At 38.1% G+C, this 72,089-nt stretch overlaps 3 protein-coding genes across 3 annotated transcripts; 1 reads left to right on the plus strand and 2 right to left on the minus strand.

Moving 5' to 3' along the window:
• Nucleotides 1-30,813: 30,813 nt before the first annotated feature.
• Nucleotides 30,814-38,921, minus strand: ARL5A (ADP-ribosylation factor-like protein 5A). The gene is made up of 3 exons (XM_051209860.1): nt 38,627-38,921; nt 38,511-38,594; nt 30,814-38,478 (listed from the first exon to the last, which is right to left on the minus strand). Exons 1-3 carry the CDS (start codon nt 38,882-38,884, stop codon nt 37,942-37,944), a joined length of 879 nt encoding a protein of 292 aa, XP_051075332.1. The 5' UTR covers nt 38,885-38,921; the 3' UTR covers nt 30,814-37,941.
• Nucleotides 38,922-39,026: 105 nt separating this feature from the next.
• Nucleotides 39,027-50,351, plus strand: RAB13 (Ras- protein Rab-13). The gene is made up of 6 exons (XM_051209861.1): nt 39,027-39,209; nt 39,247-39,368; nt 39,403-39,480; nt 45,968-46,057; nt 46,831-46,947; nt 47,724-50,351. The coding sequence occupies exons 1-6, from the start codon at nt 39,068-39,070 to the stop codon at nt 47,808-47,810; spliced, it is 636 nt and encodes a 211-aa protein (XP_051075333.1). The 5' UTR covers nt 39,027-39,067; the 3' UTR covers nt 47,811-50,351.
• A 6,840-nt stretch (nt 50,352-57,191) lies between these two features.
• Nucleotides 57,192-57,612, minus strand: NHP2L1 (NHP2-like protein 1; the record flags this gene model as incomplete). The annotated part of the gene is made up of 2 exons (XM_035731688.2): nt 57,192-57,572; nt 57,610-57,612. The coding sequence occupies 2 exons, from the start codon at nt 57,610-57,612 to the stop codon at nt 57,192-57,194; spliced, it is 384 nt and encodes a 127-aa protein (XP_035589980.2).
• Nucleotides 57,613-72,089: the final 14,477 nt, after the last annotated feature.

The raw sequence follows: 72,089 nt of genomic DNA on the forward strand, positions 1-72,089 counted from the left end.
GTTTGAATAATTCTTTTTTGGTTGGCGTTTTTTTAGCGAGTTAGTTTTCTACGGGATGGGGTCGCTAACCCCATGCCTAACCTTCCTCTTTTATCCGGGCTTGGGACTGGCAGTAGCCCCCGAAGGGACTCCAGGCGGAGTTACGTGAGATAAAAAACACTATTTAAAGTAGACACTGATGATGTATTGTTCATTATGGTGATCATGTTATCCTGTTGAAGGAGTGCAATATCAGCAAAAGGTATCCACCTGATCTAAATAGTCCTTTTTTATTGCAAAATAAACACTATGAAAAGTAAAAAAACTATAACCGTTTTGAAAAAAAAAACTTTGTCAATCTGGAAATATTTGTTAGACATGAATAATAAGTCATTATGAAGTATATTGTTGTGCCGAAAAAAGAAAGCACTGATCACTTGTACTCGGGACGAGGGACCTCTGCAATTCCCACGATGCGAAGTAAGAACACAAGACTGGCATAAGTGAAGATTTATTAGCCCAAACACTATGACAAACGACGAATCAAAGTAGTCTAAAATACACTGGTTTATATACTGATTGTACACCCATTTCGATTAATAATTAAGATTAAATCACATACTCAGTTATAACGACTCACTGAGCATAGTTCATGTCAACTGAAGACAAGAATATCTTATATTATACAGAAGAAAATATCACCGTCGTCAAATGTGAAAAATAACAACACTTCTATTCCAACTATAAATTAAACAATAACATAGCAGTGTTATTTTTTCTCCATTAAAGAAATATAGAAACTTGACAAATGTTATTGAATTGGAAATGCAGTATAATTTTGAACTGATTTAAACAACTGTTCGGGATTCGTGAGAGAATACAGTTCTCCGTATTCTTCGGAAGTAAATGGATTTCATATTTTCACTTTCGTTTGTAAATGTGTATTGTTTGAACGTATATTCTGGAATACATAAAACTTCTTTTCAATAAAATGCTTTTTTAAAGAAAAGTAAAGACCAGTGACATACTACTAGTCTTTGTTACATTGATCTAACATCCTCTTCAACAAACTGTTTCTTTCTTACTGTTAACAAAATACAACTTTCTGGGCCTCATTAAAAGTATATAAAATTATCTATGTGCTATGTTCGAAGAGATTATGATTTCAACTAATCTGAGAACGGAACAAAAACTATGTGACACAATGACATATTAGCTAGCTATTCTGACGCATCCATGCCCCGCTAACTAGAGAGAGAAGTCCAAGTTCGAAAGAAGGAAATATATTCCATCAGCAGCCAAAAGCACAAACACAAACAACAAGCACAAACCAAGCGTATATATACAACATAAAAGTTTCCTTGGGAAGTGTTACAAAATATCATACTAAAAAATACAACGAACCAATAGAGTTTAAGATCCTTTCATGTGGGAAATACGACATGAAGGTGAAAATGATCGCTTTTGACGTGAAAACAAAAAAATTCAAATTTTTGAAATAGAATTATAAAAATGATGTATTTACAAAGTGAGTTCCGGAGATCTAACATCCTCAACGTTATCCATTCGTATACTATCAGGATAATATATTACTAATCTCTGTGGAGTCCCATTTTATAATGATAAAACAGCTGTTCACTGTACTTTGACACTTTAATAGTTGATCAAATACCTACAAATTGTACAATCTACATAAACTTCACAACTTAATAATAAAATAATCAGAAGGGGTTTTGTGGAGATTTTAAAAATTTCACCGATTGAAATCATGAGTCAATTGAAGCTAGATCACCATGGAAAACCTGGAAGCACTGGACGGCCGTTTCATCCTAGTATGAAACTCCTCAGCAGTGAGCATCCACGATTCCACCTCACGAGATTCGAACTCAATCAGTGAAATAAAATAATCATCTAAATTCTAATGAAATGTCTTGTAAATCTTTTAGCATACTAGTTAAGTATTTCTCAATAGTTTATTGTAGAAATCTAGTTATTGGCCTCATTTACAATTTCATTTATTAAAATAGAATACATTATAATTCAGTTACTAAGTCATATTATATATATATATATATATATATTTCTAGGAGTAATCTAATAACGTACTTAGTTATTTCAGGTAAATTAAAAGTTTATCCAAGTACAAATCAACCAGTCATATAAATAAGGAAACAAATGAATTCCTTTAGGATTATTATTCTTTTTATCAAATAAAAAAGAAGAAAAAGAATTCTGTTGACTTTTTCTTTCAATTATGTTGAATAAATTTCAAAATAACAATATTATTATTATTATTATTATTATTATTATTATTATCAGAGAGGGGTTTTGTGGAGATTGTAGTAATTTAATATTTGAATTCATGAGTCAACTGAAACCCCTCTCTGATTGTAATTATTATATGCTCACCAAATACTAACTTCAAGAGGTATTTCTTAGAGTTCTAATGAGAAGCAGTGATCAGTGGGTTTCAACCAGGTCAGTTGTGAGATAGTAACTCATTGAAGACAACAGTGGATGTGTCGCTCAATTTCGTGAATTAGTTGAAGTTGGATATTAACACCGTTGGATGCCGATTCAGTGGTCTAGTGGTTAAGTGCTCACGCGCACGAGACTGATAGGTCTTGGGTTCGAATCTCATGAGGTGGGGTTGTGGATTCACACTACTGAGGAGTCCCATACTGAGATGAAACAGCCTTCCAGTGCTTCCAGGTTTTCCATGGTGATCTAGCTTCAATTGACTCATGAATTCAACTAATAAAATTATTATTTAAGAATATTTTTATGCTTTGTTAAATAGAAATTACAAGTGCTATAATTAAACTTGTTAAAATTTACATTTGAACTTTTAATTGACAATAAACAAATTATATTTTTTATATGATAAAGAATTGAATGATTATTACTTGTATAGGAGTGAAATTTTCTTTTCATTTATATTTACGACTGATTGTGATCAGTCCGCACTAATAAAATGATTTATTGAGTGAGTATTTTGATATGTTTTGTCATTACAAGTTGGTTATAATTTTGGATAATAAGTAGTATTAGAGTGCCATATGAAAGTTTCATCAAGTTTGAGACTAATCATTCTAGTGTAAATTCGTCATGATACTAATATTGACAGTGAGATTCAGGCCTGATATATACTTTTATTACTGCATAACACACTAATTGAATAGGCTGGTGGCTGCAGTGATTCATTATCCCAGTGGATAATAGATTGGACTTTGACGTTTTGAATACTGAAATCTGGTCTTGGTACAATAACGAGGAACAATGAAACGAGAGTAGAACGAAACACACATACAGGAATCTGTAGTTAAGGATTTAATTGTCAATTTCGCCTAACCATGGTGAACTCATTCATATATTTGTTACTCTGTTCTTCTTTTCATGACACTTTATTGATGCTCACGTCTTATTTGATCTATACTCAGTTAATTTTATTTTTCAATGGTGGTCAACCATTGGTCGGTTCATGATCTCAATTAAAACTGATCAGTCTCCACAATTCTATACTGACAATTATGCGCTCACTAGTGAATAGCTTTGAGAGATAATTCTCGGAGTTTTAGTGATAAGCCAAGACCAGTGGACTTCAGTCGTGTTGTGTTTGACACGGTTACCCACAGAAGACATTGGAAGACGGTTGCGCAATATCGTAGATTAGTTGAAGCTAGATATTAACAATGTTGGATGCCGCCTCAGTGGTCTAGAGGTTAAAGGTTTGATATGATGGAAAGAAAAGTCAATTTTCGATTGAATTACTCATTATGAGTTTTATTCAACATTACATCCGTTTTGATTCAACATGAGGATCATTCAGTGTAGTATTTGATTTGTTTTCCCAGTATGATATTTTCTTCTGTATAATATACGATATTCTTGTCTTCAGTTGGCATGAACTATGCTAAGTAAGTGATTTGTTATAACTGAGTATGTGATTTAATCTTAATTAATAATCGAAACGAGTATACAATCAACATATAAACCAGTGTATTTTAAACTATTGTGATTCATTATTATCATCATCTTCGTCGTCATAGTGTTTTGGGGCTAATAAATCTTAACTTATACCAGTCTTCTGTTCTTATTTTCGCATCGTGGGAATTGCAGAGGTCCCTCATTCCGAGTATCAGTGATCAGAGTTTTCCGGCACAACAATTGCGACGACCAAATATAACAGGGTTCACGAGCGAGACTAAAGGTCCTGAATTTTAATTCCATGCGCACTGCTGAAGAGTCTTATACTAGGACAAGATGGCCGTCAAATGCTCTTAGGTTTCCAATGGTTGTCTAACATTGATTGGTTCGTGATCTCAATTAAAAATCAACAATCTCCACAACCCTATACTGATGATTTATTTCAGAAGTTACATAACTATAACATCAATATATTATTTCGAAATAATTATGTGTTTATATATTCTTAGTTGTTTATTCTAACATATTCTTATATTCAACCTATAAATATTCAGATTAATTAACGTACTTACTTCATTTGTAAGTAGCTGATGAGATATTGTGAAATATAATGAATTCATCTTATAAATGGGAAAAATCGCATGAAAGTATACATGTTAACTTTGAGTAAATTAGTCAATATAAAATATTCTTTAATATTTGAGAGCTACTTAACAAACTTAATGGTATTGAAAAGTCTATACAGTGAGCTGTCAATCTTAATTTTTCTTCTCATTCCTAATATTTATCAAAACATGATGTTCTATAATGTTCCAAATATGTGAATTCATTTTAGTGTTTCGGATACGATGATACATCCTAAGATCTTCTTCAAGTGTATACTTATATTGGTAATTGTTTTCGATAAATGCTTTTTAAGGGATGTTATACTAAAAAAGAAAGGCAATGTGATTTTTGTTTGCTAACAAGTGTCAAATTTAGACCGAAGTACAAGTGTATACTCTTCTGTGAATTATATATAAATTACTATCTTACTTTCTTCTTACTGAACTATATTATTCAGTTTTAATTTGCTTTCTAACACTGTTTTTAAAAAATCGCTATGTTCAATGTACTTTATGGATCACATTTCTGCATTTGATTCTGTCCGGAAATCATCTTTATCGAACTGTTTTGGTAAGATATACAACCAGTTTCATATAATTAAAAGTTGTATCCCTTCATTACAACCATTGTATATACCTTACACGAATGACAGCACTCAACTTTTCCAGTTGTTAACGTCAATCCATCTGAAGGTGATGGTTTTTGACCTTTCCTTTTGTTTCTTGTTTGTTCTTCTTCCTTTCACCAAATATACTTTAGTTAAATATACAGATCATCTTACTGTATGTTTTTTAGTATTCTTAGCTCTTCAAATCTTATTGAAATAAATGTCAAATCTTAATTACGTTGGACATAAAATCATTTTATAATTTATGAATATTTCATTTACTACATCTGTGAATCATGTTTGCTAACAAGCTGAAACAAGTGTACATTGAGAATTCCATTTTCTTAGATTTATAATCATACGATTTGGCTCAAGTGTTATCTACGATAAAGTAATTCAATCATAAATTACAAATTATTATCACTGAATAGATTGGAAAAAAGCTAGGAGAGATTAAACTAAGACATAGCCTTAGTCGATAAAGTTATTAGTTATTTGTTTAAGAATATTAAAAGACGCAAACCATCTGGTTGCAGCTTGTATGGTGATCATAACTAATCGTTGGCGACCCTAATGTGAAGTGAATCGAATGCAATCGCAAACATACTAACTTTATTTTCCCTTGGATTATGAGTCTTAATAATATTTCATGCTTCTTACTTTGCGAATTCATTTTTTATCTTGCAAACCATATTCTCTGTCCTTCTTATTTATCATTGACACTACTATTACTCCACATTTCCTACTCTTATTATTAAGTATATCTTACTGGGGTAATGCTATACAGCAACTTAGACTGGTACATATTTCTCCCAGAATCTATGTTATGATTACCATTGAAACGCTTTTCGGGTCATTTAAACATTGCTCGTTTTCTTCTGAAAGATTCAATATTGATAAAACTGGATTTCAGATAATGAAATAGGCCAACAAGTGAAATCTATCCACTTTGTATACAGTTTAATTAAATAGATAAAATATGGATCAGTTTTCAATTATTTTTACTATTTACGCTTAAGGAATTTTTGGACTTGATAGATTAACAAAAATTGTTTCCTATGTAAATAGGATAAATGATTTCATTATCCGACCTTTTCAAAAGTTTAACTATAACAGTTCATTCTGTCTAACACTTTTCATGAAAAGTCTTAAATGTTTCGATTATATTAATGCAGTGAAAGCATTTTCGTTTAAATACCGTTTTTTCTGGTAAACCAACATAATGTTGGTCATTAAAAGTATAATGAACTACAAATTTGAATCGCTTAGGCATATAATAGATCTTCACTTAATGTAGGTGACTTTTTACTAAAGAAAAATGAAGTCAATATTTATTTTATCAAAATCGGTAGCTGATTAACTGATATTAAAAATTTAGTATTTTGGAATACCTAACTCAGTATTACTACGTTTTTCAGTATGTCTAATAGGATATCCTTCAAACTTTCTCTAGGAAAACACTATAATTGCAAATTAAACCACTCATTTGGAAAAGTAAAGGCTTAAACAGTAAGTATTCAACTGGATATACAACATCACAAAATGATCGTAATTTAACAATCACTGAGAAACAGAAAGTACTGGATAGCACTATCCCTATCTTAATATGGGACTCTCCAGTAATGAGCATCCACGATCCTACCACCAAGGATTGAATCTCAGGTCTCGCCCTCGAATCCTTAACCTCTAGACCACTGAATCAACACTGAATGTTAGCTATGAAATTAAAAAAAATTCTTCACAAACTCCTGCAGTAATCAACATTTATTTGAACATAGTTCATATTAAAATCTCATATCAGCTGAAAGAACGTTGAGAGTAAGATATAATTACGTGGATTTATCATTAGCAGGTAATTTTCACCCTATTAGTGATCATGTCGGACTTCTTTTGCATCTATTTTTAAAATGAGCACTTATTAAATTCGGAATACTATGTTTCCAAATATAACAATAAAATTATAGGTGTCATTACCAAGGTTTGATTTGATAATTTCGAATAAATTGAGCATTGGGTTGATTGTTATAAATAAAAATAATATATTTGTAATATCCCAATGAGTAGAAAATTGGATTTTCTGACGTTTCGTGACTTAGTGTAAGTCACTTCTTCAGAGAATAAATAACCAAATTAAAATTAATCCAAGTTTAAATAGTACAACGGAACAATGCAAGAATAATATTGGATCAATCAAAAAGCAGGTCTGAACAAGTTGATGTCATGTCATTTCTGTCAAGGTGATTCATAAGTGATATGTATGTAAATTTGTGTGTATGTATATGTGCATTGTTTAAGAATGAAAACTTGTGTGACCTTTATGGTAAGAAAGGATAGAGTTTAAATTTGTAATATGATAGTGTGAAATTGTAAATACGATCAGACTGAATGGCTAGGATAGATGGTCCAAGTAGGATGTATAGTAAGACCTTCCTTTCTATTGAGAGAAGTAGGATTAAGCATTATATGGAACGCCTCAGCTACCCTCCTTTCTTTGTAGTTGGAAAAGCCTTTTTGCAATATTTTGATATTTTTAAAATCGATTTGGTGGTTGTTGTAAATGGCATGAACTGCTATTGCCGATTTAATTTGAAGTTGGTCCAATTCTACAGGATTGTTAGGAGGTTTCTTTGTGTACCTAATATGTTCTTTGGCTCTAGTCACGATTTCGCGGGATGACTCTCCAATATAATAGGCATCACAATCAATGCAACCTAATTTGTAGACGCAGTTCTGTGTGGACATGAAAGGGATTTTGTCTTTCAGGCGAACTAAAGTATTACGTAGTGTGTCCGTTGTTTTGTAATACACTTTGATTCTGTGATGTTTTAAGATTCTTTGTATTTCTTCTGTTGTGCCATGACGGTATGGTAGAACTACAGTACCAATCCATGGCATTTCATTCGAATCATTATTATAATGTAATAAATTGTTTTGTTTTAATATGCTTCTAATAATCTTCATAGGAAAATTATTAAATTGTAAGATGCTAACTATATTCATTTGTTCTTTTTGTTTGTCTTCCTCTGATGTAATGATCTTGTTAGCTCTTCTAAAAAGATTTAAGGCTAGCGAGATCTTTGCACTGAAAGGATGTGCTGAATGGAAGTCAATATAACGATTTGAATGTGTCGGTTTTCGGTAAATGGATAGGTTTAGACTTCCATTTGGATTTCTTTTTACTAAGCAATCCAAGAATGGTAGCTCACCATGTACATTTTCATTTTCATTGGTGAATTTGATGTGCGATGAAAGTGTATTAATTCGTTTTGAAAAAGATCTTAGATGAGTCTTTTTTATAACAACAAATGTATCGTCTACATATCTAAGCCAAATTCGTGGTATAATGTTGTGGGCGAAGATATTTGATTCTATGTATGCCATAAAAAGGTTGGCTACAATCGGGGACACGGGGGATCCCATCGCTACACCGTTAGTTTGTTTGAATAACATACCGTTAAAAGTAAATAGCGTTGAATTTAAGCAAAGTTTTAATGATTTCATGATTAGACTGATGCTCAACGGACATCTGTCAGGAAGAGTATTGTCGTTCTCAAGTAAACCACTAATGAATTCTAAGCATTTATCAATGGGAACACTTGTGTGTAAAGAAACGACATCAAAGCTTACCATGATTTCATTCTTCTCGATGATTAATCCGGATAATTTTGATTTAAAGTCATATGTGTCTTTAATTATATTATGTAAGTTGAGTTGAAGTGGTTTTCTCATATCAAGGTGATTTCCACACAATCAATTCCAATGTATTTCTTGTGTTTATTATTAACTAACCTTCAGTTTGTAAGCAATCATAAATAGTAGTTAGCGGTGGAATCCAGGACGCGCGTTCCGTCCTATTTATGATTTGACAGCTGAATGTACCTGCATCTCAGAATTGATGTTCACTCTGGGAAAATATAATTATGTTCAAAGTTGGAAATTAGCATAGAAAAATAGAGTACAAAATATTATGTTTATATTACAATAGCTTTGGAACAAAAAGGACTATGGCAGTGAATCATACATCAAACAAAAGTTTATGGTCTGTAAAATAAACTAGGACAAAATAAATCTATTTTTCAACCTTTGAATTAAATGGAATAACGTGCTCAAAAATAGTTTTCGTTGTTTGTCACGACTTCTTGTTTATGTGTTCACATAAATAGTCTTGCGAATTACTTGGGGCATTGAAGCAAACAAAGCTGTTGTATTTGTCATCGTAGTTATCATCACAGTAATAACCGTGTATCGGACTATTATTATTAACAAACATATTTACCCTTTTAGTTGGTTATCTAACTTATTCAAATGTATCAAGAAAGTGTAATTGATTTTCATTGGGTTTTTTTTCCTAAAATAATTTATTCACCATTTCTTTGTTCTTTAAGTTAATCCCTTTGTTTTCACAAGTAATAATGAACGTGATTTCATCTACGTCTTAGGTATTATTAATTATAGGAAAAAAAAGAAAAAAAACTGAATGAAACCTGTATATGTGTATTTATTATTAAGAGCCATTGACATATAACAGCTACAATTTTTTTCAGTTAAATAAGGCAAGAAAAGAGAACTCAACTCTTTCTGATATTAATCAACATATACTCACTAGTGACTGACTTCAAGAGGTATTTCTTAGAGTTCTAGTGAAAAGCGTTGACCAGTAGAGTTCACCCGGTTGTGTTATGAGATAGTAACTCACTGATGACAATGATGGATGGTGGTGCAATTTCGTGGATTAGTTGAAGTCAGATATTAACACCGTTGGATGTCAGTTAAGTGGTCTGGAGTTTGTGCGCGAGACCCATGGGTCTTGGGTTCGAATCTTGTGAGGTGGGATTGTGGATGTGCACTACTGAGTAGTCCTATACTAAAATGAAACGGCCGTCCACTGCTTCCAGGTTTTCAATGGTGGTCTAGTATTGGTCAATTCATGATCGTAATCAATAATAATCGTTTCTGAATATAGTTTAAATTACAGGTAAACTTCGACCAAACAATCACTGAGAAGTAGAAAACTTTACGACAGATGCTTAGTCCAGGTTTTTGACTCGTCGGCAGTCAAATATCTAACATCTGACGGGAATCGAACTTGAGATATTTAGGTTTTATGGCTATTCTGATGTCTTTAGAAGATTGAAGCAGATTCTCTTGTCTAAATTGCCTCCCTCCAACCATTTTGTAATATTAAATTCACTTGGTATTGTTTACTTGAATTTTCCCATTGATGTTCAGGACTGCAATTGATCAGTCTCCTATTGGCATATGTGCTTACTGCGAGTATTGCCTTGATATTGCCTTAATTTACAAGCATTATTATCAAAGATGGATAGTAATATTCCTATGAGTAATAAATGTTGATAATTGGGAAAAGAATGTAAACGGGATGTTCCACTTCAGCTAGCATGATTTGCTTGAGTTTATCTATTATGTATTAGTTCCACATGTTTATCACATAACATGAGAATAGTACTTAGTTTTTGTTCAAGTACCAAGTTATAATAACACATTTTGCAAACGAGAAAAATGATGTTCAACTAACAGTCAGTCAGCTACAACGTAGGATCAGGCACATATATACATCGGTTCAAGTTGTCACACCTCATTAACACAACAGATTCATGGAAATAGTTACTTCAATGGTAGTAATGGTTTGAAAGATTTTATTATAGGAAATGTTATATTGAATACACTATGCACACTTACTAATTAACCTGTGTATATATTTTATCTCAATAATTATATTTTTCAATCTGTTGTCAACTTGATTCTTTGTCCTATAACTTGATTATGATAATCTCTTATCTACAATAACGATGACATTTAAGCGTTATCAATTCATCGATTATGATTTGAATGTGTTGTTTATTATTTTGTCCCAAATATTTCCTTTGATTGTCAATTGAATTTAGTTAATCATATTGAATGGACATTCATTTGTTGTTATATTCAGTAAATTTCCTTATAAGAAGTGCTGCATTAAAACGTTTTTGTTTCATGATATTTAAAAGGAATAAATATTGAAAAAAATGAAGAATATTTGAGCGAACAATTGTTTTCAATAACTTCATCATCAGACTCTACAGTTATAAGTCCATAATTATAATATTTTACAAAGGCCAAAAATAAGGCATGTATTAATGAATTTAACAATGTTATGTGTTAAAAATGGTGCACGTTTGCATCTGTTACGATATGTATATACTTCAAAATTGTATTATTTGCAAATTAGAAAGGTCATTCAATAAAGGTCAGGATGATTTAGAGTAAAGTGTTCAGTTATAATAAGTAGAGTAGTATTATAGCAAAAAAGAAAATGCAAAAAATTTGTGTGAATAAAATGCATAGTAGGAGGATTTCATCTTGTCAATTGAGATAATAATAATAATAACCCCGCGTGGTGCAGGATCGTGGATGCGCACTGCTGAGGAGTCCCATGCTAGGACGAAACGGCCGTTCAGTGCTTCCAGGTTTTCCATGGTGGTCTAGGTTCAATCGACTCATGATTTCAACCTATGAAATAATAAGATTGTTGTGTGAATATAATATATAATAAGGAGGGTGTTATCAACGTAATTACGATAAACGAATTGGGAATGATTGGTGTGAAGATTAAAATAGAGGTAAGATGTTTATAATATTCAGTTTAGGTATCCGGTTGTCTAGTCGTAGGCCAAGGTAAACAAAGAGGCTGGATATATTTTTTCTGGATACATAAATTTGGTCTTCCGGAGTTGATCCAGATGACTTCGGCTATTTAGAGCAATCGTAATCTAACTCATTGAGGTAGATATTTTGGAACCCGATATAAAACAGAGAAAGCTTCCTCTATTTTGATATAATGTTCACTATCTACCAAGTGAGAAAGAATGGTGCTGTTAATCGATTTAGTAACTCCTTTTCCCAACCATGCTGGTACATGTTCACGAACAAACAAGGATAAAGCTCTCTGAGTACAGCCTATGTAATTAGCTCCACAGGAGCAGTTGAATTGGTATACACACGTGGAGGAGCCCATCTTCGGTAACAAAGGTACATATAAACTGATAAACATAATAGGATTTTTGTCATAAGTGAAAGGAGATTTGATGACAGCTTAGTAGTAACTATCAAAAATAATCTTTTTTGTTTAATTGACTATGATATGCATTATATGATGATTCTAAATTTCATCTAAGAATGGGTTAATATAATTCTAAGTTAGTTGTTTTACATTTTTGACAGTTGATTAGATAACTCACTATTTTATATCTACCATGTTCCATAAAAATGTACTCAGAAATAATTGGATTCATTTCTATAAACCATAACAATGCTTTGGATCAGGTAAAAATCTTGGAAAGAAGGTTAATTAAGCGTTTCGAACAGCACCATCAGTTATGTTTGAAATATAGCTGTTAGTAGAATACAGAATATGTAGTTTATCCTATCTTACACTCATAAACTGGATGTAACTATATCCCAGGGTTGTTGTCCACACTGAAACTCGAACCCAACACACAAAGATTGGTCAACTGATCTTTAATGTTAATAATGGAAAAAAAGATACTTTTACATGAAACTAACTAGTCAGTCAGAATATGTGTGGATACTTCAACCTCTATGTGTAATTACATATATACATGCTTAATAAATGCGCTAACTTAAAATACTTTTGAAATGACTGTATAATATGAATATCAGTAAATCATGTTACTAAATGCATTCTTCTTCAGATCAAACTGTATCGATAAAAGGTTTATATGATAAAATATATACTTCTTTAAGAGAGATTATATATTCTTCACAATGAATTCTCATTTTAGTATACATTTAAAAATCTACATGAATGTTCCACAAGAAATAGGCAAGTCTAAAATATAATCAATAATACATTTAATAACTATGCTGTATAACGATGAAAGACTATGTAATGAGCACAGTGAAATGGACTAATTTGAAGATTGTGAAACCAAGATGAGTGTCAAATGTTTTTTTTTCTAAATCTTAAGAACAAAAATGATCAAAGCAGATTTTATTGGTAAATATAGTGAGAAAGAAATGGCATGAACAATAAACGTATTAGGTTATAATATAACTGAATTTTCAGTAATTTTATCGAATGTAATGATATAAAGGGTAAACAACAAAGAGATGCCAGATCTGTTTGATTTTGAACTCGTAGTTGTGGTTCTTTAATTGACGTGATTATTACTTCTGTTGTTTAGTGGATAGAAATCTTGGAAGATGACTTCAGATATGCTAGGTTATTGGAAATGATCATGTATTGTGAATGAATTATCTTCATTGAGATCCACGCCTCTTCCTAACCTGTTCAAATATGTTCTGTTACGTTCTTGATCTGTCTACCCACTTTTCGTCCTGACGATAACTTGATTAAGATAACTACATGAAGACCTTCACGCAATAGGCTCACCGGATTAACCTTCAGCCTAGTACGCGTGACTACGCGTGAGTGGATTAGAGTGAAGAAAACTATTCTATCACCTGATTGATTGGCTGACAAGCACGCGAGTAAGAGAACACAAGTCAACTGCAACAACACTCGATTTATTCTCAATTCCGATCCCGTTCCCGATTTCACATCAGTGTAAAAAGAAACATGAATGAATAGATGACTAACCCGACCACAACATACAATAATTAGGAAAAATACAATTATGCCGAAAGCTGGGGATTAGTGTAGAAAATAGAGTACAGAATATTGTGTTCAGATTAGAATAGGTTTGGAACAAAGTGAACTATTGCAGTGAATCATACATCAAATGAAAGCTTATTATCTGTAGAATAGGCTAGCTATAAAAATAAATGTTAATGTTTTACAAGCTTTGAATGAACTGAAATAACGTCTGTAAAAATATCTCCTGTAGTTTGTCAACGCTTCTTATTTCTCTGTTCACATCATATACTTACTCACTTACTTACTTGCTTACTTACTTACTTACTTGCCTTACTTACTTACTTACTTACTTACTTACTTCACTTACTTACTCACTTCACTTGCTTACTTACTTGCTTGCTTGCCCTTGCTCACTTACTTGCACTTCACTTCACCTTACTTCCTTGCCTTACTTCACTACTGCACCTTACTTGCACTTGCACCACTTCACTTCACTTCACTTCACTTGCTCACTTCACTCACCTTACTTACTACCACTTGCACTTGCTTACTTACTTACTTGCACTTCACTTCCTCACTTACTTACTTCACTTACCACTCACTTACTTCACTTCACTTACTTACTTCACTTACTTGCACCTTGCTTCTTACTCTACTTACTTCTTACTCACTACTTCTTGCACTTACTCACTACTTGCTTACTTCACTTGCACTTGCACTTCACTCACTACTTGCACTTGCACTTGCTTGCCTTGCTTGCTACTTCACTTGCCACTTGCCTTACTTCACTTACTCCTCACTCCCACTTGCACTCACCACTTGCTTGCTTGCTTACTCCTTGCTTCCTTGCTTACTCACTTCACTTGCACTCACTTACTCACTTGCACTTCACTCCTACTCACTCACTACTCACACTCACTCACTCACTTCACTACCACTCACTCACTCACTTACTTACTACCACTCACCACTACTCACACCACCTACTCACCACTCACCACTCACTCACTACACTCACTCACTCACTCACTCACTCACTCACTCACCACTCACTCACTCACTCACCTACTCACCACTCACTCACCACTACCACTACTCACTCACTACCACCACTACCACTCACCCACCACTACTCACTCACTCACTCACTCACTCACTACCACTCACTCACCACTCACTTCACTCACCACTCACTTACTCACCTCACTCATTCACTCATCACCTACTTCACTTCACTTCACTCACCACACTTACCACCACCACCCACTCACTCACTACTTCACTCACTACCACCACCTACCACTCACTCACTCACTCACTCACTCACTCACCCACACTCACACCACTACCACTTCCCACTTACTTACTTACTTACTTACTTTACTTTACTTACTTACTTACTTACTTACTTACTTACTTACTTACTTACTTACTTACTTACTTACTTACTTACTTACTTACTTACTTACTTACTTACTTACACCTGTCACTCCCAATGTAATATTGGCTACTGAGCACCATTCTCCAACCAACGCTAGAAAAATAATTGATTCAAATATCATCATACGTCAGAATGAATTTTTTCATTTGATCAAATAAACACAGAAATTATGATGGTAAATACATAGTGTTTGCTTATTTATAGATAGCAACTATCATAATAATTATTATTACTATTCAACATAATGATTGTTCAATATTCTGTTTATAAAGAAACATGAATTTTATCGTGTTTCTATTTCATGTTTTGATTTTTCAGGAAACTATTTAAAAAAATTTTCTGATAAAAATATCAATTTTGATTAGTTTTGAAAGATACTTCAAAAAGAAAAAAAAAGAAAATCTCCCAACAACAATAACACATTAATATGTAATAAATGCTTTCCATTAATAAGATAAAGAAAAATTTGAATTTCGTGCAATGATCGATATCTGAAATCTGATTGACTTAAGATTATGGTATATACTTTATGATAAATGGAATATACACATTGGTGATCTAGCTTCAATTGATTCATGATTTCAACTATTGAAATTTCTAAAATCTCCACAAAACCCCTTCTCATAACAATCATCTGCTCACTAGTGACTGACTTCAAGAAACACTCCTTGAGTTCTAGTGAGAAGCCGTTACCAGTGGAATTCAACCAGGTCTGTTGTGAGATATCAACTCACTGAAGACAATGGTGTACGATGGCGCAACTTCGTGGATTGGTTGAAGTTAGACATTAACACCGTTGGATGCCAGCTCAGTGGTCTAGTTGGTTAAATGCCTGGCGCGAGACTGATATGTCCTGGGTTCGAACGTCGCGGGGTGCGGGATCGTGGATGCACACTGCTGAGGAGTCCCATACTAGGATGAAACGGCAGTTCAGTGCTTCCAGGTTTTCAATGTTGGTCTAGCTTTAATTGACTCATGGTTTCAATCAGTGAAATTATTAAAATCTCCACAAATTCCCTTCTGAAAATAAGAAAGATTGATTTAGGGAAGAGTTCTCTTCTTAGTGAATTGATTTTCAAAGCCTCTTGAAGGAAATACTTATCATAAAAATGGGTATCTTTTGATATTTATTGACAAGAACATAAAACCTAAATACAAATATACAATGAACTGGAGAACCATGTACCTAATTATATTCGATCATTTTGATGTTTGATTATATTTCCTTGAAAAAAATTTGGACCAGATTGCCAGACGAAATGCTGGATTTACTTCAAATTCTTACGCTGAGATTTTACAGATACATTCTTCCTATTTAATGTCTCACATTAACTCGGCGCCGAAATACTGTGGAACTATTCGATCAAATCTAGACGAAAGTTCTTATTTACAAATAACCTTGGTGAGAAAGAAAACACTCTACATGAACATGGATTTTATGGGTGATAGAGTTATAAACGTCCTAAAGAGGGGAATTTCCGAGTCTTTAGAAAGAACGTTCTTTACAGCAACGTTTCAAATAGTATTCTCCAGCCGATCATTGTTCACCAATAATTTTAAGGATAAATTATCCCATCTGACCAACTCACTGTGTATTTACCAACTTACCTGCTCATGTACAGCTAGGTATATAGGTCATTTGATGTGGATTCTATCCGAAAGAATTCAAGAACATTACTCGGTGTGGCTAAAAAGAAGTGGAAATGGACCAATAATCGAGCACCTTGTGAAAACTGGTCACTTAATCAAAGCGGACTCTGAGTTCAAGGTCATGCTCAAGGTAAGTAAAAGGCTGTCAAAGGCAGTTATATTGTATCTTTTTAACATCGCCAAAGCAATATCTATACATCTGGGAAAACCAGAACTATATGTCCAAAAGAAATTGGTACAACCTCTTCTTCTACCATGGTCTTAATGCCTGATAATTTTCCTTCTTCTTCTTCTTCTTCTTCTTCTTCTTCTTCTTCTTCTTCTTCTTCTTCATACTTTTCTTCCTTTACAGCCACCTGCTTCCCCTTCCATCTTCTCCATGTACGTTCTAGCACCAATTGGTTTATTTCTGTTTCTATGATCCTCTTGATTACATTTCATGTCAATTTCAACATTTTATCACACTGAGCCATCCATCCTCGATTATGATTTCCCCATTTATCTTCATTATGAATATTTAAGCCCTTAACAATTAAACATTTATTAGTCTCAATAGTTAAGATCATGAGTCAGTTGAAGCTAGACCACAATGGAACACCTGGAAGCACTAGACATCCATTTCGTCCTCTTGTGGAACTCTTCATCAGTGCGCATCCACGATTCCACCTCACGAGATTTGAACCCAGGACCTATCGATTTCGCACGTGTGCGCTTAACCACTAAACCACTGAGCCAACCGGCATCCAATAGTGTTAATGTCTAACTTCAACTAATCCACGAAAATTGAGCGACATATTTACCATTGTCATCAGTGAATTACTATCTCACAACTGACCCGATTAGTTTCCTTGACTAAAAACTTTTTTTTAAAATTACTTTTGTTTATTCTACCTCACTGTCACCATGTTTGATAGAATTTTCTAATCGATATTGTTGTGATTATTATCATTTTGAAAACTAATAGGTATGTACAGTTTTGAAAATGAATTCACCGAAAAGAAAACTTTTCCTTGAATCAATCTTTCATATTCTACACACATTATATTCCACTAAAAAAAATTTATGTTGTATTACAAAAGATATATCATAAATAATGTAATGTTTATAGTGTTCAAATAGAAGAACATTTTATTCTTTATATAGTTCAAGTGATTATCAGTTTAATTATCTATTAGGTTCATTGAAGATATTATCATGTCAATTAATGATAAATAAAATTCGATATGTATGCATCAGTAATCACTAATCTTTTTTTGTTGATGTTGGTAAATAAAGCTGAAACATTCATATATCAGTCCATTATTAAATAAGATTAATATATTAAACGAAGAATATTCTTTTCGACCAATTCTCTTTAAGTTCTACAATTCAATATATCAGATGGGTTTTGTGGATATTATAGCAATTTCAATGGTTAAGATCATGAGTCAGTTGAAGCTAGACAACCATGGAAAGCCTGGACAGCCGTTTCGTCCTATTGTGGGACTCCTCAGCCGGCTCAGTGGTCTAGTGGTTAAGTGCTCGCACGCGAAACCAGTAGGTCCTGGATCCGAATCTCGCAGGGGGTGAGGTCGTGGATGCGCACTGCTGAGGAGTCCCATAATAGGACGAAACGGCGTCCAGTGCTTCCAGATTTCCCATGTTGGTCTAGCTTCAACTGACTCATGATCTTAACCATTGAAATTCAATATATCCAAATTAATAATCTGACAAATGGACAGATTAAAGGTAAAGTACATCGTTTAAAGCATGTGAATTTAGGAATGTTAAACAAAATACAATAAAATTATTAATTTGGAAGGTAGTTGAAATAATACTCAATGTTATGTAATAAATGCAAGAAAGAGTTCGAGGAAAAAAGAACAAAATTTTCTCTTTTTTTAAGATTCAGTGAAAGAGTATTTGTCACCAAGGCAAGGAAAGATTAATAACCGTCTCCTTTATCCATTATGTAATTACTTGTTTTTAGCTGTTTGAACTGTTGTCGGAATCAACGTTGTAGAATGTTCTTTCACATAAGGTGTATATTTACAATATTCAGTCTATTAATTTTATTTACACCCTTGCTATACTATACGAATATGTCTTCAATATAACTTCCAATCAAACTCTTTCATGTCAGTAATTTAAAATCATTATGTAATTGTAATTTTAAATATCACAGGTTTTAAGCAGCTGACAAGAACCAAACGAAATAAAATGGATTCATACTATTCTACTAGAATCTTTGTTCTTGCTCTTTTCAAAACGATAAAGGGAATTATATATTTAGAATTGTTAATGTTGATATGATTCATATAGAATGTTAACTTATATATATATGTGAAGTGAAAGTTTAAGATCCATGATCAGAATAAGTATGGGTCAGATAGGGTGAGAGAAATAATAGTGCAATTACAATTCAATCAAATGTTTAATGTGAATTATTAGTAATTTCACAGATTGAAATCATGAGTCAGTTTGAGGTGGTCCGTGTGATCTGACTCCATTTAGAGTGTACGAATGTTTGCTATCACCTATTCTCGTGTATAATCGTCGACTTAGATCGCGTTATCCGATAGCGGAATTAAATAAGTCGAATAACGAGAATTGATTTGTGAATACATATATTTTGTATATGAAGTGAATGAAACAGAGCCAAGCAAAATGATGCACAGGGAGGATGGCTGGGAAGCCAACTCCATTTTAGTCACGCGTTACTCAATATTTATAGTCAGACAAAAATAAATTACAGGCATGTGATGAGTCATGGGATAATGAAGTGTACACACATATACGCTCATGTGAAAACAGCCAAGGCTAATAAGCGAATAATTAACAAGGTCAAAATATGACTCGAGTAGAATGAATAGAATGGAATGTCCGAAAACTAGAATAAGATATATTATGGGCTAAAATTAATGGCTAACACTACAAGTTGAAGCTAGACCACCACTGAAAACCTGGAAGCACTGGACGGCCGTTTCGTCCTAATATGGGACTCCTCAGCAGTGCGCATCCACGATCCCGCACCACGCGGGGCTCGAACCCAGGACTGGTTGAAGCTAGACATTAACACCGTTGGATGCCAGCTCAGTGGTCTAGTTGGTTAAATGCCTGGCGCGAGACTGATATGTCCTGGGTTCGAACGTCGCGGGGTGCGGGATCGTGGATGCACACTGCTGAGGAGTCCCATACTAGGATGAAACGGCAGTCCAGTGCTTCCAGGTTTTCAATGTTGGTCTAGCTTCAACTGACTCATGATTTCAATCTGTGAAATTTCTAAAATCTCCACAAAACCCATTCTGATAATTATTAGTAAGACATAATAAGGTAAAATAAATGGGAGGTGAATGAATCATGTGTTTGGGAGATTAATAATGATAAGATGATGGAGAAGATTTATAGCTCAGATGGATGATTTTTATGAACTTTTATTCTCTCAGCTGGATAGTTTAGTCGTAGAACTTTCATCATTCTTCTGAACGACATAATCAGCACAAACTTCAAATAGAAGTCAATGTCAACAAAACGATAAATAAAAACAATAAAACCAACTAGAAATGATATCACTAGAATAAATTAATTTAACACTAACGAAACAAATAAGAAGTTCACTTTTACATGAGTTGAAACATGATAATATTATCTAAAAACAATAACAAAAGTTCCATAAATAAACCATCTACATCAAAGAACTCAACAATACTAAAAGACAGATTTCCTGTGTTCAACTTAGAAGTGAAAAAAAAGAAACATTCATTCATTTTGTAACTAAGCAAACTGAATTCAATTAAAACATACTTATACTCAAATCTTAATGTAGAAATAGCCTGTAAATAAAAATAAACAACAAAAACAAAAACAAAAAAATGGGAGTGATAATTATGTAATTTCCTGTTCCGTTAAACTATCTTCTATCCAACTTTAATAGTAAATAAAATGATCCCTTGTTTACACTTGATCATCTTAAAACTTTCATTTTTTTTGTTTCTATATACACATTAGAAAGAAAAACAAACAATAATAATCTCAAATTTTTAGTCGAATTGATTTATTGAAAACAAAAGAAAAACATGAGTAGATTAATTCTCTGTAACATTTTAATATAGTTTTATTATTAATGATCAAACACACACACACTCACACGCACACATGGTCATTTAGTAATATTATTTATTTATCTTAATGGTGTGGGACATGGTAAACATTAAATAGATAAACATATTTATATTCCGTTCTTTATAGAAATAAATAAATAGAAAGAAAGGATCATGTTGATTGAGATCATGAACCGATTGATGTTAGATCACCGTTGAAAACCTGGAAGCATTGGACGACCGTTTCGTCCTATTGTGGGGCTACTCAGTAGTGTATATCCACGAACCCTGGGCCTTCAGTCTCGCACGCGAACGCTTAACCTACTGTACCACTGAGCTGGCATCCAATGGTGTTAGTGTCTAATATCAACCAACCCACGAAATCGCGAAACAATCTTCCATTGTAATGAGGTAGATACCTGTCTCTACCCGACACGGAAAGAAAGGAATATAAGCATATAGTAGTCACAAATATTAAATTCATGATTATTTTAATAAATACATCTGATAGAGAAGTCCTACTTACTGCTTTCATGCAATCGATAGCGTTGTTTACAAAAACGAACGTTTAGGTTTTAAACCAAGCTGATGGATACGGAAGGTCTATTTGTGTAAGCTGGGAAACCCGGATTCCAAACCAACGATTTACATAAGCTCCACAAGTAGTGAATGGTACATGAACTTGTCTTTAGTGCTCGGCTACTGTAAGATGGCAGCTTTTGACATCGTTCCGTTGTTTTGTGGATTAGATCTTTTGGTCTAAAAAGTACTCAGGGAGCGCCCACCTTAGAAAACGTCTATTTCAATTTGATTGACCGGAAAATATCCCAGTTTACAAACAGATTCTATTTTGTGTAGCTTATGCCATTTTCGGTTCCTAGTTGTACCGAATTCCAAGTAAATTAAATAAAAATATAGTAGTTATCATAGTGATTAGAAAGAGCAATTGCCATGCAATAATCATGGAATTTACCAGGTTAAAAATCAAGATGAATATGCCCAAAATATTGTACGTATAATCTGCACCTTTTTTACGCTGGTTGTAGTAGTTCTCTAAGTTTCAGCTCCGTACAATAGAACTGTCTTGTAGTTTTTTATTATTAAGCCCATCGAATTACCTGCTATCTATGTAGGTTCAACTGATGCGAGTGATGATCGATATTTTATGTTATAATTAATCAGAAAGCAGTGCGTTTTACCCTAGAAAGCATCGACAACTATACAGTTGATAATATGTTTTATGTAATATTTACTTATTTAACATAACTTTTGTTGAGGAATATTCAATAAGGTTCAAATCTATCAACATTGAACTATACTTTCAAACTATTAGGAAACAGAACAATTACCTAGCAATTGTACATTTTTCAGAACTGTCTTTAATAATTTACGTTCCATATCCAACATAGAATATCTGCGTTCATATATTGAAATAAAAACGTTATTTATTCAAATCGAATTGGAACTTATCACTTATTAAACAATAATTGCTCAAGTAATGTAAACATAAGACTGAGTGGTGTAGTTAAATAATGAGTCAGTTATGTCGATTATTATCATTTTAACAAATACATATGTGCCACGCAATAACAGTCAGGTCATGAAGAGATAGAGAATGCAAAATGCGTGTAATAAAAGAACAACAAGGGACAGAAATTAGTGTATGAGAGTGAGAAGCAGTTCGGTAAGCAAAAATATAGCCAAAAAGAATTCCTTCAGTTAAACAAGGTACGTTCACTTTAAAGTAAGAGATATTTACAGCAGGATCGTTACTGGCTCCTACTCTGAGCCATACGCGACAACGTCTCTAGCCACTGTGTTGCACCGTCTCTCGGATCACAATCACAGAGTCGTGAAGGACCAACAGAATTCAGTCCGGTACAACGTTCTTTCATATCACAACACCATGTCATACACTGACCACGTCTCCGCTTTTTCCAACCAGTCCCAGTGTAGGCAAATAATGCACGACGTGGAATTTTCTGGGATGACATTCATAGAACATGTCCAAGCCACTGAAGTTGATATTTCAAGAGAGTGACACCAATTGCAATATCGTCGTCGTGCCCGAACACTCGATGCCGAACCTCTACATTACTAATATGGTGTTGCCACTGGATGTCAGCAATGTTGGCGATCGTTCGAAGACAACGATGATCAAAAACAGAGAGTCATCTAAAATCCTAAACTCATGGAAGCCAAGTTATGTCGATACCGAATACTCTTTATACCAAATCCCTGGATTCAGTCCGTCCATTCCCGTATTACTTTGTAGTAAAGGTAAAAAAAGGACCTGAGGAATTTCTACTGGACATTTTGAAATACATCCAGAAATCGTGCGCACAATTGTGACTACCTTGTATGCATATTCAAGTAATTCTTATGAAAACTAGTGATTATTGAAGCTCATTCATGTTGACAAGAAAACAGATTTCAGAAATGAGATTGGATAATATCACAATATTGTAAATAACTGGAATCGGAAATGTGTATTACTAGAATCCAACTAAGAAGTCTCAATTTATTATGATTCCCATTAGAGAGACGTGAAGATTATAAGCACAATCATACATTCCTGAGAAGCTTCTCTGATATTCCACGATTCTACAACTCATATCAGTCTATGAATAGAACTAAATTCAAAAAATATATATGTTCTTCACAAACTCATATTTTACTAATTCTATTTCAATTACACAATATTCGTTAAAAAGATTTTCTAACAAATAGTTAAGTTGCAGTTTATGTTTCTTCTGTTTAGCCTTAATTATTCTAATTACACCAAAAAACTGTTTCCTATATGAAACTATGTTCATTTCAAGGTTACGGCGCCAATTTCAGTGCTTGATGCTAACGTACGATCGGTTCTCAGGGAATTTTGTACAAAACGTGATAATTGAGTGGTTATAACAAATAAAACGGCGAGACTATAATTTGTGGACGAACCAATCAGGTATAAGATAATAGATCTCGGATTTTAACGCGAAAGCCTTTCATGCACTTGGCTGAATAAATTTCTGGCATTACAGCTGATGTCAGTTCGTGATGAAAACCCCATATATAATTCCTAACTAAGGCAAATTACGACAATTATTGCGAACTGGAGAAAAAAAGCACCAGTAACACTGGCCGCAGCTAGGTACTACAATATACAAGGATGTTTGGAGAGTGTACAGACTCCTACATAGGCTTGGTTATGTGCATCGTGTTGTTATCCACAAGTAGCATTTTGTGCACTCAACAACCGGAGTGCACATAAACAATATTGAAGCTATGTGGTCGAGGCTGAATGAGTTTTTGAGACTTTATCATGGCTCCAAAGGCCGACTATTCTGTAGTTGTATGAATGATTTCCTCTACTGCATGCATTACGATTCTAGAACCTCTGAACCTCTTTCTAACCTTGACAAGTTTTTGAACCACGTATAAGAAGTGTATCCACTTTATTTCCTTGATTTTGTATAACATATTTTTACTCCATACTGACTGTTTGCTGATTGGCTAATATTTCTCAAGGTCGCTTAAGATTTGTTCAAAGGTCGTCCATAAACTAGAGTCTCGCCGATAATAGTGACTCAGATCACTCATTATAAACTGAAACAGGTTGAATGGTGCTTACATCACAAAAAGCATTTTCAAAATGAATTAAAAACTACACTTAATTTGAACTTTCTTTGATTGAGTAAAAACATTATGTTTACTTTATAAACTAGAAAAAAAGTGAAACTTGTAGTGGCTAGTTCTATGTCAAGCTCACATAGGTTATTCTAGCTCCTAAACGGACCAATTTGTTCTTTCTTCTCTAGCCACATTTTGATCTTATTGACTATTTGCTTAATAACCCTGACAGTTTTTATATGATCGTATATGCGTTAATTACTTACCCTATTCACCACGTGTATGTAATTTGTTTTCGGTCTGGCTATGAAGATTGAGTTACGCTCAGTCAAATCGGGTTGGCTCACATACCTTCTCCGATCCACTTCGCTTTTCCACTTCGTTTCTCTGATCGTCTCCCTGGATCAATGAGTGTATGAAACATATGTATTAGAAATTCATTCATCTATTTAGCTTACTTTATTCCGTTATTCTCTGACTCGAAATAAGTCGATAATTATATACGAGGGTCGGTTGTGTGTATATTTCGATAAAAATCATTCGTACCATCTAAATGGAGTCAGATACATGAGGGCCACTAAAAACTGTTCGTAGTTATATGCAGGATAATTCAAATCTTACGTAAAACGTCTGTAAATATGAATGAGCCTATGTTATCAACGTAAATGCTATTATGTTTACGAATAAATATATTTCTACTTGTTAATTATTTAAAAAACTCAAATAAATGACAAAAAGTATGAAAGCACTTCCATACAGATGGCCCTAATAGAAATGTCCATGCTAGTATATCATTCAGAAACCGATAAATACCTATTCTGTTTAAGTTCTAACTGTACGCATTCATATGCATGTGTCCAAACAAAGATCTTGAAGTGATAATATTCAAATTTTCAACTACATGCTAAAGAATTTGATAATTAGGGTAACCAGTATGCACAATTAATGAACAGAATACATTGTGAATATCTTAACGAATTTCAAAATAATCGCTGGACAAAAAAATTGTCATGTTTTTTCGACTTGTTGTAATATTAGCTGTCCGTTAATTTCTAAATGAACAATGTCTTCAAGATGAACTAAGTATTAACTCGGTATTACCATAATAGTTGCATTTATGTACAGTGACACTATCTATTATTTTTCAATTTTAATTTCCGACCCCCTTTCTTGAAATACTAATTAAAACCCAAACCCTTGTAGCTTTATCTTTTGGTCCTCTATGACGTGCTGGTATTTGCGGATCCTGTAGTGTGCATCCGTTATGATAACGGATAAAACCCAAACCCTTCAATGTTTTTTTTTTGGTTGAGATCATGAATTAATTGATGTTAGACCACCGTTGGAAACCTGGAGGCACTGGACGGCCGTTTCGTCCCAGTATGGGACTCCTCAGCAGTGCTGAGGAGTGATTTCTTTCATATTAGACATCACGTTCGATGTCCATCAATTATGTATACATCCCAGTCTACTTGTAACTGAATGGAAACCATGAAATTAAATGGATTTATTTTATTCTACATAGATGAATAACATGATAAGCTGAATGCAAAGGCTTCATTATTTTTAAAAAGTAATTAAACTACTCATAAGTAGATTAAAACGATTTAACGAACTTGGACAATATTTACAGCACCAATTTAAATTTATCAGTAGAATACAATCTATCAAGTTTCTGAAAGTACGATTCAGTCATTAGATTTAAGTCACCAAATGACTTGATAAAACTCTAGTGCAAAAGACCAAGAAACAGACAAATTCAATTATAAGCAATACTAACTCGAAACTACTTATTTTCCGCACCGATTCCAAAAGACTACAAATGTATTTCCTAAAGCCGTTCTGCTGTTTGTTGCTGAAACTTAATGAATGAGGCCAAAAAGTTTCAACTTTGGATACAGATTTAAAATCACTGATAAAAACTATTCGAATAAAACAGGCTTACAATTAATTAAATAGAAATCGTAATATTTACATCTATTTAGTATTCTAACAAAAGAACTGTTGACTCGGGTGGTTTTAAAATGAATAATAATAAAATCCCATTCACTTTTTAACACCATAATAAATAAATATGGTAAAATAACTCATTCGCCAGGTTATTGAGTATGAACCACACTTCGGGTAGGAAGTTTAATGATAATACCCGGTAACCCAATCCGAATTAGGCGAAACGGGGTTTTAACCTAGAACTTAGAGGCTGATGGTCGAAAGCTTTAAATAATAAAACACGGTCCAACAGTTATATGATTTGTTAAGTAACAGATTATGAATAAAAGATAATCACTTACTGTAAGTTAACTTTTAAATGAATAAATCATCAGGGTGATTCCAGAAAGCAAATTCTCACTAGTAAGGTAATGTGATCTTGTTAATGAAATCATACCAATTTATTAAATCAGATGTCTTTTTGCTAGTGAATAAATTACTTTATTTCTAAATATATCGTTAACTAGATCAAGTTTCTCTCTTTATTAATTACAATATACTAATTGACAAGGCTAAACCCGAAATATGTTTCTTTTTTAGTCATTTAAATTCTCAATAGGTAGGTATGTCATATAAAGTAAATTTCATTAATTTCCAATATACACTTCCAATGAAAGTTGCTTGATTGAAATACATTTGTGTGAATGCATGTAATCTTTTCACCAAGTGGCATTTCAAAATAATTAACAAATTTTTAGAAAAACGAAAACTAAGATTAAATTTTTGCCATAATAGTTAAATGGAGCTGGAACTTGGAGAACTAATACAATTATCATCAAAAAGGTGCAAGTATTTAAAACAACTGTCTACACAAGATACTCAATATCCTTTGGTCGGATACCATCAACAACAGCCAACTAAGGGAGAAGACAAATCAGGTTCCAACTGAGGAGGAAGTTAGGAAAAGACATTGGAATCGGATGGGACATACATTTTGGAAATCATCAAACTGCATTCCGGGTTAAGCGCTAACTTGGAATTGTGAAGGGAAATGGAAAAGAAGAAGGCGGAAGAACACACTGTGCCAATAACTGGGAGCAGATATTAGAAGGATGAATATCAACTGGGAAGAACTGAAAAGGACTGCCCAAGACAGGGTTGGATGGAGAGTTCTGGTGAGCGGTCTATGCTCCTTAACGAGGGGTGATAAGAGTAAGTAAGTATAATAATTAAATATACATCTAAATATTTCCAGTAATTTACGAATAGGTAGTTTATTAAAAACACCGATACATCCGATGAAGGAGATCCAACTTCGAAAGCGTTACAACCTACTGACCCTATAAGACTTGCTTTACTAGACAAATGGTGATTTTACTGCAGTTTTCTACTGCACTCACGGGGGAGATGGGATTATTTCCACGTAATTACGCAAAGCAACTCCGAAACAATTATAGCGATGAAGTTGAATTAAAAAGTGGAAAGCGAATTCCTAAACAAGAAAAGGCCATTTGACCTAATTACGTAATTTACTCAACACAGAAATAGACTATTCGACCAGTTTTCTTCTCAGGACTACATTTGTAACCTAGTTACTTACTTACGCCTGTTACCCCATGTCGAGGTGCATGGCCGGCCACACGCATTCACCATCCAACCCTGTCCTGGGCAATCCTTTTCAGTTCTTCCCAGTTACTAATCTTCTCTCATGTCTGCTTCCGATTGTTGGCGTAGTGTGTTCTTCCGCCTTCTTCTTTTCCATTTCCCCTCGCGATTCCTAATTAGCGCTTAACCCGTTATGCAGTTTGATGATTTCCAAAATGTATGTCCTATCTGATTCGAACGTCTTTTCCTACTTTCCTCTTCAACTCAAAACTGGTTTGTTCCCTCTCACATTAGACCGTTGCTGATAGTGTCCGATCAACAGACATTGAGTATCTTGTGTAGACAATTATTTAGAAAAACATGTACCACTTTGATGGTAACTGTAGTTCTCAGCTAGTAGTTTCAGCTCCGTACAGTAGAACTGACTGTCTTGACATTCGTATGGAAGATTCAGAATTTGATGTGGACTTACAGACAGTTGTTTTGGGTTGCGTGTGTTTTTCAACTGAAGGGATGCTGTCCTCAATCCGCCTTCACATCTGCATCAGATTCTCCTTGTTCACCGATGATGCTATCCAGGCACGTGAAATTTTCAACCCCTTTTCACAATTTCCCAATCAAGTGGGATTGGGTTGGTTTTCTCCATGTTGAGTTGCACGATCTTGCTTTTTAAATTGTGTATGTTGGGGCCTACTGATGCAGAAGCTACTGCTGCTACACTGGTTGTCATGGCCTGCATTTGTTGGTGTGTATGGGAGAGAAGAACTAGGTCATCTGTGAAGTCCAAACCGTTTAGTTACATCCACGGTGTCCAGTGTATTCAGTGCTCTCCTACAGATATGGAGGTCTTCGTAATCTAGTCAATCACCAGAAGAAAGCGAAATGACGAGAGTAAGCAGCTTTGTCTGACACCGGTCATCAGTTGCAGTTCATCTTTCAGCTGTCCGCCATGCACCACCTTGCACTGTAGTCAGTCGTATGACTTCCAGATGATGTTGACGATCTTCTCAGATATTCACACCATAGTGTCGAAGAAGTCTCCATAAGGTCCTCCTGTCCACACTATCAAACGTCTTCTCACAGTCAGTGAAGTTGATCTATAACGTTGAGTTCCATTCAATTGATTGTTCAGCAATGATTCGTAGTGTCGCAATTAAGTCTGTGAACGACCGACCCCTACGGAATCCGGTCTGTTGATCTCCAACCTGGACGTCTATTGAATCTTTCATCTGGTTCAACAACACTCTGTTTTAAACGTTTCCCGGTAGTGATAGTAGTGTGATGCCTCTTTAGTTCTCACGTTTGCTTAGATCTCTTTTCTTCGTTATCTTCATGACGAGTCCTTCTCTCCAGTCTGTCAATGGGACTTGTTCTTCCTCCCAGACCATCTCAGTCGATGAAGATTCACAACCTTATCAACTGACTTACCATCATTCCCTATTACCCTGCGTCTAGCCTCACTACTACTTTCTAGGTGATCCCAGAAGATGCGAGCAATATTTCTAAGACATCTGTGACCAAATACTAGTAACTTACGTGTATCCTCATCTCTTAATGGCCACGTGTCGCAGCCTTAAAATGAAACAGAACGAATCGCTGCGCAGTATACTAGTCCTTTAATTGATAGGCGGATATCTCGTCTTCGCCATAGATGACGTAAGTTGGCAAAAGCCAAACAAGTTTTTTGAATCCATGACGAGATTTCCTCAGATACCACACCATAAGTATTGATGAGACTGTCATGATAAGCGAAGCGGCCAGTGTGTTCAAATACTTGACTCTCTATCATTAATTCGGGATCTGACGCAAGCCAATTCTGAACTAACATTTTCCACTTAGGTGGAGAGATACGCATCCCAAACGTTCTGACAGTGTTGCTCAGTATTACTCAAAGATAGAATTTTATAGGCGTCTTCACCACATACCCGATAAGTCGACCCCCTGGTAGGAGATCGAAACCCGAGAATCCACACAATGAGGACATCATTTTCAGTAGTAGGTCTATGATAAAATTAAACAAAGATAAAAACAGTGGACAGCCTTTCCCTGCACCACTTGAGGTTGCGAAATCAGATGGCAGTTCACCATAAGCTCTCACTAGATTAGTAGTGTTCGAGTAAAGAACCTTCACAAGGTTTATGTACTTCTGAGGTACGTCTTTCAATGAAAGACAATGCCATAGAACCTCTCGATCTTCCGAGTCAAGTGCTGCTTTTAAGTCAAGAAAAACATTGTTGGATGACGACAAGCATGTCTATGTTCTAAAATCTGACGAATGATGAATGTGTGGTCAATGTAGCCATGATCAATTCTGAAGTTAGCCTAGTTTTCTCGTATTTTCAGTTCACGAGTCTTTGTTAGGCGTCCGATAATTATTGATGCTAATAATTTAGACGTTATACTGATTGAACTATTTCCTTCAACAAGACAGCACCGCTGACAATATGCAATACCCTACTCTTTCATCGTGGTACACGACCGTCATTAACGATAAAACAGCTACAGCAGGGGTGAAAACTAGGAAATAATTGAAAAACAAAAAGTTGTAACGAATTGGGAATCGCAGAATATGGCGGAAGACAAAGAACCGATACGCCTGCGTCATTCCAAACAATTTCCACTCATGAAACTGATAATTCACAACAATAATTTATGATAATCACGTGCACTCCGACTAGGTGCTAGTCTACACTACACTTGTTAACATTGTTAAGTCCAATTGTCAGTCACTTCATGGACCGATCCCATGTTTGTTTTGGCCGATACTAGCTTTCTTCCAGACTACTCCTACACCTGAAAACGTCGGTCGTAGAGGTAGACAGTAATTAGGAATACGTGACACGTCCCAACCACCTCAGTTAGTGGAGATCTACTACCTCATCAATCCACTTTCCATCCTTACCTAGTACCTTATTCCTAACCATACCATACGTACGGACACTAATTGTCAACTGATTAAGTGCGGATTGCATGGTTTGGGTATCATCACACGGTAACACAATATCATTCGTATACTCAAGGTCCAAAAGTCTTTCTTCAGGCAACAGATCCACACCGTTATTAACTACATCCATTAGAGCTGTTTCCAGAACGTCATCGATAGCGAAAATGAAGAGGAATGATGAGGTTGGGCAACTCTGCTTGACCCCACTGCTTGAATGGAATAGTGGAGATAGGTGGTTGTCCGAGGGCACGCCTTACTTCTGTAACAACTCTCTACAGTCATCAGTACGGCTCCTCTCTCAAACTTTAAGCTTTTGCTTTTAGTTTTAACTTTCTCCAACCAACCTGCCTGGCATGGTAGGACCTAAAGTAACATGTGCTCCAACCAACATAGCTCGGTTGAATCATCACGATAGGCAATCCCGACCCCTCGCATCAAAGTAGCAGCTACAGTCAAGTGCTTTTTCATTACTTTATGGTTTTATGGAACAAGACAACTCACACCACCTCTCTTCATTCCTTTTGTTTATTTTCGTTATCTTAGCAAACAGAAGCAATAGTAACAAAGGAAAAGCATATCTAAACATTAGAAACACGCTCAAAGTAACGAGTAATGGCAGACAACAGTTATATTTTGGCGACTGCATTTTAAAACATCTAATTTACACTGCATCTCAACATTATAAAGGTGGATACTAAAAGATTAGAAATCATGAAAGCAGAAACTTAAATATATACACGGTGCATATAGCTATTTAATAAAAATACGCAACTTATAAAACATTTGAGTTTCTAAACATGAAATTATTGAATGCCTGCATATGACAAAAAAACAGAAGTGAAAAAATACTTATCGGAATGTAAGTGTACGAAGAAATAAATTAGTTTGAAAAATAATTGTAATACTTTTATATTCACTAAGCAAAAACTTCAGCATAAAAGAGGAAAACAAAAATATTAATCCTATCGGCTGTTTTTTTTTAAAAAATTCTTTCACCTAAATGTTACAGCATCAAGTTAAGTGGAAATAAATAAACACACTAAATTCTGTACAAGCGACATAATGTTACTACAGGAAATATTATGAGACAAACAATTTACAGAAAATAGGATAGATATAGTTAAGGAATCATCGAATTTGACAGATAAACGTAGGAAGATCAAAGTAACAATATTTCCAATACTAACTTCTATAAAAAATATCGACAACTGCAAACGAACTCACATCGGTGATAAACGTAACTTGAACATGACTTCCTTGACTACGCTAACCAATTAACATCATAATTACAGAAATGTATATCGAAAATGAAGATAAGAATAATAAAAACCTTCATTGTTATCGCCCAATTTGAGTAGCGATCCAATCTAAACCTTGGGGAAGCCTAGAAACAAGTGGTAGTAATAATATCTTAATTTAAAAACAAAAAGAGTAATACAAAAAAATACTCAACTAAAACTTCAAAGAGTCTCATTTGAAATGAACTTACTCTAGTAATATACCTGAAAATATATAAAACTTTGATGGGAGATTGATTGCGAACTAAGAAACTCATTTTTTTAACCACTAGCACATCTAAACAAGTTCCACTCGTGTACACTATAGCCAATAATAGCACTGTCAAACTGGTTTCGTCTAATATGTATAAACAACTGAAATAGGGAAGATCCTATTTCCGGTGTCGTCTACACAACCAGAAAAAAGTATCCGGTAGATAATAGTAAGCCAGTTTACATAAACAAGAGGATCGCAACAGAACTGAATAATGCCATGGGTAGTGCTTTCATGCATCATATAGAAGGTTTATCCTAAGTCACTTCCTCAGCAAACTTTAATGAGAGGGACTGCGCTTTTCCTAAGAATAGATATACTTTTTATTTATTTGAACATAAGTAGTGGTACAAAGGGGCACTAAATACATATGTGCCACACAATAACAATGAGAACGTAAAATGTGTATGAGAAAAAAAGAGAACAGTAACTAACAGAAATTAGTGTATGATAGTGAAACAATAATAATAGGAGAGGCAGTTCAGTTAACAAAGGTCTATGCACTATCTCTCGGATCACAATCACAGAGTCGTGAAGGACCAACAGAAATCAGTCCGGTACAACTTTCTTTCATACCACGACACCATATTATACACTGACCACGTCTCCGCTTTTTCCAACCAGTCCCAGAGTCGGCAAATAATGCACAACGTGGAATTCTCTGGGACGACATTCGTAGAACATGTCCAAGCCACCGAAGTCGGTGTTTCAAGATGGTGATACCAATTGGATTATCGTCTCTGCGCCCGAACACACGATGCCGAACCTCTGCATTACTAACATGATGTTGCCACTGGATGTCAGCAATCCTTAGGAGACAACGATGATCGAACACAGAGTCGTCTAACATCCTCAACTCGGAGAGGTCAGGTTTCACAAGCATAGAGTAAAACTGCTCTCACTGACGCGTTGTTGATCCGACCTTTTACAGCCAGACTAACATCACGAAGGTGCCAAAGGTGGCCCAGATTGGCATAAGCCGCTCTGGCTTTCATTATATGTGAGTCAATCTCATCACTCACGCCACCACCAGCACTTATGCAGCTACCCAGATACACGAACGTCTCGACTACTTCTATGTGCTCACCATCCAGAGTGAGTACAGGATTAGAATCCTGCCAGTCTTGTAGAAGTACTTTGCACTTCGAAGATGCAAAGCATATACCGTACCTATGGGCACTAATTGCCAACTGATTAAGTGCGGATTGCATGGTTTGGGTATCATCGCACAGTAACACAATATCATTCGTATACTCAAGGTCCAAAAGTCTTTCTTCAGGCAACAGGTCCACACCGTTATTAACATCCATCAGAACTGTTTCCAGAATGTCATCAATAGCAAAGTTGAAGAGGAATGGTGAGATTGGGCAACTTTGCTTAACCCCATTACTCGAATGGAACAGTGGAGAGAGGTGTTTGTATGCCCTCACTCTGCCTGAGGTGTTTGTATATAGGGCTCTTAAGATGTTGATATACTTCTCAGGCACACCCTTCTTCAATAGACAATCCCAGAGAACAGTCCTGTCCAACGAATCGAAGGCAGCCCTGATGAGGAGAAACACTACGATTGTTGGCCTTTGACAAGCAAGACGGTGTCCTAACATTTGGCGGAGGGTGAAGATATGATCAATACATCCTCGATCATAACGAAAACCAGCCTGCTCCTCATGAGTCAATCATTTTCGGATTTCTGAACAATCTACGAAGTATTACGGAAGACAATAGCTTGGATGCAATCGGAAGTAGACTTATCCCCCGGCAGTTGTTACAGGAACGACGTGAACCCATTGTAAAGATGGGACAACTATCGACTCATCCCATGATGTTCGAACACTCTCTAACTGCCAGACCTTTGTAAACAACTCAGACATCCTTTACCAGAAAGTTACCGCCATCTTTAAAAAGGCCCGGAGGTAAGTCATCTGGGCCTGGTGAGTTGTAGCGCTTCAAGAGTTGGAGTTCCTTGCGGACTTTCGTCTCGTTAGGTGGATCAGTCGTCACAGACCACGGAGAGCAAGACAGTCCGACCGATGCTACCGGGGCAGCAGACCCGGCCGTTGCTGCTACCTTTACGTGGTGGTCGGGCTTGCCTATCGTGATGAACCAATCAAGCTATACTGGCTGGAACAATCGTTCCTCAAGGTCCTACGATGCCAGATAGGTCGGTTGAAGAGTGGCAAACCCGAGGTCCGAGGGCGAAGTCGTACTGCCGATTGTACAGAGGTGCGACGGCGGTAGGATGTTTTCTTCAGACAACCAACACAACAGAGACGCTGCCTTCCCATAAGGAATGGTGGGGTTAGAAAAGGTCGACCCTAAAAATGCACATCCCGCCTTATCCCACGGATATCCGTCTCCAACCGTAAGGTCTCAACAAGTACGGATCTAACACGAAAATTACGCATAAAAACGTTGTGTGTGACCGACCTCAAGCAGTTGTCACTTGGGCACTGCGGCCATGCTCTCAGGTCGCTAAGACCACCCCTAACCCAATTTCCTTTTCAGGTACCTTCAGAAGGGGGCAGTAGACCAGTTGGACTGTCCCTCGAAAAACTCTGTACATCGTTCAAGACGTCAATAGATGTTAGTGATTGGCATCCCGTCAGCTTCACAGATTGTTTCGCCCACACCAGACTTCTTGCTGCCAGTGGATCGGATGAGTTAAAAGAGCTTCTGGCAGTTACCAGATACAACTGCTTCTTCCAACTCATTGGCACGCTCCGACCACCAGGCTTCTCGCCCCTTACACAAGCTCTGCTTAATTTCATTACGTAACAGTTTGCGTTTGCGGTCGAACTTACGGTCATTCGGAGTAGACCGATGAGATTCAATCAATTGTAAGGAACCTGAAGAGGTCCAGTGCCTATGAACGGGACGTTTCGCGAAGCCGCAAGCGACTTTACTCGCCAGTTACATGGCGTCATGCAATTGAAACCAATGCTCATCTATACTTTTCGATAGGATGTTAGCTAGCCTTGAACCTAGGTCGATTTGGTATTTAGTTGCAACAGAAGCTGCAATCAAGTTACTGACATCGATCCGTTTAGGTCGATGAATTTGTTGGCCACTGAAAAGTAAGGTAAGATAAGCACAAACAAGGGCATAATCAGAGTTCATATAGGTACTCCAAAATGAGCGGCAGTCTTGTACACAACCACGCTAGTGGTAGCTCATCGCGATGTGTCAATCTGAGTCCAGGCTTGAGATGCAAAGGGAGGATGCCAGGTGGCATATCAACGATGACTGTACCAGTAGTTAGTACTTATTATTCATTACTTGAACACAAATATGGGTACAAAAGGGCACTGAATACATATGAGCCACACAAGTCACTTGATTTGTCTGTAGGTTATAATACTGCCAGGGTTCCCAAATCGAAACGAGTGGTTTTCTCAGGGGATCACACCCGGAGCGTTCGACCTAAAGGTCTAATCCACAAGGCAGAGAAGCAAAGTTGGGAGATGCAGTTCCATGTTAGCTGGTGACCAACAATTGGTTCATACGCCATTTTTTACTTCAGGATACTGGATCCCATGTGCACCATTGGTTTGGAATCAGGGTTTTCCAACTCACTTAGGTAGATCCTCCGTGTTCACCAACCCGGTTAAGGCACCGGACATTCGCTTTTTGTCTTCTCAATTTCGTAAAGAACACCCCTACCACGAGAATGCAATGAGTAGGACTTCCCTGTCAGTGGCTGTATACGCGTGGCCATGTGAGAGAATTTCGAGAGGAAGCAGACTCTCCCTACCCTCAGCCGTACCAAGCATTCGGGGGCCAGAAACAAGTTATAGTCTGAGCACAGTTGCAGTAGACGGTCCCCGTTACCCGACCTGCGACCAACAAGTTCCCCTCAGCCACTTAAACGATTCTCCTATGTACTTAGACGCCCGACCAGAGCATTCAAGTCTCCGGCTAGTACTAAAACATCTGCCGAACACCCTTTCTATAAAAGAACTGTTAACTGGTAGTAAAACTCATCCTTGATTGAATCCGGGCTGCAATCTGCCGAAGCATAGACGGAGATGACAAAAAGACATTGTTACTCACATCGACTTCTCACTTTGATGGGAATTTCTAATCTAATAGCACACAACCGACTGTTAATTGGGATCCAATCGATCAGTGCCGCCTCAGCTGTAGCGCTTTGTGCGATACCAATACCAGAAAAACCAGACGATGCCACAGGGACCCCGGAAAAACGCACGTGAAACAAGCTTTTCGAGGCGACAGATGAAGAGCGGATTTGTGGTACTTCACTAGAGTCTTGAATACGGGTCTCGGATAGACAACAGACGTCAATATAGTATCTACACATTTCAGTAAAACCCTAACCAATATTTAGCAGTCTCACAATGAAGCGGGAAGGTTTTAGAATCGATAATAACGTTTGAGACAACTGAAAATTTTCTGTGATAGAAGACAGTAATAGTAGGTTGTATGGTATTTTGACAGACACATAAAAGCGGAGTACTTCAAAATACAGTGGTCCTCTACTCTTATTAGTCTAAGTGAATTCACTAACAGTTCATTTTGATACATATGAACAATGTTAAGTTATGAAAAATGTAAACAATAACGACAAAATAGTTACAAGCCAACTTGATTGGTTGATCGGTTTAGGCTCTAAATTTAGTATTTGGATGCTAAGAAACTAGTTGGACTCTGTTAGGGACGATATATCCCAGAAACTCATATTTGTAATTTTATCATATCGATTAACTGATTAAATAGCAGTCAATTGATGAACTCATTGATTAATGTTTAAAAATTTCCTATGACAATATCGGTTATATATATTTGTATAAGTTTTAAATTGTGTTTGTGAGCTCGCTCTTTTTCTGGCTGTTTGCAGAAGATATTTCCCATACCAAGTTTGGACTTCGCCTTCTAGGTAGCGGGGCTGGAACGCATCAATAGCTAGATTACTGGTCTTTGGTCACTGAGTCTTGTTCTCGTTCGCAGATTAAGTGAACTCGTGAAGCTTCAAACCTAACAGACTCTTCATTTATCACAGTAATTAAAGATACAATCACTAATTTCAAACCCACAATAAATGTTAAAGATTAGTCGATAGAGACGAAAAGATTATTTGGTGAACGACTAGACACTGTTTGTAGTACAGCATTTAACTGGACGGTTCAAACGTGATCTTTTGCCTTTCCTGAGATAGCACACCACAAAGAAACATTCGTGAACAGAAAATCCTTTCCAGCTCTAATTCTTTATTACATATGGATTTCCAGACAAGGTAGAAGAATCCTGTATACGAATAATATCTTGTACCGTAGTCCAGAATATAGCACATAAACTCTCCTGATTCAGATGACATTTAAGGATGTTATAATTTTTCCGAAAGACAATGAACTTGATAAAGAAATGTTAATGGAACTAGATAAATGTTTTTACTGCTTCAGAGATAATCAGAACGCATGGCTGTGACGCATAGATAAAGTGTAGTCCGTGTAAAGCAGTTTGCAAGACCGGCAAGTGCAATAACGTGACGTTAGGCAAAATGATGACAGTTTCGTAACACCAGCAACCTTGAAGCAGGCAAAAGTTGCACAATTCGCTTTGATTTTTGGACATATTCGTCATCTTATGAAATATTTCATACATTTTAAACATATGTAGGTTTCCATGAAACGTAATGAAGATAAAACCTTGATAAACGGAACGAAAATTAGTACATGAAGTAAACGTAAAATCAACAAAATACATGTACTTGTCATGAACACAAAACTGGATGGATAAAAAACCAAAATAAATGACGAACCCTTCTCCTGTGAGTGCACAACAAGGCTGTACATGCCATGGGTGGTCCCTAATAGACGTAAGGTTTAGATTGTGACTGATTTCAGCAACAGACATGCAGCCAGAGACATCTTGTTTATTGGCAAAAACCAACATTTTCGAGCGTTTCAACTCCTAAAATAAACTAGACATCGTATTTTACTTACCTCAGCAACTAGTAGTTTACACAGCTCCTGTTTAGTCAGGTATAGACGTTCTCGATCTGTACTGTCAACAACTAAAATGACAAACTACATGCAGTTAACATATATTTGAAAAATACGTCTGAGCCTGCAAAGTATGTGGTCCAGGAAGCCCTAACAGAAGTTTGTCCACCAATATCCCACATTACGAAATGCAGATTCTTCCACTTTACTTCCTCAACATTGCTTCCAATGGTGGGAGAAGTCTGTACAGCTTCTTTGAGAACGAATTGGTACAAAATAGTAGATTTTCCAGCATTATCCAACCCCAAAATTATGACTTTATAGTCTCGAGAGTTGAAAAGCCTCCAAAACTTTGTGAACAATAAGCCCATCATCCATGTGGCTAAAATTTAAAAACCCTCCATGCATTCCTATATGTTTTTTGCAATTAATAATAAAAGTGCTGAGGAAAATTAAAAAATATGATATTGTTTATTGTTTGCATATGTCACTTAATATGTTAATCAACGCTTGTTTATCCTGCAGCTGATTCAGCGGGTTAATCAGGTTATGTTAAAATGGCTAAGGCTCCAAATGGTACAAAGGATTACGATGAAATGTATAAGCTTTTACTTGTTGGCGATTCATCCGTTGGTAAAACAAACCTTCTCCTTCGGTTTTCCGATAATAGTTTCAGCAAAACCTTTATAGCGACCATAGGTAATGTATTTGTCATGGTACACTCATAACTTTTAAGGCATTGACTTCAAAGTTCGCACCATAGAAATTGATGGGAAAAAAATTAAGTTGCAGATATGGGACACTGCCGGTCAGGAGCGTTTTCGAACTATAACAACGGCTTATTATCGTGGTGCGATGGTAAGTTGTGACAAAGTTCGCACTTATTTCCCAGGGTATCATGCTTGTTTACGACGTTACTAATATAGATTCTTACCATAATATCACTACCTGGATGAACAACATAACCGAGGTAAGTCTTTAAAAGCACCATGCTTATGTCACCCTGCTAGGCACTTGCACTAGAGTATTTTTACATAGACCACCGTTTAACATAAAGCAAGCGGACTTGGTTAGCTCCTTCAACTTTCAGGATTATTCTGTAATCCCAATCATATGATGCGTAGAGAGTGCAATAACTTCACATCAAAGTATGGGGTCATTTTACGACATCTATTCAAGGAACAAACTTCCATTTTGTAACCGAAGGACCTAGTTCAATTTTAGGCTTTCTTAGCGCAGTCAAACTGTTAGTTTATGCTTATAGTCTTTTATCCAATTACAAACTTATTGGAACTGAAAAAGTGAACAAAATGTCAGTCGATGAGTAAACTTAGATCCTAGTACTTTTGTACATCGATCCAAGTCACCATATCACATTACCACGGAGATAAAATTGTAATGTTAGAACCCAGAATAATAGAGGCAGCAGCAGTATCCATGGTACTACAAAAGGTTACACATTGAAAATACTATTCGAGAGCAAAATATAAATTAGTGATATAAAAACCAAAGAAGTTGTAACCAATCGGGAATCGCAAAATATGGAGGAAGACAAAGAACCGATACACCTGCGTCATTCCAAACAATTTCCACTCATGTCATTCATAGTCCACAACCATTAATCATGATAGTCACATGGACACTGCTGAGTCCAATTTTCAGTCACTTCACGGACTGATCCCATGTTTTGTTTTGGCCGACACTAGCTTTCTTTCAGACTACTCATACACTCGAAAACGTGGGTCGTAGAGGTAGACAGTAGTTGGAAATGTGTAACACCTTCCAACCACCTCAGTTGGTGAAGATTGACTGCATCATCAATCCGCTTCTCATCCTTACCTAGTAGCTTATTCCTAACCCACTCATCGCTCACTCCGTGGTCCAAAAATACACGAGCAATGCTTCGAAGACACCTATGGTCTGATACCAATAACCTACGAATATCCCCCATTCCTAATGACCATGTTTCACATCCATAAAGTGGAACGGAGAAGACTAGTGCGCAATGAACTCACTCTTTGCTTGAAAGACAGATATCTCTCCTACACTGAAAGTGACGCACCTTAGCGATAGTCAATCGACCCTTATGAATCCGTGACGAGATTTCCTCGGACAACACACCATCAGTATTGATGAGACTCTCAAGATAAGTGAAGCGGTAGATGTGTTCAAATACTTCACTTCCTATCATTAATTCGGGTTCTGATGCAAGCCAATCCTGAAGTGACATTCTGAGCCTGAGGAAAGAGAACCCCATCTCAAACATGTTTTCATTGTTGCTTAAGATGGTCAGAAGACTGTGTTTTGTCAGCGTCTTCATCAAACAGGACTACATCATCTGTGTATTCTAAGTCAACAAGTGAATCTCGTGGCCGAAGGTCAACCCCTAAAAAGCCATACGATGAAAGTTTTGTAGTTAAAAGCATGCCTATGACGAAGTTAAATAGAAATGGGAAAACAAAACAACCCTGAAAAACACCACTTGAAGTAACCAATTCCAATAGCAGTTCGCCATTAGCCCTGGTTCGACCAGCAGTGTTCGAGTAGAGAACCTGTACAAGGTTAATCTACTTCTTTGGGACGCCTTTGAACAACAGACACTGCCACAGAACCTCATGGTCAATAGAGTTGGACGTCGAGAAGTATATTCGTGTTCTCGTGTCTACCAAAGGGTGAATATTTGGTCTATGCATTCAGGTTCGAGTCTGAAGTCGGTCTGGTTTTTTCGGGTTTGGTCTTCACGACCTCTAGTTAAACATCGAAGTATTATTGAGGTTAATATTTTAGACACTGTATTGGGTAAACTGGTTCTTCTGTGATTGTCACAAGGGGATTTTTATCCTTTCTTATAGACTGGGACCAGTCAGAGGATTACATCCAGTCCCCAGATTTTAGCTAAAAGCCTAGTTGATCTGACTGCTAAAACTGGATCATCAGGCCCTGCTGCTCTCCATCACTTTAGATTTCTTATAGCCTTTTCAACCTCACCAAGGGTTGGAGAACTTACATCACAGAGTTACACTTAAACTTAATTTGTTATAATAGGCTTGTTATTCTTATAATTTGTCCATCAGTTCGATCTGAATTGAGACTGAGTGATACCCCCATCTTTTACCGAGATAGTTTCGCTAACACCTGGATTCTTAATACCTGTCTCCTTGATTAGTTTGAACAGTTGCACACTGTTACCTATTACTACTGTCTTCTCCATTTTTTTTCCGCTCCTGCTACCCACCATACAAAGCTACCTCGAGATGAATATCACTTTCACGGTCGACTATCTTTCTCTAGTTGTCCCTGAAAAATGTTCCCAACTTTCTCATTATTAAGTTGAACTCTAGGGAGTTTTCTTGCTGTGGTTTTTCTACGTCCAGTAAGATGCAGATGTGATGGATATTACTAAACAAAATATGTGATCGTGGAATAAGATTTGGAATGTACTCTTGTTATAGTATTAAAACTTACATAAAAGTCTACCCTTTATTCAATCAATAAGCAAAAGATACCACCACTGCTTATAGATTCTAACCGTTTAGAGTTAATTACGCAATCACTATCTGTACTAACAGTCAAACTCTCTGTTTATCCGCCCTCTGAGTTGTTTTGATGTGGCTAAAAAAGCATATATCAGTCAGTCAGCTACAACGTAGGACCAGGCACATATATGCATCGATCCAGGTTGCCATACCTCATTAGCACAGCAAGATAAACACCGGATTCATAGGAGTGGTTAGGTCAAAGGTGGTAATATATAGGAGAAAGATTGCATATAAGGATACAGTACAGGAAGAAAGAAGTAGTTAGTAGAAAGAAAGATATGAAGTGATTTTAATCTCTTAGTTTAAGGGAAGACAGGGAGTGTATACACTGGCATTGTTGCTTAGCGCTACCAAAAGACTCTGCATTTTGTCAGCGTCTTCACCAAACAGGACTATATCATCTGCGTGATTCTCTCGTGTTTGCAGTTCACGAGTCTTAGTTAGGCGTCTGATAATTATCGAGGCTAGTATTTTAGATACTATATTAGTTAAACTAATCCCTCAATGGTTGTCACAGGATGATTTTGACCCTCTCTTATGTATTGGGACGATAAGTGGTTGTGACCAGTCAGATGGGATAACGTCTAACTCCCAGATTTTAGCTAAAATATTAGTCAACCTAGTCGCTAAAATTGGACCACCATCCTTAAAGACTTCTGGAGCCAGTCCATCTGGACCAGCTGCCCTTCCTCGTTTCAGATTAACTATAGCCTTTTGAACTTCTGCTAGAGTTGGGGGACCTACTTCAATGTTCCATTCACACTGTCTGGGAATGGAGGGTAGTTGTAGAGTCGCTGAAGGCCAGCTGAACTGTTCCCTAAAATGTTCCACCCATCGTTCTAAACGTCTGAAGTGAGAGCAGATGAGGGTATCGTCTTTTTCCGAAATAATCTCACTTACACTTGACTTATTAGTTCCAGTTTCTTTTATTAGTCTGTAGAGCTGTCTTGTGTTCCCTATAGTCGCCGCCTTTTCCATCTCTTTTGCTTTCGTTGCCCACCACTGCTCACGGTCGTTCCTTAGACTTCTGATTAACCTAGATCTGATTTGCTTTCGCTCTTCATCATGTTAAGAGCCTGATGGGATGAGTTTACGAGAACCCATCAGTTCAATAGACTTAGAAGAAATCCATTGGTTTTTTGTAACCCTTTGGTTTAAATCACTAATAGATGTCACTGCTGTTTCCACAGCTGTTTGTATATCTTTCCAAGCAACATCTGGGTCAGATTCGTTTTCAGAGCTACCTAAGGGTGACCTCAGTTGTTCCCGGAATCTACTTTCGGGTTTCTCGTCACTCAATCCAATTCTAAAGGGACTTCTTAATGTGGCTTTTCTGCGTCCAGTGAGACGCAAGCAAATGCGTACCAGTATTAGCGCATAATCGGAGTGTAAACATGTACTCCAGAACAAGTGACAGTCTTCTATCAAGCCTCTCCAACGATGACTGATGGTAATATGGTCTATTTGAGTCCAACGTTGATTTGGTGTAGGGGGTCGCCATGTTAGACGATATCTCTCCTTATGCTTAAAATTAGATTTTGCTAAAAATAAACGATTGTCTGAGCACAGTTGCAGCAGACGATCACCATTATCTGTTCGCTGTGCCGGTATACTAAAATACCCACCTAAATGCCTTTCTGTTTGGTTTAAACTACCTATCTGGGCATTAAAGTCACCTGCTACGAGTACTATGTCTGAACGTTTAGCTTTCTGTAAAATTCATCTTTCATTTCATCTAAGCTGCAGTCGGTGGAAGCGTAGGCAGAAACGACAAAAAGGCAACGACGTGTGTCCCTATCCTTCCGAGTTCTTACGGAGCCGTTTAGCCGAACAGCACATAGACGACTGTTGACGGGGATCCACTCTAACAGTGCTTGTTCGGCCCTCATGCTTAGTGCTATGCCTACACCTGCCAGTCCACGAGAGCTGGCCATCGGGTCACCAGATATACGGAGGGTGTATCTCGTTGGCTCTCCGTTTTGCCGAATTGAGGTCAAGTGAATGACCACACTGGGATCCTGTATGCGTGTTTCGGAGACACAGCATGCATCAATGGCACGAGATTCTAGGGTTTTAGCCAAGGAAGCCTGCTGACCGATTTGACATAGGGTGCGTACGTTGAAGGCTTCAATGTGTAGTGTGGAGCGACGTTTCAGTAGACCTGGGACAGTGTTTTGAGCACTAGAATCGTTGGCTATGGTGACATTTGAGGGGGAAGCCGAAAGAGGAAGTTTAGAGTTTAAAGTTGATGTAGGAGGAATAATAGGAATTGAAGAGGAAGGTTGATTATGAATACAGTGGTCTTGAGTGCTGTTAGAGGTATGAGGGCGGTTATCACTTCTCGGTTGCCCACACCGTATAAGGGTTCTTCTGGAGGTACCTGAAAAAGAAATTGAATTAAAGGTGGTCTTAGTGACCTGAAAGCGTGACCGCAGTGCCCAAGGGACAACTGCTTGAGATCGGTCACACATGACCTTTTTATGAGTAACTTTTGCGTACTTGTTGAGACCTTACCGCCGGAGACAGATATCCGTGGGATAAGGCGAGGTGTGCATTTTAGGGTCGACCTTTTCTAACCCCACCCCTCCTTGTGGGAAGGCAGCATCGCTGTCATGCTGATTGTCTGAAGGAAACACCTTACTGCTGTCACACCTCTATACAATCGGCAGTACGACTTCGCCTTCGGACCTTGGGTTTGTTGGTTTTAGTCTTACCGCTCTTCAACCGACCTTTCTGACGTGGTAGGACCTTAAGGAACGGTTGTTCCAGCCAGTATAGCTCGGTTGCTTCATCACGATAAGCAAGCCCGACCACCACGTCAAGGTAGCAACAACGGTCGGGAAAAAGCATATATAATATCCAGTTTCTTTTCTTGCTACCTCATTATGAATAGTTCGCATCTTAATCTGCCGTAAGTTAATATGGAAAAATTGTAATTTTCGAACCGCGTGCCTTAAACATTGTCTGTGAAACTGTTCCCACATTTTTCAGGATATGCGTCACTTTTCAGTCTATGGGATATAGTCTTCACAGTGTCCTAGAATAGGTCTTACCAATTTTTCGTGTTCTTGCCTGTCAGTAACCCCATATCTTAGTCTGACCTCCCTAACTTTCTTCCAACCTAATACACTGGTAATCATAGTCTGTCGGGGTTGGTGACAGTTGAGTATGCGTAACACATGTCCAACATATAGTTTAAATAGCCGTCTCAGCAGATCTCGAAGTGCGTTTCGGGAACTCGAATCTTTAGACCTGGCAGCACATGTGGAAAAAGTCGAGGACAAAGGATAAGAGTTGATAGTGGAAGCAGGAGTGTGTCGTAATAAAAATGGGGTTTGATTATAAACTAGTAAATCTCGCATTTTTTTTATGTGTCAGGGTGGTTATCACTTCCTAACTACACACCTTAAAAGGATACTTTCTTAAGGTACCTAACAAGCGAACTGGATTAATAGCACTCTTAGCAACGTGGAAGTGTGACTGAAGAACCCTAGAAGCAACTGATTGCATTTACCTTTTTGAACTGATCCACGAGTGTGCTCCGTACTTCTGAGGTAATTTGCTGGGGGAGACAACCTCTGTAGTAGAATGCGTGCTTTTCTCACGGTTGACTTTCTGTACACCCCCTTTTTGGTATGGCAGAACACCATTTGTTCTGGTAATCTGAAAAGAAAATCTCACTGTCGTCATCCCTATACAATCAGCAGGTTGTTGCTTTTCGTGTTAGAACCTGAAGAAACGAATGTTCCGGTTAAGTTGGGTCATCACAATATACAAGTCTTACTATCCCATTAAGGTAGAAGTTACAGTAGCTGACAACCTCTTCTAAATGCGATCATAAAGTTACACTCAAACTTAATTTGTTATAATCGGCCTGTTGTTCTTATAATCTTCACTTCGATAAACAATTTTTTTTAGCATACTAATGAAGGCGTAGCGAAGATGCTACTTGGGAATAAATGCGATCTGGAAGCACAAAGAGTAGTAAAGTATGAAAATGGTTATAAGGTTAGTAAAAGTATTCATCCATTTTAAAAGTATGGATATGTTCTGTATGTCAGATAACCATATTTTACTAAATATATAGTATTAAATAAACCAATTAATAATAATTAGCGATAAGCTTATTTCAGATAACATTCAATCGTGATTTTATTCTTAAACTCGCTTATACAGCAAATACAAGTTTTCACTCAGTTATTTACGTACCTGAATTTCAACCACTGTCACAATTTTAAGCCCAAGTTACTCTAGACGGTTAGTACAAGCATCATAGGACTTGGCACAAATATACATCAGTCTAAGTTGCAACACTTCATATCAAAACACTAACAGTAATCTAAAGCATCGAAATAACAATACCAGTGATAGCGACTAATTAAATACAAGGAGTGTAGTTCAATACGGTAGTATCTTTAGTGCTTAAACAACTGACATGGCTCATAATACAAGGCAGTATGTTTTCTTAGTGAATCTAAACTGATCAATTATTTAATTCATGATCAACATTCACGGTTTTTCTCCATCATACTCCCCTTTAAAGGTATTTAAGTCAGGAGAAATTTTAAGATAACTTCCGACAAACAGCAACAGGATGTTTTGTGTATGAATTTTATTGACTTGTTTGGATTGTTACCTGTTACATCGTTTTCGTCTATGAAACCAGAGTAGTTGTGACGAGGCTTATACGTGAGACTCAGTTGTATTGGTTATTCATATAAGATTATAAATTAGTAAGTTCACTTATTTCTCTTCTAAGTTTTTCCGCTATTTCTCTACAGCTCGCCCAATCATACGGAATCAGTTTTATTGAGACCAGTGCTAAAGGAGGTATTAACGTCTCTGAAGCGTTTACAATCTTGGCCCGAAAAATAAAAACGAAAAGGGAGCAGGAGGCTGTAAGTTTATATATTGTGAGCAGTCCCCGTTATTTTATTCAGTCTATGTGTATATATACCAGTATTTAACTTTCGTCTACAATATGATACCAAAACAGAGCACTACATTTTAGTACATTAACCTCTAGAAGACTTGTGAATGTCTTTTTCGTTATTATCATTATATAAGCTTACAAAGTGAAGAAATTTACAAACAGCATCACTGTACATTGATACTAGGGATTATTTAGTGTCCTGGAGTCAGTTTAAACTTATATCAGGTAAAAAAAAACGAAGATTATGTTCCTTATGTTTCCTGTAAAGTTAGATGTTATGTTAGTCAGTCATAGTCAACGTAAGACCTGACACAGATGTACATCGACTCAAGGTCCGGCCCCACTTGTGCTCAAAGACATTAAATCATGTCTAAATTTCATCTGCACTTAAAAAAAATTTATATCTAGGGTATGTCACTAGCACTGACTATGTGCCTTATAGCATTGTAACCATATTTGTGTGTATCTGTAATTGTTAGTTGGATAGTTGTGTTCCTGTGGCTTCATAGGGATCAAGTTACAGACCTAAGCAATAACCTTTGAACTCAGGCATCAAAAGTTATATAACCCATCACCACAACGTTTATTCTAATTTTCTTGTCTTTTTTATTGACTTCATCTAAAACGTGTTAGACGAGTATGAAACCAAACTTTTCTTATTAATGCTATAACTTTGTTTGCGGTCTTAACGGAACTTCAAGTCGATTTTATTTAATGTGGGCTTTTTTGTTTGACTTTTAGAACCTTAATAACCCACCTAGAGAAGACATAAGAAATATAACCAGCAAACGACCCAAACGCCTAATATGGGGATGCTCAATATTGTAAATGGCTTCTCCATTGATTTTTCCAAGAAACATCTTTTAGACATGATCTATCCTGCACTCAAACATTGAACAATTCTTGATTTTAGGGATCTTTATTTGGTGCCTTTTATAGCCTCATTTCTTCGTCGTCTCTTGCTTGTATTTGACACATGGTTTCCATCGTCCCCATCATACGGTTTCGTTTATTGTCTTCAAGTATCTACTTTTACCTTTATAAAAACATTATATCTTATCAGCAAATTGCTTTTTCCGTCTAATTTCTAATTTTTTTCCTTTTGTTGTTACGAGTCAAGCCGGTTTTATCACTTAATTAGAATTAGTTGAAATAATTTTTGTGTGGTTTGGTTTCTTTCACCTCATTGTTAGTTTACATTGACGTGCAGTTTTTCATAATTGTTTTATTTTTGTCTCAAGATCACTAGTTTCTCAGTGATTGTAAATAATCCATTTTGGCACGTATTCCTACTCTTTTCAAAACCTGATTCTGTCCTACTTTTCCAAAACTTGTTAAATTGCTAAACTATGTGTATATATGTTGTTAATTTGGCCCCATATTCTCTGACTTTATTTTTGGGAACCTATTATGGTGTAATTCTGAAGCTTTATTTTGAGCGTTTTTATCTGCGCGTTTGCGCTGAGTTAGTATTATATGCATCTGCATCTATATGAAAATACATTTAATCATATGTTTAGACCGACAAAACCTTGAAATTCTGTCTACAGTTTCACTTACAGAACATGTACACCTATTTATGGCTTCTTATCAAGCCGTTATAGATTATACTTATAAATCTCTGTTAGGCACAATATATCATCTGTACTAGGAGTTGGTCATGCCGGTTTCAGTTGATTTCTTCATTTGATTACATTTCAAATAAAAGTAACTGTTTCTCAAGAAAACGTAAGCTTTTTTTAAGTATATGATTTTCATTATTGGTCTTCTATTATCAGAATTTCCTAAGGAATTCTCGATAAAGTTGTTTCTCGTCTTTCTGTCTTGCTTTTTTCATTTAATCTACCGCCTCATCAGCTTTTCAGATTATATGCAATACTAAATGAGCACTATTATGTTACTCTGTTTTATTTTTCATTTTGGCTAATATATTTAACACTGATTATAATAAAACTTATCTTCAAGTTTTTCTGATATTAACTATTAGTATGTAAATTTCTAACTCCGAACCCCTAGATATTACACAAATCTTTTATACTAATAATTATGCGTCAAATCGCATCCTAGCGTAAGTTATATGTTAACGTGAAATATGACTGAAGTGACGTCATGTACAATGTAACCCCCAAGTGCCCTGGTACGGCCGACGGTGAGAAATTATGCTCCCCCTCTTAAATGGCCACGCGTATACAGCCACTCACAGGTAAGTTTTACTGCCTTCTCGTGGCGTGGGTGTTGTTTACGAAATTGAGAGGACGAAAAGCGAATTTCCGGCGCTTTAACCGGGTTGGTGGACATGGAGAGTCCACCTAGGAGAGTTGGAAAACCCTAATTCCAAACCAATGGTGCACATGGGCTCCAGGTTCTGAAGGAACCATTGGCGTGTGATCCTGTTGTTGGTCATCGGTCACCATGGGACTGCACCTCCTAACGTTGCTCCACTCCCTTGTGGATTAAACCTTCAAGTCAAAGGCTTGGGGTGTGGCCTCCTAAGAAAACTACCTGCTTCGGTTTGGGCACCCGGGCAGTATCACAAATTAATGATAACTGCTACTGGCCTCATTGTTATTGTGTGGCTCATATGTATTTGGTGCCCCCCTCGTACCAATGTTTATGTGTTCAGTTAATTAAATACACAGTACATGTTAATATGTTGATAATGTAGTGCTCAAGTAAGCTACTCGTTAATTCCAAGTTATATTTGACTCGAAAACCGGTTATCTAAATACCCTAATGTTCTACACATTGTTTTTCCTCAAGTAAAGGGGCTCATTGTTTCTATAAGTGTATCAAACTGCGGATACAGAAAGTGTCCGTCGACAAGGAATAGTCAAAACGAATAGGTTGCTTAGGGTCAGTGACCTAATCAGACAGTTGGTTAGCTCCCAAATGCCCTGGTACGGCCGAGAGTGAGCAGGGTCCACTTTCCCTCGAAATGCTCCCACATGGCCACGCGTATATAGCCTCTGCCAGGGAAGTCATTCTCGCTGCGAGGGTGTTGTTTACGAAGTTGAGAGGACGAGACACGAATGTCCAGCACTTTAACCGGGTTGGTGGATATGGAGAGTTCACCTAGGGGAGTTGGAAAACCCTAATTCCAAACCAATGGTGCACATGGGCTCCAGTATCCTGAGGGGACAAATGGCGTATGAACCAACCGGCTACCATGGGACTGCATCTCCTTACGACGCTCCGCTGCCTTGTGGGTCGGACCTTTAAGTCGAAGGCTCCGAGCGTGGTCCTCTAAGAAAACCACCCGCTTCGGTTTGGGCACCCGGGCAGTATCACAGCCCTCACACAAATCAAATGAGATTTGTGTGGCGCATATGTATTTGGTGCTTCCTCGTATCAATATCTATGCGTTCAAATAAATAAATGATATTAATATAAATATTATATTGTGCAGTTTGTATTTTCTAAAGCCAATTAGAAACCGTGTTGTTTTACACAGTATGTCTGTGCCTAATCTATCAGTCAGAAGTATCGCTAATAATCCACCAATCCAAAAGAATATTTCAGTTAATCCCACAAAAGGTGTGTGTGGTCTATTGGTTAAGTGTGCGACCCAGCACACGAGTGCATCTGCAGGCAATGCTTTTGTACATAAAACTCGCACTTATATGCGATGTTCTCTGATTTTATGTAACTCAGAAACAGGGATAAGAATATATTTAGTGGTTGATGCCCAAACCTAGTTGACTTCTGTGGTTTGCACAAGTCATCGTTTATTTTTGTGCCTAACCAAGCAAAAAAGTCAATATGAATGTAATGACCCCCTAAAAATTTTGAGTTTACTACGGAAATAAAACAGTTAACCCTCAACACCAATGAGTACTAACATTGATGGCGACAATAATAATAAGCAAATCTAGCTAACCAACATTCTAGTTTTTAACTTGTTTTATGACTGAGTACACAATCATATATTTGTTTCCTTATAACATTTTAGATGCACTCTCGATACGCGTGAAGAAGCGATTGACCTACGGGTTATTTGAGGGCAAAAGTAGACGTAATTATGATAAAGAAAAAAATGGTTAGTACACCAAAGTGTCCTAACAAACCCCACTGGAATGCATAGCGTTGATCAGTGGCTAGCTGTTTAAGGTATGAACAGCACAAGTATTTTGTGCTCAGTTTAATAATAATCAAATAGAAAAGCCACATGTTTGATAAGATTTAGTTGTACTACAAAAATGTGTGGACTGTTATGTATAAAATAAGGTTTTGTCACATGACAATAATGGTAATTTCCAGGATTTCGTATGAACAACTGACAATGATTGGTTCAACACGAGTGTAGCCATAAGAGTCGTGCTGTAAACTCAATGTTCTTACTACGTAGTAAACAAGTTATCCATAGTAGTGTTTATAGATAGTTAATTAGGAATTACTGAGCATACAAGCTATCTGTGAGTATTATGTTGAACAGAAGCTATAAATTGGGATTTGAGATCAATACAACTTTTATACCACCAAAGGTGACGCACTAAACGGTGTCTTTAGTTAGTTAAATGCTCATAAGCTGACAAAATGAGTGATTATTAGGGAGAGCATAGGTTTTAGCCAAAGAGAGTACAACTTCCAGCCCACTTCTATGATATTAGCATGAACTTCTTGTCAGCGTTTGGATAAATACCACAATGATGCTATCGCGGTTGGAATATCTACGACTATACGGAGTGTTACTTAATACCCCCGATCGGTAAGCCAAAACTAGTGAACAAACAATGACACAGAGTTCTGTTTAGTTAACAATTGCAGCAAATTCCTTCACTGATACAGTATCGCTATGATGTCGATAACAACTATTTAAACTAATAACAAGGATAAAAATGTCTTCACACTTTCGTCGGATATTCTCCCTGACTGCAACCGCGAACTTCAGGTCCCACACGATAATACCACGAACGAGGTTGCCATATGGTGATACTGGCTCGGCAAAACGGAATGTTGGTACGGCCAAACAAGATAAGTGATTTAGTACCTCGTCTTCTTTGACACCCCCACCAGAAATGGACGGTGTCAACTTTTCCTTCTAAAGTCAACTGTTCTAGCCCGCTTGTTGGGTAATATATTTAATATTGATTACAATAGCACTAATCATCAAGTTTTTCTGATACTAACTATTAGTGTGTAAATTTCTAACTCCAAATCCCTAGATATTACACAAATCTTTTATACTACACATCCTAGCGTAAGTCATATGCTAACGTGAAATATGGTTGAAGTGACGTCATGTACAATGCAACCCTACACAGTACCTGTCTTTAATATGTTGATAATGTAGTGCTCAGGCAAGCTACTCGTAAATTCCAAGTTGTATGTGATCTAAATATCAGTTAGCTAAATACTCGAGCGTTCTACACGTTGTTTTCCCTCAGGCAAAAGAGCTCACTGTTACTATAAATGTATCATCAAACTCAAGTTTAATTGCTTTAGGCAGTAATGTCGCAATTAAATCATTCATTTTCTTGTGCGATTGTTACCGTTCGTGAATGATGATTTAAGTTGTTTGGATGTTGGAGAGTGCTTTCACCAACAGATTACTGAAGATTCCTAGTTATTCCACAACTTGTAACTATTTCAACTGTACCCGTTCATGAACTGGGAGCTAATCCAATTGGTAATCATTTGGATTCTGTAGAGGAAATTTAGTAGATGTTAAAGGTGAACACCAATAATCATAATTACTATGCTTTGATAAGTAGATTGAGGTTGTTGCTCTGGTTACTGACAAACTCATTAATATCCGTACTAGCTAATCATATAACAGGTAGAAAGTCGTATTGGTGAGAATTTAATAGCCTATGGAACTACACAGTCAGTCAGCTACAACATAGGACCAGGCACATATGTGCATCGGTCGAAGTTGCCATACCTTATTAACACAACAAGATGAACATCAGATTCATAGAATTAGTTAATTCAGTGTTGGTAATATATAAAAGAAAGATTGCATATAAGGACATAGTACGGGAAGAAAGAATTAGTCGGTAGAAAGATATGAAGCGATTTAAATCTCATAGTTTAAGGGAAGATAGAGAGTGTATACACCGACGCCATTGTGATCTATTCTGAGCCATGTCACCCGGGGTCTTCAAACATTGGCTACGATAGTCACGCGGACCTCAACCACGTAGTCTACATCTACCAACATGGCTAAGACTAGAAGTTAGTGACTTCAAGCACTGATGCCACGTTTTGGTTTGGCCGCCCCTAACTTTCCTCCAACCATCCTAACACTAGTCAGCATTGCGCGTCATGGTAATCGGTGTTCAGGAATACGTAACATATGGCCCAACCATCTCAGTCGATGAGGAATTTCAACCTCACCAACTGATTTACCATCATTCTTTGTTACCCTACGTCTAGCTTCGCTATTACTTCCTAGGTGATCCCAGCAGATGCAAGCAAGACATATGTGATCAAATACAAGTAACTTACGTGTATCCTCATCTCTTAATGGCCACGTTTCGCAGCCGTAAAGTAAAACAGAACGAACTGCCACGCAGTATACTCGTCCCTTAATTGATAGACGGATATCTCGACTTCGCCATAGGTGATGTAAGTTGGCAAGAGCCAAACGAGCTTTTCGAATCCGTGCTGAGATTTCGTCAGACACCAACCAATTAGGGCTGATCAGACTTCCAAGATAAGTGAAGCTGTCGACGTGTTCGACTACTTCACTCCCTATCCTTAGTTCAGGTATTGACGCAGGCCAGTCCTGAAGCAACAACTTGCATTTAGAGGGAGAGAAGCGCATCCCAAACATTCTGGAATTGTTGCTTAGTGCTACCAAAAGACTCTGCATTGTATCAGCGTCTTCACCAAACAGGACTATGTCATCTGCGTATTCTAAGTCGATAAGTGGACCTCCTGGTAGGAGATCAATACCCGAGAATTCAGTAGACGAGAATGTTATTTCCATTAGTAGGTCTATGATGGAGTTAAACAAAATGGAGAAAGTGGACAGCCTTGACGGACACCACTTGAGGTTGCAAAAGCAGATGACAGTTCGCCATAAGCTCTGATGCAACTGGTAGTGTTCGAGTAAAGAGCCTTCACAAGGTTTATGTACTTCTGAGGTATACCTTTGAATGACAGACACTGCCATAGAATCTCTCGGTCAGTCAAGTGCTGCTTTTAAGTCAAGAAAGACCACCATTGTCGGACGCCGATAAGTATGCATGTGTTCTAGAACCTGACGAATGGTGAATATGTGGCCGATATAGCCGCGACCAGGTCTGCAGCCAGCCTGATTTTCTAGTGTTTGCAGTTCACGAGTCTTAGTTAGGGGGCCAATAATTATTGAGGCTAGTATTTTAGATGCTATATTAGTCAAACTAGTCCCTCTATGGTTATCACAGAATAATTTTGACCCCTTCTTATATATTGGGACAATCAGTGATTGCGACTAGCCAGATGGGATTACGTCCAACTCCCAGATCTTGGATAAAATATTAGTCAACCTAATCGCTAAAGTTGGACCACCATACATAAAGACCTCTGGAGCCAATCCATCTGGACCAGCTGCTCTTCCTTGTTTCAGATTAGCTATATCTTTATGAACTTCAGCTTGATTATGAATACAGTGGTCTTGAGTGCTGTTAGAGGTATGAGGGCGGTTATCACTTCTCGGTTGCCCACACCGTATAAGGGTTCTTCTGGAGGTACCTGAAAAAGAAATTGAATTAAAGGTGGTCTTAGTGACCTGAAAGCGTGACCGCAGTGCCCAAGGGACAACTGCTTGAGATCGGTCACACATGACCTTTTTATGAGTAATTTTTGCGTACTTGTTGAGACCTTACCGCCGGAGACAGATATCCGTGGGATAAGGCGAGGTGTGCATTTTAGGGTCGACCTTTTCTAACCCCACCCCTCCTTGTGGGAAGGCAGCATCGCTGTCATGCTGATTGTCTGAAGGAAACACCTTACTGCTGTCACACCTCTATACAATCGGCAGTACGACTTCGCCTTCGGACCTTGGGTTTGTTGGTTTTAGTCTTACCGCTCTTCAACCGACCTTTCTGACGTGGTAGGACCTTAAGGAACGGTTGTTCCAGCCAGTATAGCTCGGTTGCTTCATCACGATAAGCAAGCCCGACCACCACGTCAAGGCAGCAACAACGGTTGGGCTAGAGTCGGGGGACCTACCTCAGTGTTCCATTCACACTGTCTGGGAATGGAGGGTAGTTGTAGAGTCGCTGAAGGCCAGCTGAACTGTTCCCTAAAATGTTCCACCCATCGTTCTAAACGTCTGAAGTGAGAGCAGATGAGGGTATCGTCTTTTTCCGAAATAATCTCACTTACACTTGACTTATTAGTTCCAGTTTCTTTTATTAGTCTGTAGAGCTGTCTTGTGTTCCCTATAGTCGCCGCCTTTTCCATCTCTTTTGCTTTCGTTGCCCACCACTGCTCACGGTCGTTCCTTAGACTTCTGATTAACCTAGATCTGATTTGCTTTCGCTCTTCATCATGTTAAGAGCCTGATGGGATGAGTTTACGAGAACCCATCAGTTCAATAGACTTAGAAGAAATCCATTGGTTTTTTGTAACCCTTTGGTTTAAATCACTAATAGATGTCACTGCTGTTTCCACAGCTGTTTGTATATCTTTCCAAGCAACATCTGGGTCAGACTCGTTTTCAGAGCTACCTAAGGGTGACCTCAGTTGTTCCCGGAATCTACTTTCGGGTTTCTCGTCACTCAATCCAATTCTAAAGGGACTTCTTAATGTGGCTTTTCTGCGTCCAGTGAGACGCAAGCAAATGCGTACCAGTATTAGCGCATAATCGGAGTGTAAACATGTACTCCAGAACAAGTGACAGTCTTCTATCAAGCCTCTCCAACGATGACTGATGGTAATATGGTCTATTTGAGTCCAACGTTGATTTGGTGTAGGGGGTCGCCATGTTAGACGATATCTCTCCTTATGCTTAAAATTAGATTTTGCTAAAAATAAACGATTGTCTGAGCACAGTTGCAGCAGATGACCACCATTATCTGTCTGACGGAACTACACAGTTCCATTCCTATTTAAGTTACAAAATTTGACTCAGTAATTAGGGTATATAGCTCCTATTTTAGGGAATACTAAAGGCCACGTAAATACAGTACCTTCCAAGATATCAGAAATTAAGTCAGTACTTGCCTGTTTCGCCGGAACAGCAAAATGAATCACGTGGAAATATATATGTCCTCTACCACCGATACCTATGAGAGCAACGTTTTTTTAGCTCAGACAAAACCCTCCTTACGAGCTGAAGTTTTCTTCAACATCCCAATTACCAAGGTTGATATCTACTTCAATATATCCATAAAAACTGTATGGTTGTAAATTTCTTCGTCTTTAATACCAATAGAAATGTGCGGAATATGAAAAGGTACGAGCCTAATATACAGATGACGAAGTAAACTAACTGGGTTTACTCAGACTGCCGCTATGACCATGAAATTGATTTAGAAACAGTATATTACATGCGAAAGTCCGGTATGTAAAGAAAAAGATACCGCTGCCAACAATACTTTGTATTACAAAAATCCGAAGGACATTGGTTGTAGATTTTCCTCAGCACTAGGTCAGTAGGATTGTGATCAGACCAATCTTATCTTTAAAACTAGATGACCAAACAAACAGGAAGATTCCCCAGTTCTTCCAAAAACTTCACACTGCTTAGCTTACAAATTAAGTGTCCTGAGTTTGTAAATTTCATAAAGACCCATCTTATCCTAACAAGTATGTAACAAATGAGGACTACACTTTATTAGCAATAGTTTTAGAACAAAAGCTTGTCTCATCGAACACTGTGCTTTATGAAAAGAGCCGCAGGACGTTTTCACCCGTTTAACTGGGGATGTTAGTCTTACTGTAACCGATGCCAACAAAATAGCCGCATAAAAGGGATGTGACCCTGTTGTCAGATATTATGAAAGTTACTTTTGTCGATTTTACTATCGTATCCTAAGGGTATGTAGCCTTCTCTCTCGAATTCTCAACGGTGACATTTTCTCTTTGGGAACAGAATTAACGCTCAAGTCAGTTGGACACTGTTCTTCAGAAAAATCCGTCCAGCTGTACTACGGAACTAACTTCCACATAACTATACGCAAGCTGTGGATTGGGCTTTAACAAATGATTATCACTAACCGCAAAAAACGGGCCCCAGTCCGTTGTTAGAAGACACTATTGTTATGATAATTTTATTGGTTAAATAAGCAGTTTTTCAATGCTCTGTTGAATAGAAACGACGAGAGGTTTGAGTTGCGAGCCCTCGCTATCTGTAACAGCAACGGCTGCTACCGATCTGGATACACCACAGGCACGACCCAAAGCCATTTGTGATGGGATGAAGACGTAAGGGACATTCTTATCTTCACACAAAAGAGGCAAGTGTAAAACTATTTCAAGGGGATCTATGTCGGCAGCCATTACAATAAACTCTGCTTTTCCTCTGTTAAGAGCCTTGGTCGCCTCGTTTGCACCCTTCTTAAGCTGCTTATATGAACTAGCCTGTTTGACAAGTTCGATTATTTTATTTGTTAATTCAGGACCTGCCAGCGGGTAAGCCCGTGGGTTAACACCTAGAGTCTAGCAGTAAAATCATATAAGTAAAAACCGAGCATACCATGTTGTGCACTCAAACGTGTCTCGGGACCGTGACCTTGAGAATGACTAAGACACAAAATGATTCAAATAGTTCAAATGGTTGTGGACGGAATAGAAGAAGCTTTCGCTTAACAGGCTTCCGTGTCTAGTAGCAATAGATCACCAAATCCTCCAGGCAGGAACCTAGGTATGTTAACAATAAAAGAGGAAAAGAAATTGTAAATCACATCGCTTCTCGGCTCTCTGAGCTAAGATCATGTGTAGTATCTGTTCTTTGCAGTGTAATTTCTGCAACGGTCTCTAAACTGAGACCAATGAAATTACCTGTATTTTTCACCTCCGGACGGGTGCTGTGAGCTTGCTCAACCCCGTCCACGGGTCGGCCTCGTATTGCATTACCTCGAGGATTGGCCCATTAAATTAGCATTATCCAGCGCGAATTTCAAAAAGGGCAGTAAATTTTGTACTTGTTGTGATTATACTTGCTTTTGGTACTTATTGCACTAAAAAGCATTCTTGGTCTACTTTAACCAAGAGTTCTTTGGTTAAAGTTTGAATTTTTTGCTACATTTTGTCCTGAGTATCTGTTTTTACTCCTGACTAACACTTGTGTTCACATTGTGATCATTGTGTCTTTTTAAACCTTTTAAATCTAATTACAATGGTTGGTAAGACTCACAAATGTGGGCAACCAAATTGTTTGTTCCGCGTGGAGGAGGGAATGCAGTGTGATGACTGTAAAAAGTGGCATCACAAAATGTGTACACGACTAAGTCCGACGGCTTACAAAAGATGCTCGAAGCCTAACTCGCATTGGCTTTGTATGTTCTGCTGTACGGATAAAAGGGTACTAATACAGGAGGCTATGGGCCTATGGGCTTTGGCCTGCAAGAAAAACGGTGGCGGAAGCACTGACGATGAAGAATGTGTCAGTGTAGTAAGTGCTGCTACAGGACCCATTAAACACCTGACTGCGGTTGACGGGAACGTGAAATCTCCGTTGACATTAACGAGAAATGAAGTGTCGCTTGATATTGACATCGGCAGTCATACACCTCTAGTCGAAATAGAAGATCCGGATAAAACTGTCACCGTTCCACATAGTCCAGGTGTGGCTGTTCTGAGTGGTGACAAATGGACTTCGGTAAGAAGGAAAAAAATAAGAGGAAAAAGGCTGTAGGCAAAACGCAGCTGGTCAGCAAGACATTGGAAGGAATGTTATCAGAAGAAAAATCCTCACCGCGTGAAAAGACAGTTCTCTCTGAGAGATCAGTCATTTTTCATAAGATAAGCGAATCTTCAGATACTGAACCAAAGGCAAGATTTGAACATGATCTCAATCATATTAAGACATCAGTAAGTAAACTACTCCCAGATACAGTTTCAGGAGTTAGTATTTGTAAGCTTTATAGAATAGGAAAAAAGGTGGATTCCGAAAGTCCTCAGAAAAACCGCCTCCTAAAGGTTACATTCAACACGGTGGAAGAAAGGAACCTGGTTCTAAGTAATTCACGTAAATTGATAGGATCCGGAATATATGTCCGTGAGGATCCCAGCCTAGCAGATCGTATTAAGAGAAGAGCTTCAGAAGCGGAAATAAACGAGCGTCGCCGAAACGGTGAAAGAAACCTCGTTCTTAAGGGTTTTCAAGTTGTAAAAGTTCGGAGCAAAGCGATCCCCAAGCCACTCTGGGTGGCAAGGGAAAGCTCTCCACAGACTTAAAAGTGTGCTACACAAATGCTCGCAGCCTACTAAATAAAATGGCGGAGCTGAAGTCAGTGGTGGATAAAGAAAAACCGGACGTTATCGCTGTCTCGGAAACTTGGTTAACGTCAGAAGTATTAGATAGTGAAATCCAAGTGACTGGTTTCATAACCAGTAGGGCTGATAGATTAAACCGAAGGGGAGGCGGGGTTATTGTGTACACGAAAAGTACCCTAACCATAAGATTAGCTGAGACAGTAGCACATGTTTCAGGGACATGTGAACTGGTGAGATGTAAGTTGAAATGCCGAAGGCAAGATATTGAAGTAGTTGTAGTTTATCGCAGTCCAGAATGTGTAGCAGACGATTTTCTCCTTAGTAAACTTAATTCCTGGTGTAACAACGGTAAAAGTCTTGTAGTAGGTGACTTTAATGCACCATATATAAACTGGGTTAACTTAGAAGTAGGGTCATCCATATCGTCGTTCGACTCCAAACTGTTAGAAACCTCGATTGGGCTAGCATTATTCCAACACATTAGATATCCCACAAGATACGACTTAGGAAACTCTTCTCTTTTAGATTTAGTCTTCACACACGATGATGACGTTGGTCAAATGGCTTTTCTCCCAACACTTGGGAGAAGTGACCATGCAGTCATCTTATTCAAATTCATGGCTGAGATTGCCTGTCAAACAGTTGCACCGGCCCGTCCTAACATATGGAAGGCAGATATGCAGGCAATCAACTCCGCAGCATCGGCTGAGAACTGGGAAATTGACTCAAAGGCATCAGTACAAGAGGCATGGACTCTATTCAGGCAGTTATACAATCGGGTAACTCAACCATATATACCCTGGACTGTCCCAAAGAAAAAGAAGCACGGACATCCCTGGATAGGGCGGGATATTCGACGCTTACTAAGACAAAAGAAGAAATGCTGGGATGTTGCCATCCGCCTCGGCACAGCAGGTACGATGGAACGCTACAGATCGATAAGAAACGAGTGTATAACTAAAATTCGGGAAGCTCAAAGAAAATATGAAATGCATCTGGCAGAATCTGCACTCAAGCAGCCCAAGAGGATATTCTCGTACATAAACTACAGAACAAGGATTCATCATTGGATTCCCAACCTTAAAAAAATAGGAAGTGAATCTGAAATGATAGAGGAAGATCAGGAAAAAGCTGAGGCTATGGCTGAATATTTTGGGGCAGTTTTCACTCAGGAACCTCCTCTAGAGAAAGAACCAGACCCAAATATAGAGTCAACAAACCAGCTGCTCACCGTGTACTTCGACCAAAACGATGTGCTTAAGGCTCTTAGCACCCTAAACATGGAAAAGTCAACAGGACCAGATGAACTACACCCTAAAATCTTGAGACATATTGCCCAATATATCGCGGCCCCACTGACTGTGATATTCAAAATGTCACTTGACCAAGGTGTGTTACCTATGGACTGGAAGGACTCAATCGTCACTCCCATACATAAAACAGGTCTACGACAAGTTCCATCAAATTACAGTCCCGTAAGCCTCACCAGTGTGGTAATTAAAATACTGGAAAGAATAATCAAACGGACCATAACAGCATTTATGGAAACCAATAACTTGCTGGACATGGCACAACATGGTTTTAGAAAGGGTCTATCCTGTACAACGAACCCCCTTTTAGCTAGGGAGTTCTGGATTAATGCGCTAGACAACGGAAACTCAGTGGATGTTGTCTACACAGGTTTCAGTAAGGCTTTTGACAAGGTGCCAACTAATAGACTGCTATTGAAGTTGGCAAACCTTGGTATTGCCGGACCTCTTTTAAAATGGATTAAAGATTTCCTAGTAGGTCGTACGCAAAAAGTAAGGATAAATTCCAAGTGCTCCATCTGGAGACCAGTACTTAGTGGAGTACCCCAAGGTTCCGTCTTAGGTCCTTTACTTTTTATAATGTGCGTTAATGATCTTACAAGTATAGTACAGTCTCCAATGTTATTATACGCTGACGATGTTAAAATTTGGCGAGTAATAACTGGAGACAAAGACGCATTTACTCTTCAGGCGGACTTAAGTAATATGATAAACTGGTCTAAAGAGTGGCTAATGCCTATGAACTCGGAAAAGTGTATCTACATGCACTTGGGGGATTCAAAGGTTAATACGTACAACATAGGGGATGTGTCATTACCCGTAGTCCGGTCTCATAAGTATCTAGGGGCGACAGTGAGTAATGATCATAAGACGACGGCCCATTGCCGTGAGGTCGCAGTTAAGGGGTTTCGAAACATCTGGGCTTTAAAACAGACATTCACTAAGTTAGACACTACCATGTTCACCACAGTATACACATCCTTAGTGAGAACTAAGTTAGAGAACTGTGTTCAGGCCGCAAGCCCCTGTTTAAAAGGTGACTCAGACATACTAGAAAAATTACAGAGGGCAGCTACGTGTGCAATTCCGGAACTCCGGGGTGTATTATATAAAGAGCGGCTTGAAAAACTGAACCTCTTTACTCTGTCCTATCGCAGACTAAGGGGAGATCTAATATTGATGTACAGAATACTGAGAAATGATTTCGGACCTAACTTATTCTCTCTCTTTCTTCCCACTAGATCGGGACACCTTAGAGGACATAGCAGAATCCAACGGCGAGCCACAAAATCAGTTCGAGGACTCAAATCTAAACCTTACGAAGAGCGCCTCCATTCACTAGACCTTTACCCATTAGAGTATAGGCGTCTTAGAGGTGATCTTCTGATGGCTTATAGTATTCTTAACACTTCTGGACATCCTCTTAAACACCTACTTAAGCTTAGTTCCAACACTAGCCTAAGGGGTAACAGCCAGAAACTGGAGACACACATAGCAAAACGGAATGTAGACATAACGTCTACTCCTTAAGAGTTATCAGAAGCTAGAATTCGCTGCCGGCCGAGCTAGTCCAGGCGACTTCTCAAGAGTCCTTCAAGAGGCAACTTGACCTATTCTTAAAGACCAAGGACAGCATCACAGACTTCAGTTTTCAGTAATAAGGATAGTAGGTTGATGAACCTGTGTTAATCCTGACACACTGCTTTCCAGTGAAGGTCCAGCTTCTTCTTGAAAGTATTCACTGAAGGGGCTGATACCACTTGTTCGAGTAAGGCGTTCCAATCATTGACTACTCGATGAGAAAAACGAGACCCCACTTTAAGTTTATTAGATCTTGGTTTATGAACCTTCTTGCTATGGCCTCGGAGACTATTAGTGCTGGATGGAGCAAAAGATAAGACATTAACACCCAAATCATAATTAAAGGTACGAAATGCCAGTATAAGGTCACCTCGCGTCCTACGATACGACAAGGGGAAAAGATTTAGGCGTTTTAAACGCTCATCGTAAGGGAGTGTAGAAAGACCCTTCACCAATTTCGTTCTCACACGCTGGACACGCTCAAGGGAGTTAGTATCCTTCACCAGACACCGGCTAGCTGCTTGGATACAGTACTCTAAGTGTGGTCTTATATAGGTGGGATATAAAATTCGAAACGTTTCCTCGTCAAAAGGTTTGAACGCTCGGCGAAGTGACCATAACGCACGAAAACCTTTGACAGCGGCTGCTTTGCAATGCGTAGTCGTTTTTAAGTCATGACTTAATACTACTCCTAAGTCTTTATGCTCTTGAACGCATGGAAGAGGTTTACGCTCAATAGTGACCGATGTGCATTAGTACACTCTTCCTAGCATTGATTTCTAAGACCTACTCTCGAGCCCATCTAACTAAATCGTCTAAGTCAGCTTGAAGATCCACATGATCAGCCGCACTTTTTATTGTTCTTCAGATTTTTACGTCATCCGCAAACAATAATGTCGACGACCCAAGCAACAGCGGTAGCTCATTAACGCAGAGAAGGAAGAGCAGAGGGCCTAAGATGGTGCCTTGGGGTACACCACTTTTGACCGGCTTCCAATCGAATAGCGTTCCGTTGACCCTCACTCTCTGTCTGCGGTCACATAAAAAATTTCCTATCCACTCATGTACAGTACCTGATATTCCGAAGCTCGTGAGCTTCTGCATAAGACCTACGTGTGAAACCTTGTCAAATGCTTTGCTAAAATCTATGAATATCACATCGACAGACAGACCGTTATCTAGGGCTGCTATCCAATCCTCCCTCGCAATAAGCAAGTTAGTCAAGCATGAACGCTTGTTACGAAATCCGTGTTGCTCAGGAGCTAACAGATTGTGTAAATCTATGTGGCTTAGCAACCTAACCCGAATTATCTTTTCAAGTAACTTAACGACTATGCTAGTTAGACTAACAGGTCTGTAGTTAGATACTATATGTCGCTGACCGTCCTTAAATATAGGACTGACTATAGCGTCCTTCCGATCTCTAGGGAGTTGAGCAATTGAATGGGACATGTTGAAGAGTGTCGCAAGCAGTTTGGAAATAATGTCCGCAAGAGATGACAGCAGCCGTGGATGTAACTCGTCAGGGCCCGGTATCTTACCAGGTTAGTTATCAATGGAGGGACAGCTACCTCAGTTACTTGTACAGATTCAATGGTTGGTATCTCGGTGTGAGTGGGACAAGTATTTGTTACAATAAACGTAGAGAAGACTTCGCTAAAATAATCTGAAAAAGTCTCAGCTTTCGCTCGATCTGATTCAGCTAGTAATTCTGAACTTTCGTGTGACAGTAACGGGAGAATACCATCACTACGTTTCATTTGTCGTTTAACATACGAAAACAATCGTTTCGGACAAGTACGGCTATCATATACCAGTTGTCGTTCGCAAGTAGTACGGGATTTAGCTGTGGTTTTCTTACAGATATTCCGGAATTTTCGGTACTCACGCTTAAATGATGCATGACCTGTCAACAAGAATAACTTCCAGAAATGTTTCCTACGCTTTAACAGCTTCCGGGTTTCCTCATTAATCCATGGAGGGCAGTGTGATAGCTTACGTGCTGACCATGGGATGAACGGCGACGTTACCGGCTCGAATGTAGCCTTAAACGTATTCCATTCATCTTCGATCGATCCATCTGCGTCGACCGACCAATCAGTCGAGGTAGCACAGTTTCTGATCGCCGGAATATTAGCTCGTCAGATATTGGGACGGGGTGGAGCAGATACGAATTGTATACCATGTGTCCTAAACTTGAAGTGAATTACAACGTGATCACTGTTCATTAGTGGGGGAAGGTGCCGAATATCAAGGACATCCTCACAGTGGTGGGTGAGGGCGAGTTCCAGCAGTGACGGATCATGTGTAGTGTCAGTTATTATGCCAAGCCCATATACCTTATTCGAGCTTTCGGACATCCCATTCTATTCATTCTAGTCTAGCCATACTTTGACCTTGTTATTTATTCGCTTATCAATCTAGACTGTTTTTATATGAGCGTATATGTGTGTGCCCTTCTTATCCTATTAATCACATGTCTGTAGCTTTATTTTGTCTGACTATAAATATTGAGTAACGCTTGACAAAGATGGAGTTGGCTTCCCAGCCATCCTCCATGCATGTCATTTTTGATTTGCTATGATTCATTCGCTTTATGTACGAAATATATGTATTCTCAAGTCAATCGTCGTTATTCGACTTATTTAATTCCGTTATTGGATAACACGATTTAAGTCGACGATGATATACGAGAATCAGCGATAGCAAATCTTCCATACGCTCTAAATGGAGTCAGATCAAAGGGCCACTAAACATGATTGAAATCAATATGTGTCGGTTTTGTGATACATTGTACAAGTGCACACTGAATAACGGTAGATAAAAGATCGCTATCGAAACCACTACCTGGAGCCGTAAGCTCTATCCAGTTGATATGCGGTGCGTTGAAGTCCTCAATGATGAGACAACATTCTGCCATACTCCAAGAACAGATGTGTCTTAGGATAAAGTCGTCAGCAAGACAAGACGGACTACGGTATATTCCCCCTATAGTCACTAACCCATTTCTAGATTTAATCTTACAACATGCAACCTCACATGTACCACTGATATGAGCCTCCGATATGGTTGATTGTACACGAAAGTGATCCCTAACGTAAAATATTATACCTCCCCCTTTGCGACTTGAAACTCTATCACTTCTAATACAGATATAGCCTGCAATGAAAGGAGAACAGTCTATATCTACTGTGAACCAAGTTTCTGTAACAACGATTATATCGGGACATAATTCTTCCACCATCAGACTTAGCTCGGACGTTTTATTTCTAAGACCACGAGCGTTCGTGTAGCACACGCTTAAGGTGTTTTGGCAATCAATCGTTCTACCCATACAGGCCTCGGAAGCATTGGCTTCCAAGACCTGACTACCCGAAAACCCTTAATGGTAAGGTTATTTTCGCCATTTAATTTGCGAGTCCTCAACTCCGTAAGAGCATTCTTCCACTTGATTCGATCCTCAAGCGGCCAATCTGGTCGAATACGGATATTTGAGGCACGAGTTTTTAGTGCGCTTTTCAATAATATGTCTCTTTCTTCGAAACTCCCGAGAACCAGCTTCAGGATCCTTCTTGGTTGGGTCTCGCCTCCAACCCATTTACCGAGTCGTATTACTTTTGTATTATGTACCCCTGAAACCTCTTCAGGTAGTACGTTTCTTATCACAGATTCCACTAACTGCAGATCATGCGCATGTCTCTTGGCAGTGTCGTTGTCTTTCGACTCCTCTAGATTCCAAATAATTAAACTGGGGAAGGGTTCAGCTTCCTTTGAAACTGTGTTAACAGCTTTCGACCATGGCGATAGATCCTGTATATTAACTACTGGTATCTTACGATTAGCTTTTATTGTAACAGAGTCCTGTGAGTGACTCACAACAATGTTAGACGAAGCTTTACTTTGGAGCTTTGGCGGATTGGTCTGAGAGTCCACCAAGGACTTATCAAGTAAACAGTCATTAGTTTCAGCTGTTATTTGATTTTTCTTCTCAGTTACGCCAGGATGGGTTTCACTCTTACCATCAGATTTTGGTAGTGCAGTATGTGACTCACAATGAGAGTCCATCAGTGAGTTACTAACTACCTATGTACTGCCTACAGCTTTTTACTTTTCGTTTCGTTTCCTACGTACCGTAGTCCATTTTTCATCCCTTAGGACATTGGGACTATTTGGAAAGGTGATGGTTTTATCCAGTTCGTCGGTTCCCACTAAAGGTGCATTGTTATCACTGTCAGCATCAGGTGATATTACTCCCCTTGTTAATGTTAACGGCGATCTCACTTTTGCGTCGGTCAGAGTCGGTTGTTTGAGGCTTCGCGTAACCGCAGGTACTACACTGACGCAATCGTCACTGTCAGTGCCGGTGTTGTCAGCCCATATGTCATCGTCTTTCTTGCAGGCCAAAGCCAATGGGCCCATAGCCTCCTGAATTAGTACCTTTTTATCCGTACAGCAGAACATACAGAGCCAATGCGAGTTAGGCTTCGAGCATCTTTTGTATGCCATCGGACTTAGGCGTGTACACATTTTGTGGCACCACTTTTTACAGTCATCACACTGCATTCCCTCCTCAACGGGGAACAAACAATTTGGTTGCCCACATTTGTGAGTCTTTAGTGGCCCTTTGAATCTGACTCCTATTTAGAGCGTACGAATGTTTGCTATTGCTGATTCTCGTATATCATAGTCGACTTAAATCACGTTAGTCAATAACGTAATTTAGATAAGTCAATTAACGAGAATGGCCTTTGAATACATATATTTTGTATGTAAAGTGAATGTAATAGAGCAGAGCAAAATGACACGCAGGGAGGATGGCTGGGAAGCCAACTCCATCTTTGTCAAGCGTTACTCAATATTTATAGTCAGACAAAATAAAGCTACAGACATGTGATTAATAGGATAAGAAGGGCACACGCATATACGCTCATATAAAAACAGTCTAGATTGATAAGCGAATAAATAACAAGGTCAAAGTATGGCTAGACTAGAATGAATAGAATGGGATGTCCGAAAGCTCGAATAAGGTATATGGGCTTGGCATAATAACTGACACTACAAGTCTTACCAACCATTGTAATTAGATTTAAAGGGTTTAAAAAGACACAATGATCACAATGTGAACATAAGTGTTAGTCTAGGGTAAAAAAGCTACATAGGACGAAATTTAGCAAAAAATTTCAAACTTTAGCCAAAGTACTTTTAGTTAAAGTAGACCAAGAATGCTTTTGGTGCAATTAGTACCAAAAGCAAGTATAATCGAGCAACAAAAACTACAAAGCCAATGAGAGTTGGGCTATGAGCACCTTTTATATGCAGTGGGGCTTAATCGGGTGCACATCTTATGGAACCACTTATTACACTCATCACATTGCATCCCTTCATCCACGGGAAATAAGCAGTATGGTTGTCCACATTTATGAGTAGACCTAGCCATCTTGAAAATCAACTAGAACGGTGACAAAAACAGGATATGTAAAAGGATTTCCAAACCTTAACTAAATAAATCAAGTAAAAGTCGACTAAGTATGCTTCGATGCAATAAATACACAAAAGCAAAATCGAAAAACTCAATACCATATCACTTTAACTGGGGTAGATGCAATTAAAGTGTAAACAGTAGTTTTGATGCTTAATTTACGATCAAAACAGTTAATTAACTCAACGAGAAAGAATACCACTGTCCCTTTAAATAGAGCGCCTGTTAGTCTAACTAGCATAGTCGTTAAGTTACTTGAAAAGATAATTCGGGTTAGGTTGCTAAGCCACATAGATTTACACAATCTGTTAGCTCCTGAGCAACACGGATTTCGTAACAAGCGTTCATGCTTGACTAACTTGCTTATTGCGAGGGAGGATTGGATAGCAGCCCTAGATAACGGTCTGTCTGTCGATGTGATATTCATAGATTTTAGCAAAGCATTTGACAAGGTTTCACACGTAGGTCTTATGCAGAAGCTCACGAGCTTCGGAATATCAGGTACTGTACATGAGTGGATAGGAAATTTTTTATGTGACCGCAGACAGAGAGTGAGGGTCAACGGAACGCTATTCGATTGGAAGCCGGTCAAAAGTGGTGTACCCCAAGGCACCATCTTAGGCCCTCTGCTCTTCCTTCTCTGCGTTAATGAGCTACCGCTGTTACTTGGGTCGTCGACATTATTGTTTGCGGATGACGTAAAAATCTGAAGAACAATAAAAAGTGCGGCTGATCATGTGGATCTTCAAGCTGACTTAGACGATTTAGTTAGATGGGCTCGAGAGTAGGTCTTAGAAATCAATGCTAGGAAGAGTGTACTAATGCACATCGGTCACTATTGAGCGTAAACCTCTTCCATGCGTTCAAGAGCATAAAGACTTAGGAGTAGTATTAAGTCATGACTTAAAAACGACTACGCATTGCAAAGCAGCCGCTGTCAAAGGTTTTCGTGCGTTATGGTCACTTCGCCGAGCGTTCAAACCTTTTGACGAGGAAACGTTTCGAATTTTATATCCCACCTATATAAGACCACACTTAGAGTACTGTATCCAAGCAGCTAGCCGGTGTCTGGTGAAGGATACTAACTCCCTTGAGCGTGTCCAGCGTGTGAGAACGAAATTGGTGAAGGGTCTTTCTACACTCCCTTACGATGAGCGTTTAAAACGCCTAAATCTTTTCCCCTTGTCGTATCGTAGGACGCGAGGTGACCTTATACTGGCATTTCGTACCTTTAATTATGATTTGGGTGTTAATGTCTTATCTTTTTGCTCCATCCAGCACTAATAGTCTCCGAGGCCATAGCAAGAAGGTTCATAAACCAAGATCTAATAAACTTAAAGTGGGGTCTCGTTTTTCTCATCGAGTAGTCAATGATTGGAACGCCTTACTCGAACAAGTGGTATCAGCCCCTTCAGTGAATACTTTCAAGAAGAAGCTGGACCTTCACTGGAAAGCAGTGTGTCAGGATTAACACAGGTTCATCAACCTACTATCCTTATTACTGAAAACTGAAGTCTGTGATGCTGTCCTTGGTCTTTAAGAATAGGTCAAGTTGCCTCTTGAAGGACTCTTGAGAAGTCGCCTGGACTAGCTCGGCCGGCAGCGAATTCTAGCTTCTGATAACTCTTAAGGAGTAGACGTTATGTCTACATTCCGTTTTGCTATGTGTGTCTCCAGTTTCTGGCTGTTACCCCTTAGGCTAGTGTTGGAACTAAGCTTAAGTAGGTGTTTAAGAGGATGTCCAGAAGTGTTAAGAATACTATAAGCCATCAGAAGATCACCTCTAAGACGCCTATACTCTAATGGGTAAAGGTCTAGTGAATGGAGGCGCTCTTCGTAAGGTTTAGATTTGAGTCCTCGAACTGATTTTGTGGCTCGCCGTTGGATTCTGCTATGTCCTCTAAGGTGTCCCGATCTAGTGGGAAGAAAGAGAGAGAATAAGTTAGGTCCGAAATCATTTCTCAGTATTCTGTACATCAATATTAGATCTCCCCTTAGTCTGCGATAGGACAGAGTAAAGAGGTTCAGTTTTTCAAGCCGCTCTTTATATAATACACCCCGGAGTTCCGGAATTGCACACGTAGCTGCCCTCTGTAATTTTTCTAGTATGTCTGAGTCACCTTTTAAACAGGGGCTTGCGGCCTGAACACAGTTCTCTAACTTAGTTCTCACTAAGGATGTGTATACTGTGGTGAACATGGTAGTGTCTAACTTAGTGAATGTCTGTTTTAAAGCCCAGATGTTTCGAAACCCCTTAACTGCGACCTCACGGCAATGGGCCGTCGTCTTATGATCATTACTCACTGTCGCCCCTAGATACTTATGAGACCGGACTACGGGTAATGACACATCCCCTATGTTGTACGTATTAACCTTTGAATCCCCCAAGTGCATGTAGATACACTTTTCCGAGTTCATAGGCATTAGCCACTCTTTAGACCAGTTTATCATATTACTTAAGTCCGCCTGAAGAGTAAATGCGTCTTTGTCTCCAGTTATTACTCGCCAAATTTTAACATCGTCAGCGTATAATAACATTGGAGACTGTACTATACTTGTAAGATCATTAACGCACATTATAAAAAGTAAAGGACCTAAGACGGAACCTTGGGGTACTCCACTAAGTACTGGTCTCCAGATGGAGCACTTGGAATTTATCCTTACTTTTTGCGTACGACCTACTAGGAAATCTTTAATCCATTTTAAAAGAGGTCCGGCAATACCAAGGTTTGCCAACTTCAATAGCAGTCTATTAGTTGGCACCTTGTCAAAAGCCTTACTGAAACCTGTGTAGACAACATCCACTGAGTTTCCGTTGTCTAGCGCATTAATCCAGAACTCCCTAGCTAAAAGGGGTTCGTTGTACAGGATAGACCCTTTCTAAAACCATGTTGTGCCATGTCCAGCAAGTTATTGGTTTCCATAAATGCTGTTATGGTCCGTTTGATTATTCTTTCCAGTATTTTAATTACCACACTGGTGAGGCTTACGGGACTGTAATTTGATGGAACTTGTCGTAGACCTGTTTTATGTATGGGAGTGACGATTGAGTCCTTCCAGTCCATAGGTAACACACCTTGGTCAAGTGACATTTTGAATATCACAGTCAGTGGGGCCGCGATATATTGGGCAATATGTCTCAAGATTTTAGGGTGTAGTTCATCTGGTCCTGTTGACTTTTCCATGTTTAGGGTGCTAAGAGCCTTAAGCACATCGTTTTGGTCGAAGTACACGGTGAGCAGCTGGTTTGTTGACTCTATATTTGGGTCTGGTTCTTTCTCTAGAGGAGGTTCCTGAGTGAAAACTGCCCCAAAATATTCAGCCATAGCCTCAGCTTTTTCCTGATCTTCCTCTATCATTTCAGATTCACTTCCTATTTTTTTAAGGTTGGGAATCCAATGATGAATCCTTGTTCTGTAGTTTATGTACGAGAATATCCTCTTGGGCTGCTTGAGTGCAGATTCTGCCAGATGCATTTCATATTTTCTTTGAGCTTCCCGAATTTTAGTTATACACTCGTTTCTTATCGATCTGTAGCGTTCCATCGTACCTGCTGTGCCGAGGCGGATGGCAACATCCCAGCATTTCTTCTTTTGTCTTAGTAAGCGTCGAATATCCCGCCCTATCCAGGGATGTCCGTGCTTCTTTTTCTTTGGGACAGTCCAGGGTATATATGGTTGAGTTACCCGATTGTATAACTGCCTGAATAGAGTCCATGCCTCTTGTACTGATGCCTTTGAGTCAATTTCCCAGTTCTCAGCCGAGTTTTGAAGGTAATAACAGAAGAGCCACCGGCCGATAACTTGAAGGTTCATTGCGTCGACCTCCTTTGAAAATTGGTGTGATGTGAGCCAACTTCCAATTTTCCGGTAGTTTGCCTCGGCTTAGCGAGTGTGAGAACATCATGCTAAGCGGCGTTGCCAGGATTGAGGCTGCTTCCCTCAGTATGGCAGAATGAAACATATCCGGGCCAGGAGAAGTATCCAGTCTTAAAAGCTGCAATTTCCGGAACACCAAGTCAGCGCTTAGGTCCACTTCGGAAGGTTCTGTGGAATTGCAGATGAAACTATCGTCAGTAAAGTTTATGTCGGCCGAAAGACTTGTCTGACATCAAATTTTGCAAAGCACAAATATTTACAGGTTTGATTTGGATTTTTAACTTCATTACAGTTAACTACGATCTAATTCGGTTCTTCTGTGGTATCCCTGTGAATGTTTAGTCTGGATATATACATCCAGTTTGAAAACAGTTTGTTTACGAAATAGACTCACTGTTCCTCTATTCTCAGTGGACTTTTAGATTTATCTTAGTCAAACAGATGTAGGTTGGAAAAATCCCCAATTATCCTGGAATGGACGAACTCTGGC

Source organism: Schistosoma haematobium, chromosome 1 (assembly GCF_000699445.3).
Source record: "Schistosoma haematobium chromosome 1, whole genome shotgun sequence".
NCBI lineage: Eukaryota > Metazoa > Platyhelminthes > Trematoda > Strigeidida > Schistosomatidae > Schistosoma > Schistosoma haematobium.

What these genes read in the sequence shown, in the direction of transcription:
- ARL5A (XM_051209860.1), bottom strand. Translation starts at nt 38,884, where the DNA reads ATGATGGGCTTATTGTTCACAAAGTTTTGGAGGCTTTTCAACTCTCGA. An exon ending in CATACTTTGCAGGCTCAGAC is followed by an intron (nt 38,595 to 38,626) that starts GTATTTTTCAAA and finishes AACTGCATGTAG; the next exon opens with TTTGTCATTTTAGTTGTTGA. An exon ending in GTAAACTACTAGTTGCTGAG is followed by an intron (nt 38,479 to 38,510) that starts GTAAGTAAAATA and finishes AGTTTATTTTAG; the next exon opens with GAGTTGAAACGCTCGAAAAT.
- RAB13 (XM_051209861.1), top strand. Translation starts at nt 39,068, where the DNA reads ATGGCTAAGGCTCCAAATGGTACAAAGGATTACGATGAAATGTATAAG. An exon ending in GGATGAACAACATAACCGAG is followed by an intron (nt 39,481 to 45,967) that starts GTAAGTCTTTAA and finishes AATTTTTTTTAG; the next exon opens with CATACTAATGAAGGCGTAGC. An exon ending in CGAAAAGGGAGCAGGAGGCT is followed by an intron (nt 46,948 to 47,723) that starts GTAAGTTTATAT and finishes TTTGACTTTTAG; the next exon opens with AACCTTAATAACCCACCTAG.